The 72,089-nt window shown below is 47.4% G+C and overlaps 1 protein-coding gene across 1 annotated transcript; it reads right to left on the bottom strand.

The window, feature by feature from the left end:
- Positions 1 to 42,947: 42,947 nt before the first annotated feature.
- Positions 42,948 to 54,106, bottom strand: SIK1 (salt inducible kinase 1). Its single transcript, XM_066259270.1, has 14 exons — positions 53,924 to 54,106; positions 53,244 to 53,411; positions 52,720 to 52,836; positions 50,272 to 50,335; positions 49,933 to 50,094; positions 49,667 to 49,791; positions 49,444 to 49,567; positions 48,538 to 48,758; positions 48,079 to 48,228; positions 47,502 to 47,624; positions 47,159 to 47,372; positions 46,305 to 46,586; positions 45,371 to 45,602; positions 42,948 to 44,901 (listed from the first exon to the last, which is right to left on the bottom strand). Exons 2-14 carry the CDS (start codon positions 53,397 to 53,399, stop codon positions 44,517 to 44,519), a joined length of 2,355 nt encoding a protein of 784 aa, XP_066115367.1. The 5' UTR covers positions 53,400 to 53,411; positions 53,924 to 54,106; the 3' UTR covers positions 42,948 to 44,516.
- Between the last annotated feature and the right edge of the window lie 17,983 nt (positions 54,107 to 72,089).

Genomic DNA, 72,089 nt, shown 5'->3' with positions numbered 1-72,089 from the left:
TTCCAGCACCCTGGGACCCAGTTCTTGGTGTTAAGGTCCCTCTGTTGGAACACCTGTACCAGCTGGTTTTCCTGACAGGACCCTGACCACTGAGCACACGGCCCTTCATACAAACACAAGCTACTGAGTGAGGGGCACCCAGGCCAGGGGGAGCTAGAGAGCTGTGTCCATGTGGCCACACCTGAGTGCTGCTCACCTCTTCCTCCTGTAGACGTGGAGGCAAACACACTGCCCTCGCCTCCTCGCCATGGGCCTCTGCCCTGTGTTCTATGTGCTTGCATGCCCAATCACATAAGGCTGACTCCCAGACACAATCTAAGAGCCCATAATTGTTACGAACCACTTTGCAACAGAGAAGGAGCTCTGACCCAAGATATCACCACAAAGTGCAGTAGAGCATGTCACCTGTCACTGTCTCTGAACAAAGTGGGCAAGACAATAATATGGGAGTCTGTTTGCCTGGGATGCACCACCCCATGGCCATACTCTTGTCTTGGGGGGGGTAGAATGAAAGGAGGGAAGACCTCACTAAATATATACCCTGTTGTGCTTTGGAACTTTGAAATGTATGCCACTATACACAATATGTATAAAAACAGGCTGTTTGTTTAAAGAATGAAATTTGATTAAAATGGTATCAGAAAGGAACCTGGCATGAGAGGCAAGCAATGGTGGGCAGGCAGCCCCATCGGAGCATGCACACGGGCCCAGCAGACACAGAGTGTCAGCACTCCTGGACACAGAGGGCCCTGTAAACCCGGGGAGCAGGGCCTCGGGTCTCCCAAGCCCCAGGCTGTCTTTTCGCTCTTTAGGGTAAGACTGAGGGAGGCCTTCCCCACTCCAGAGGCCCCAGGGAAGCTGTCTGGAGACTGCCGAGTGTGCCTGCTCATTCTGCTGTAATGAGTAGGTGCTGCCAGGATCGGATGTGCCTAATGACAGGCCAGCAGGGCTGCCCCACAGAACCTACCTCTGGGACCCACTTCAAAGCCACATGCTGGCAGCAAGGAATGCTGGTGATCAGGCTAATCCTTCGTGTTTGCACAACACCACCCCCAGCCAGCCAGAGAAGTCTGAGGGGAGCCCCTTGTTGCAGTGTGGAGGAAGCACTGATGGCCTAGCTCCCACGGGGACAGGCCACCCAGCAGCTGGGGAGCTGGTCTGCCCACGCCAGCAATCCTCAGTGTGCGATGGCAGGCGGGGAGGACTGAGCTCTGGGGCCCGAGCAGATGTGGGCACCAGAGGAGATAAAGGACTGGCTGCCCTGGGATCCAGTGTGAGCTTCAGGACCAAAGGCTGACCACTGCACCTTAAAGAAATATGACACTTTATTTTTTTTATTTAAAAAGCATGTGCATCTTGACAGTGGGTTATCCGGTGGGATTTGGTTTTGATGTTTCTTTGTTGAAACCTTTGGTTGGACCTTGTTGAGCTCAGAGCGTGAAAGCCCCTCCAGAGACCCCACTGCGGACCTGGCTTGCTCATTCTCTGCTCAGAGGCCTCCTTTTACCTTCCCATCAGCTCAATACCCACCACCCTCATCGCCAGGGCAGAGGCTGTAGCAGGAAGGAAGACCCTTCCTCCCAGGACCTTTCTGATACTCGGTCGCATGGCCTCCTTCACTAGGGACAGACAGATGCTACAGTTGACGCTGGGTGCCAGTGTCCAGCCTCCTGCATGGACCTTCCCCTAGTTTCCAGGCATGCATGTCAAAAGGCCAGCCTGCGTTGATGTCTCTTCTAAAAATTTACCAACTGCATTAGAGTCTGAAAAATCTCTCATCTATAGCTCAACAACACTAGTCTCTAAGAAAAGAAACTTTTAGCAAACCTTTAAACACTGTACATTTCACAGAAAACAGATACAGCAAATTTAGAATACTAACACTCATTTTTCTGGCTGCTTCATCAGCTGAGTATGTCTTTCCTGGCCCAGATAACAAAGTAACAGGCACCAGGCTTCCTCAAGCAAATAGGAGTCTAACCTCCAGATAAAGGAGTCATAACACTAACTAGTCACTATTAATTAGACACATACAGAGACAATTTACTAATTTAAAAAATAACCCACTTAAAAAGAAATTAGTGAAGTGACGTCAGCAAGATGACAGACAAGGAAGTCGCAATGTTCATTTTGCCCCTCCCCAAAACCCAACAAAAACAATAAATAAACAACTGCATACTGAAGAAAACTCTAAGAGAGCTCCAGAGTACAGTAAAGAAGACACAAAACCCAAGGACAGCTGTGTAGAAAAGCATGAACAGCATTTTCTTCTCACCCCATCCCCCAACTTGGCACACCTCAACACCAAAAGGGATCTCCTTGGCATGACCACTCTCCATGAGGGAGAAGAAGAGTAGGAGATGGCAGCAGCCCTCCTCATCACCACAGACACCGCAGCTTGCATTACCAAGGACCCCACAGTGTTTGCCAATGCCGAACCCAGATGACAGAGCTGCCTGAACTCTGTGCTGCCACCCACCTGCCCTCCAGAGAGGAAAGAAGTTGTGCTGCAGTGTCCCAGACAAAGGACAACCTCTGCTCCTTGCCACCTACCTGGGGCTGTAGCCACTACCCGCTTGTCACAGCTGTGCATGCACACATATTAAAACCCTGTTTTACAGCTGCCCTGAGCACTACCATGCCTCAGACTCAGGGACTGCTGTCCTTATGTGTGTACCCATATGCTGGACCTAGCACAGAGAGAGTTTCCCTTGGCCACAACTTACCCTCTGGGTAAAAGAAGGACAGAAGAATCCCAGCCGCCTTCACCACTGAAAACCTCACTAGACCTTGCTGCTACCGTGGACACCTGCAGCCTTGACAACACTAACCTCACCTGACGTAGTTCCATGGAGACTACTCTGCTGTGCCCTCCATGAAGTCAGAATTGCTGCTGTTCACCCCTGCCCCACCCTCAGTGCTGGATCTGCCATACCTCACTCTGCTGGTGCCCTCACACTCACCTGTAGGTGAAGGTCTTTCCCTACTGAAGTCAGTCTGTAAAGTCTGGAAGAGGGGATTCTACTCTGAAGAGGGGATGCACAGACATCAACACAAGACTATAGGAACATGAAAAATCAAGAAAATGTGATAATGTTAAAGGAACACAATAATTCTCTAGTACTGACCCCAAGATTTGGAGGTCTATGAATTGCCTGACAAAGAATTTAAAGTAATTATTTTAAAAATATGAGTAAGCTACAAAGAATACAATTACTGACCTGTGGTGGCACAGTGGATAAAGCATCAACCTGGAAACGCTGAGGTTGCCAGTTCAAAACCCTGGGCTTGCCTGGTCAAGGCACATAGGGGAGTTGATGCTTCCTGCTCCTCCCCCCACTCCCCCTCTCTGCTCTCTATAATGAATAAATAAAATCTAAAAAAAAAAAAAAAAAAAAGAGTAAATGTTTAGCCTGACCTGTGGTGGCGCAGTGGATAAAGCGTCGACCTGGAAATGCTGAGGTCGCCGGTTCGAAACCCTGGGCTTGCCTGGTCAAGGCACATATGGGGGTTGATGCTTCCAGCTCCTCCCCCATTTCTCCCTCCTCTCTCTCTCTCTCTGTCTCTCTCTCTCCTTCTCTCTCTCCTCTCTAAAATGAATAAATAAAATTAAAAAAATTAAAAAAAAAGAATACAATTAGACAAACTCAATCAAATCAGGACAATAATACATAAACAAAATGAAAAAAAAAGAAAATAAAATTTCAACAAATGAATAGAAATCATAAAAAATATTTTTAGAGCTGAAGAATACAATGACTAAGGTAAAAAAGTGAAATAGAGAGCTTCAACAACAAACTCCATTAAGCAAAAGCAAAGATCTGCAAACTTGAAGACAGGTCATTTGAAATTATCCAGAGAGAGGAGAAAAAAGAAAAAAAAAAAAGAAATGAAGAAAGCCTATAGGATTTTTGTGACATAATAGGATAACTAATGCACACATTATTTGAATCCCAGAGGGAGAAGAGAGAGAGAGAGAAAAAAGAGCAGAAAATTTATTTAAAAAACAATGACTGAACATTTCCCAAATTTTGGGAGAAAAATTGAGATCCAAATTTTATGAAGCACAAAAATCTCCAGACAGCATCTTCCCAAAAAAGACCACATGAAGAGACATAATAATCAAGTTGTCAAAAGTCAAGAATGAAGAGAGAATTTTGAAAGCAGCAAGAGAAATGTGACTCATCACATATCAGGGAATCCTGATATGACTAGAAACAAGTGTTTCAGCAGAAACCTTGTGGGCCAGGAAAGAATGGAATGGTAGCGTCAAAGTACTGAGGGAAAACAATTATTAACAAGATATACAATAACCAGAAAAATTAGTCTTTAAAAATGAAGGAGAGATAAAAGCTTCTCCAAACAAACCAAAACTATCACTAGACCTTCCTCAGGAATACTTTAAGGAAGTTCTTCAAATTAAAATGAAAGTGACTAAACAGCAAGATGTTTTCTAAACATAGAAAAGCATGAGTCTCACAGATAAAGGTAAATACTTGGACAGATACAGATAAGAGTAACACTGTAAAGGTAGTGCATTAATTTACTTTTACCCTAATATAAGTCAGTACAGAATTTCTACCCTTTTTTAGCCAGAGAGAGAGAAAAACAGGAAGGGAGAGAGATTAAGAAGCATCAATTTGTAGTTGCATTACTTTAGTTGTTCATTAATTGCTTCTCATATGTGCCTTGACTGAGGAGCTCAGGCTGAGCCATTGACCCCTTGCTCAAGCAAGCAACCTTGGGTTTCAAGCCAGTGACCATGTCATGTTGATGATCCCACACTCAAGCTGGCAACCCTGTGCTCAAGCTGGTGAGCCTGTGCTCAAGCAAGCAATCTCAGGGTTTTGAACCTGAGACCTCACTGTTCCAGGTCACGCCCTATCAACAACACCACTACCGGTCAGATCATAACAATTTGTTAATGGAGATAGAATATAAAACAAAGCAAACTCTGTTTATAAGAACACAAAGAGTGTATGTGGAGGGCAGGGGAAGCAAAAGGGATGTCTTTTTATATGAAATTGAAGTTGTATTCAATGAAAGATTGAATTAGATTATCATCAGATTTCTCAACAGAAACTCTTCAAGCTAGAAGAGAGTGGACCCCAATATTTAAAGCCCTGAAAGAGAGGAACTTTCAGCCAAAAATACTATACCCATCAAAGCTATCCTTCAAATACAAAGGAGAAATAAAAACATTCACAGATACAGAAAAGATGAGGGAATTTATCATCAGAAAACCCCCACTCCAGGAATTACTAAAGGGGGTTTTCCAACCAGATACAAAGAACAAAACAAAACAAAACCACAAGTAAAAGCTCCACCAAGAACACAATAAAACCAAATTTAAACTGTGACAACAACAACAAAAAAAGGGGGGAGAGGACGGAGATTAACAGTAGCAAAGGACAATGGAGTGCAAAAGTACTCACAAGATAGTGCACTACAATGAACAGGGTAGGAACCCTTTTCATTACTTAATGGTAAGCACATGATTTAAAAAAGATAGCAACAGAGGAAAGATGTATGGAATACAACCAAACAAAAACAAATGATAGAAAAACAAAAGATAAGAACCAAACAAGACACAAAACTAACAGAAAGCAATGTATAAAATGGCAATAGGGAACCCACAAGTGTCAATAATTATACTAAATGTAAACGGATTAAACTCACCAATAAAAAGGCACAGAGTAACAGGATGGATTAAAAAAGAAAATCCAACTGTATGCTGCCTACATCTAAGGAACTCATCTAAGCAACAAGGATAAAAACAAATTCAAAGTGAAAGGCTGGAAAACAATACTCCAAGCAAATAACATCCAAAAAAAAAAAAAGCAGGCATAGCAATACCCATATCTGATCATGCTGACTACAAGACAGCAAAAGTACTCAGAGACAAAAATGGTCATTTCATAATGATTAAGGGGATGCTGAATTAAGAAGACATAACAATTCTTAATATATATGCACCAAACCAAAGAGCACCAAAATATATAAGACAGCTACTTATTGACCTTAAAACAAAAACTGACAAAAATACAATCATACTTGGAGACCTCAATACACTGCTGACGGCTCTAGATCGGTCATCCAAACAGAGAATCAATAAAGATATATTGGCCTTAAACAAAACACTAGAGCACCTGGATATGATAGACATCTACAGTACATTTCATCCCAAAGTGACAGAGTATACATTTTTCTCCAGTGTACATGGATCATTCTCAATAATTGACCATATGTTGGGCCACAAAAATAACATCAGCAAATTCAGAAAAAAATCGAAGTTGTACCAAGCATATTTTCTGATCATAAAGCCTTGAAACTAGAATTCAACTGCAAAAAAGAGGAAAAAACCCCACAAAAATATGAAACTAAACAACATACTTTTAAAAAATGAATGGGTCAAAGAAGAAATAAGCACAAAAATCAAAAGATATACACAGTCAAATGAAAATGAAAATACGATATATCAGAATCTATGGGATGCCGCAAAAGCAGTGATAAGAGGGAAGTTCATATCACTTCAGGCCTATATGAACAAACAAGAGAGAGCCCAAGTGAACCACTTAACTTCACACCTTAAGAAACTGGAAAAAGAAGAACAAAGACAACCCAAAACCAGCCAAAGAAAGAAGATAATAAAAATCAGAGCAGAAATAAATAAAATAGAGAACAGAAAAACTATAGAAAAAATTAATAGAACAAGGAGCTGGTTCTTTGAAGAGATCAACAAAATTGACAAACCTTTGGCAAGACTTACCAAGGAAAAAAAAGAAAGGACTCATATAAACAAAATCCAAAATGAAAGAGGAGAAATCACCACGGATATCATAGATATACAAAGAATTATTGTAGAATATTATGAAAAACTTTATGCCACTAAATTCAACAATCTAGAAGAAATGGATAAATTTCTAGAACAATACAACCTTCCTAGACTGAGTCAAGAAGAAGTAGAAAGCCTAAACAGACCAATTAGTAGGGAAGAAATAGAAAAAACTATTAAAAACCTCCCCAAAAATAAAAGTCCAGGCCCAGACGGTTATACTATTGAATTCTATCAAACATTTAAAGAAGACTTGGTTCCTATTCTACTCAAAGTCTTCCAAAAAATTGAAGAAGAAGCAATACTTCCAAACACATTTTATGAGGCCAACATAATGCTCATACCGAAACCGGGCAAGGACAGCACAAAAAAAGAAAACTACAGACCAATATCTCTAATGAATACAGATGCTAAAATACTAAACAAAATACTAGCAAATTGAATACAACAACATATTAAAAAATAATAATACATCATGATCAAGTGGGATTCATCCCAGAATCTCAAGGATGGTTCAACATACGTAAAACGGTTAATGTAATACACCATATCAACAAAACAAAGAACAAAAATCGCATGATCTTATCAATAGATGCAGAAAAGGCATTTGATAAAATACAACACAATTTTATGTTTAAGACTCTCAACAAAATGGGTATAGAAGGAAAATATCTCAACATGATAAAGGCCATATATGATAAACCATCAGCTAACATCATATTAAATGGCACAAAACTGAAGGCTTTCCCCCTTAAATCAGGAACAAGACAGGGTTGTCCACTCTCTCCACTCTTATTTAATGTGGTGCTAGAGGTTCTAGCCAGAGCAATCAGACAAGACAAAGAAATAAAAGGCATCCATATCAGAAAAGAAGAGGTAAAGGTATCACTTTTTGCAGATGATATGATCCTATACATCGAAAACCCCAAAGAATCTAAAAAAGACTACTAGAAACAATAAGCCAATACAGTAAGGTCGCAGAATACAAAATTAACATACAAAAGTCCATAGCCTTTCTATATGCCAACAATGAAACATTTGAGAACAAACTCAAAAAAATAATCCCCTTCACGATTGCAACAACAACAACAAAAATATCTAGAAATAAACATAACAAAGAATGTAAAGGACCTATATAATGAAAACTACAAAGCATTGTTGAGGGAAATTGAAAAAGATACAATGAGATGGAAGAATATTCCTTGTTCTTGGATAGGAAGAATAAATATAATCAAGATGGCCATATTACCCAAAGCAATATACAAATTTAATACAATTCCCATCAAAATTCCAATGACATTTTTTACGGAAATGGAACAAAAAATCATCAGATTTATATGGAACTATAAAAAACCTCGAATAGCCAAAGCAATCCTAAAGAAAAAGAATGAAGCTGGGGCATTACAATACCTGACTTCAAACTATATTATAGAGCCACAACAATCAAAATAGCATGGTATTGGAAGAAAAATAGACACTCAGACCAATGGAACAGAATAGAAAGTCCAGAAATAAAACCACATATATATGGTCAAATAATTTTTGATAAAGAGGCCAACAACACACATGGAGAAAAGAAAGCCTCTTCAACAAATGGTGCTGGGAAAACTGGAAAGCTATATGCAAAAGAATGAAACTCGACTACAGTTTTTCCCCTTGTACTAAAATTAATTAAAAATGAATCAAAGACCTAAATGTAAGACCTGAAACAATAAAGTACATAGAAGAAGACATAGGTTCTAAACTCATGGACCTTGGTTTTAAAGAGCATTTTATGAATTTGACTCCAAAGGCAAGAGAAGTGAAGGCAAAGATAAATGAATGGGACTACATCAGACTAAGAAGCTTTTGCTCAGCAAGAGAAACTGACAACAAAATAAACAGACAGCCAACTAAATGGGAAATGATATTTTCAAACAACAGCTCAGATAAGGGCCTAATATCCAAAATATACAAAGAACTCATAAAACTCAACAACAAACAATAAAAAAATGGGAAGAGGACATGAACAGACACTTCTCCCAGGAAGAAATACAAATGGCCAACAGATATATGAAAAGATGCTCATCTTCATTAGTTATTAGAGAAATGCAAATCAAAACTGCAATGAGATACCACCTCACACCTGTTAGATTAGCTATTATCAACAAGACAGGTAATAGCAAATGTTGGAGAGGCTGTGGAGAAAAAGGAATCCTCATTCACTGTTGGTGGGAATGTAAAGTAGTACAACCATTATGGAAGAAAGTATGGTAGTTCCTCAAAAAACTGAAAATAGAACTACCTCATGACCCAGCAATCCCTCTACTGGGTATATACCCCAAAACCTCAGAAACATTGATACGTAAAGACACATGCAGCCCCATGTTCATTGCAGCATCGTTCACAGTGGCCAAGACATGGAAACAACCAAAAAGCCCTTCAATAGAAGACTGGATAAAGAAGATGTGGCACATATACACTATGGAATACTACTCAGCCATAAGAAATGATGACATCGGATCATTTACAACAAAATGGTGGGATCTTGATAACATTATAAGAGTGAAATAAGTAAATCAGAAAAAATCAAGAACTGCATTATTCCATACGTAGGTGGGACATAAAAACGAGACTAAGAGACATGGACAAGAGTGTGATGGTTACGGGAGTGGGGGAGATGGAAAGGGGGAGGGAGAGGGGCACAAAGAAAACTAGATAGAAGGTGACAGAGGACAATCTGACTTTGGGTGATGGGTATGCAACATAATTGATCAACAAGATAACCTGGACTTGTTTTCTTTGAACATATGTACCCAGATTTATTGATGTCACCCTAGTAAAATTAATAAAAAACAAAAAACAAAACAAAGGGAGACAACAAGAGAGGAAAAGAGGTACAAATGGAAAATAATTAATGAAATGTTAATAGCAAGTTTTTACTTATTAATGATTATCATAAATATAAATGGGTTAAACTCACCAAAAGAAGAGAATATAGTGGCTGTGTGGACAAAGGACAAGATCCAGCCATATAATGTCAATGGAAGACTTCCTTTAGAATCAAAGACACAAGTAGGCTTAAAGTGAAGGGGTGGAAAAAAATACTGAACCCAAAGAAAGCAGGCATGGCTATATTTATATCAGAATTCTTTTATTTTTCAAGGGAAGGGGAGACCTGCACAGTCTCTATCCGACATCATTGTGGCTCTCCAACACTCAGATACATTGTTTCCATCTGGTTGGTCCCCCTCACTCCTGCCCACCACCAAGCCTTGGCTCCAGGGACAGGAGAGATGGGAGGATCTCATCCAGAAGTTCCCTCTGTCTGTCCTGAGCACTGCCGTCTTCAACTCCAAGCAGGGAGGTTTCTTGCAAACACATGCATCTGTCTGTGCGGACTCTGGCATTGTGAGCTGCACTTCACAGATGGACGAGTAGAGAGGTTAATTAAGTAGCTTGTCATCAGAGGTTAAGTCAGCTTTGGGCTGGGAGGATCAGGAGACTTGCTCCCTTGTCTTTGGCTGAGCTCAGAAACTGCTGAAGTTTCCCACCCCCACAGGGCAGCTCCCAAGCCAGCTGGAGAAAGACACTGGGTTAAATCTGTCAGGATTTGTCTCCATTCTTGTAATTTATAATTACTTTGTTCCTCTGAGCTTCCAAGAATAAGAAATTGTGCCTATCAACCAAATTAAGTGCAAATTATTCATATTGTTAAACTGCTCCAATTATTATTTGAGAAAAATGTTGCACCCAGTTAACAAAAGGGCATAGTGGAGTAGTTTCTGAACAAAGCCACATTTTGAAATATTCCAAAGGATGGGTAATACCCGGCTCTGGAGCTCACGTCCTCTCTTTCAAACTTGCAGCCACCCTGTCCTCCGTGAATGATAGTAGCTTGTAGCCAAGTTCCCTTAAAAGCCCCTCAAAGCAGATGGCAGACCTGTCCCACCTCACACCAAGGCAAATCCTTCCTTTCTTTGAGATTCAGGGAGCTGGGCTGGGTTTCCCAGAAGCAAAGCCTGAGACAGAGATTCTTCTGAGGGCATTTGATGCGGAAACTGATCACCAAGTGTTATGCTGAATTATGTTTTCCCCAAATTCCTATGTTGAAGTTCTAGACTCTAGTACCTCTGAATGACTATACTTGGAGACAAGGTCTTTACAGAGGAGGTTCCATTAAAAGAAGTCCTGCCTGACTAGGTGGTGGCACAGTGGGTAAGAGCATCGGACTGGGATGCAAAGGACCCAGGTTTGAAACCCCGAGGTTGCTGGCTTGAGTGCGGGCTCACCAGCTTGAGCGCAGGGTCACTGGCTGGCTTGAGCAAGGGGTCACTTGCTCAGCTGTAGCCAACCTTCCCACCCCCCCACCCTGGTCAAGGCACATATGAGAAAGCAATCATTGAACAACTAAGAAGCTGCAATGAAGAATTGATGCTTCTCATCTCTCTCCCTTCCTGTCTGTCTGTCCCTATCTGTCTCTCTTTCTGACTCTCTGTCTCTGGTCAAAAAAAAAAAAAAAAAAAAAAAAAAGCCTGAGCATGGGCCCTAATCCAAGCTGACTGGCATCCTTATAGGAAAAGGAGATGAGGACACAGGGAGCAGTGGCCAGGGATGCGGAGGACACAGGATCACAAGAGAAGACACTGTCCACAAGCAGAGGAGAAGGGCCTCAGAGCAGCCCACCCTGCCAGCACCCGCATCTCAGACTCCCAGCCTCCAGCTTGTGAGAAAATAAACATCTGTTATGTAAGCCCCCATGTCAGTCATATCTTGTCATGGCCACCTGGGCACACTAATGGAGGGAAAGGGAGAGGCCAGACAGGGAAATGACTAAGCTAAGACATGGGCTAGAGACTGCTTCAACCTGGTCCTATGGGCTCTAAGTGTGAGCTGTACCATGGAGGGGACCCCCTTCCAGAGATGGGGCAGGTGTGGAGCTTCAGCAGATCACAGCTGGTTGTGGGTGTCAGGCCCTGTGAAGGAGGTCTGGTGGGATGCCAACAGCACCCACTGCCTCACCCAGGGACTCTCCAACTGGCACCAACAACCAGGCCTAGAGAGAAGCTAATTTATCATTATCCCTGAACAGAATTAGTATCTGGACATTCATCTGAGGAGCAGACTGGCCATCGAGTGGAAGTGACATGTCCAGGGCACATAGGACTTGGTAGGAAGCTGAGAACAGACCCTGGGCCGGGATTTCTCTGTTCCCTTGAGTTCTTCTAATGATACTATACTTGGCCCTGGGCTCATGGTGTCTCCTTCAGTGCTTGTCTTGTCTCAGGGAGACTGGCATTAGCAAAAACTTTAGGCTCCTTTCCTTGGAAATGAAATAGATTTCAGTCTATGAATGTGCCAGTAAGAAGTACTGCTGTGAAGAAGGAGCCCCCAAACTCAGGGCATGGTGTGATCTAGAGCTTAGCCGTAGCATTCCCAGTTCCCCCAAAAGTGAATTGCACATCCAGCTATGCTCTGTTGCCCAAATGTTGTCCATCACTCCCTGCTGACAGGGATCCACTCATCCCCACTCCATTCCCAACAGAGACCCTGCAAACAATCAACCATTGCAGGGATTGGGTATCTGGTAGCGTGAGATTATCTCCTTGCAGTTTTATTCCAATGGTGTGTCTTGGCCTCTGACTCCCCTGGACTCCTACTTAAAGCTACAGAAAAAAAGACATTTACAGGCAATGCGAGCAGCAGCCCAGCAGCCCTGCTCACCTGCTGTGGTGCGTGTGCAAGGACATGGGCACATGCAGGACTCTGGCATGTACGAGAGAAGCAGGTTATTCTCAAAAAGTGAGGGTCAGGTCTCACTGAAAGTTCCATGGGCCTGACGTGTGAAACACATGAGTCATATGAAGCCTGAAGACAGCACAGCCCAGTACAAGGGAGAGAGTTTCCCTTCTCCATGCCATCTTAGTGGCATTCAATATTGTGAAGGTTTGTTTAGCCCTCTGAGCCCTAGTTTTCCCGTAAGATGGGAGGCACACTCTGTCTTGATGATTAAATAAGACCTCTACCAGGTCCACGTGAGGAGCCCTTGGTAACTATCAGCTATTGGTCTCCTGCTGTCCTTCACACTAGAAACTCAAGCACATGTCACATGGTTACTATATCCTTCAGGTCCCCAGGCCCACACAAAGCACCATTCTTTTTTTTTTTCTTTAAGTGAGAAGCGGGTAGGTGGAGAAACAGACTTCTGCATGTGCACCAGACAGGAATCCACCCGGCAAGCCCCCTATGGGGCGATGCTCTGCCCATCTGCAGTTGTTGCTCCATTGCTCAGCAACTGAGCTATTATAGCACCTAAGACAAGGCCATGGAGCCATCCCCAGTGCCCAGGGCCAACTTGCTCCAATGGAGCTATGGCTGTGAGAGAAGAAGAAAGAGAGATAGAGAGAGAGAGAGAAAGGAGAGGGGGAGAAGTGGAGAAGCAGATAGTTGCTTCACTTGTGCCCTAACCAGGAACTGAACCCAGGACATCTACATGCTGGGTCGACGCTCTATTGCTGAGCCAACCAGCCAGGGCCAAAACACTGCTCTTAATCACCAGGGCACCAGGGGCACAGGGCAGGAGCACAGTGTGCCCAGGTGTTGATGGTGACGGTGATGGTGGCAATGACAATGTGGTCTCCATGTAGCTGTCTTCTGCCCTACTCTGATGAGGGTCTTGATGTGGCCAAGACCAGCAAGGAAAGTTGTCTGCACTTGGGTTTAGTCTTGGCATCTCTGGTTTAATTATAAAACAGAGCATCTTTTTGCACTCAGTACTTGGACAGGGCCCCATGGTTTACAAGCCCCTTGCATTGCTGAGATCTCCATGGAGTCTTCTGGGGGCAGACACAGAGTTATCCGGCCCTCCCCAACTTACAGAGATGGGGCCAGAGCTTATGATGTATGAATGACTTACCCTGTATGTCCTCCACTTTTTACTTTCCTGATGAACCTTTGGATCCCACTTGTCCGTGGACTGTCATCACAGCCCTTGACTGTCCTGGCTCACCTGTGCCCTTTGCATAACACCAAGCAGAGTGGAAGGGAAGCTTGGAATACTCCAAACCTGAGCATTTTATAACGGGGACACTCATCACCTTTGACTTCCAGTGTGCAGGACAGAAAGACAGAGAGGTGCCGTTTCCCTTTAACTTAGGACAAAAGCAGAAGCTATACCACAGCCACCATGCTGGAAATATCTGCATCGGGGGCCTGGAGTGCCCTAATCACCTCCATCCTACAGAGATAAAGGGAGAGTGTGTCTGCATACAGTGACTGCTTTAGAAAGACCTCTTGTGTGTGAGCCAACACAGCATGCACTTGGACAGCACACACAAGTCAGCCTGGCTGCACAGGTCACTTGTTTGCAGTCTCAAACCTTGCAGGACATTGTTGGTCATGGTGATTTGGGTTGCAGTCCTGCCCCACAGGGTGGGACAGTGGAGGGTCTGGCCTTCCTGACTTCCCATGTCCATGTTCAGGAGAGCTGGCCCCAAGGAGTGGTCATAGAATGGACATTCTAAGTCCATAGTGCAGCCCAGTGGGTCCGGGTCATAGCAGTGTCTGTTTTTAAGGTCCTGGGATTGGTCCTATGTGCATTTAGGTGACAATATACATATGGGGTGGGTAAAAGTAGGTTTGCAGTTGTAAGTAAGCAAAACAGAGTTTATCAGAGTTTATTCTTGTATTACTATTTATTAATAACTGTATTATTTATTTTTATTACAACTGTAAACATACTTTTGCCCACCCCTGCATAAGTAAGTTTTAGCCAAGGATGGGTGGTGGGGGTGGGGGGAGAGGAAGTCAGAAAGGATTATAGGACGAGCTGGCCTTGGACTTTGTTGGCTCACTTGGCATTGCATGTAAGGTCATAAACCCAGCCCGGGCCGGACAGCTCCCTCTGGTCAGGGAACCTTCTGCAGAGCGGGAGTCCGGCTCGCCTTCTTGCCCAGCTCACGCAAGGAGAGCAGAGGAAGCCTTGATTTGCGGCTCCCTGACTTTCCCAGCCTGTCCACAACCCTTCTTTGTCTTCGTTGGTGGGCAGACTGGCCCTGCCATCTGGGGCCCCACAGTGGGCAAACAGATGTTACCCATCCCACTGCTTAAATGAGGCATGATGCGGAATTCTGAACCATGGCTCAGAGGGATCGGCTTGTTTTCCAAGAGAAAACTGTTCAGGGGATGTCTCTCCTTGTGTACTTTCTCATGACCCCTGTTCTTCCCTCTCGCGTCACATTTCAGGATGAGTCTGCTGTCTGCCGTCACACAGAGCGTCATCTTCCTTGCTTCCCGGGTCAGCTGCTCAGCGGGCCTCCACCGGCATCACATGCCACCTGCCTGGCCTGCCTGCGGGGTGCGGGGTGCTATGACCCCTCCTCCCCATGTCCAGGGCAGGAAACGACCCTTGGGAAGCACAGCTCAGGCTGCTGCTTCCTATGGCCACCTGGGTCCACATCCCGAGGGATCAGTCAGCCTTTCGGCCACATGGGCACTTGGCTTCAGGCCAGCACCCACGCTGCCTTTCGGAGTTCCCCGAGCACAAAAGGGTTCATGCATGCACTGGATGTGTTCCTAGAACACCGACTCAGTTTGGTAAACGAATCACACAGTACATGCACTCAGGGAAGTTGCTATCACTGCTTCTGGCAAATCAAGGGTGTTCTTTCCTGGGAAAAGAAGTTCTAGGAAAATGAATAATCTTTTCCTAATTTTTTTGGTTAGGAAGATGGGTGTTTGCCTGTAAGCCCTTTGTGCAGGGGAGGTGCAGCCCCTTGGAATCAGTCCCTTGAGGATAAAAGAGGACCTACTCTTGAATAGATGTGCCGGTGAGGAGGCAGCTGCTGGACTTGCTGAGACTAGCTGGTCTCTGTGGTCACCCTGAGCACCACAAAAGAAGCTGGACTTTCCTTAGGGTCTATCTTTGCCACTATTTTCTAGAATCACTTTCTGACCCTTCCTAGGTCACCAGCCCCTTGGTCCGCAGTCCTGAGCAGTTTCCCTCTGTTCTCGAGCCATAGTCGTATCATCTGTCAGGACCTCATTTCTTCCTTTTTTTAAAAAAAATTAATTAATTTATTTTTTATTAATTTTAATGTATTGTGTTTACATGGACTCAAGTGTCCCACTGAATATAACTCCCTCATCCCCCACCCCTGTGTCCCTTTTTATACCCCTTTTGCCCCCCTCCCCCTAACTTCCTCCCCCCTTCCCTCTAGGATTTGCTATCCTGTTATCTATATCTCTGTGTTAGGTATATATAATTTCACTAATCCCTTTACCCTCTCTGATCCCATCCCCTCATCTCCCTTTCCTCTGACTCCTGTCCTCTCCCTCTGGTCCCTGTGACCCTGCCTCTGCCTCTATTCCATTCCTCATTTCACTTTGTTTATTAGATTCCACATATAAGTGAGATCACATGATATTTTTCTTTCTCTGCCTGGCTTATTTCACTTAGCATAATAATATCCAGGTCCATTCATGCTGTTGCAAAAGGTAAGATTTCCTTCTTTTTCACAACCGTGTAGTATTCCATTGTGTATATGTACCACTGCTTTTTACTCCACTCATCCACTGATGGACACTTGGGCTGTTTCCAGACCTTGGCTATTGTAAACAATGCTGCACTAAACATGTGGGTGTATATCTTCTTTTGTATCAGTGATTTGGTATTCTTAGGATATATTCCTAAAAGTGGGATAGCTGGGTCAAAGGGCAGTTCCATTTTTAATTTTTTGAGGAATCTCCATACTGTTTCCACAGTGGCTGCAACAAGCCTGCATTCCCACCAGCAGTGCAGGAGGGTTCCCTTTTCTCCACATCCTCGCCAGCACTTACTCTGTGTTGTTTTGTTGATGAGCGCCATTTTGACAGGTGTGAGGTGGTATCTCATTGTGGTTTTAATTTGCATTTCTCTGATGATGAGTGACATTGAACATTTTTTCATCTGCCTATTGGCCATCTGTATAGGACCTCATTTCTAACATCCACTCATTCAGGGGATGTGGGGCTGGGGGCCTCCCTGTACAGCATTTTTGATTCCCAAAGCTGCAGAATCAGGAGTAAACATAGGCTTAAAAGAACTGACCCAAGCCTACTTCCCTGTCCCACAATCTTTTTTCATAATGGTTGAACCTGTCCCATCAGATGGCAAGTTGTGTAAAATGTGAGTCCCTAGCAGTAGGCTTAGCCAAACAGTGCCTCAGTGATTCCCTATGGTATATCAGGTCTTGGGTACAATGTCCTTCAAGACTGTGGCCTTAGAGGGTCCTGGGTTTTTCCAGAGGCTATGCCTGAGAAAGCCCCTCCAAGTCTGCTGGCCAGTCCTATGTCCCAAGGGCAGGAGCTGAGGAGTACTGGTAAGATGAGTCAGGAAGGCACAGCATTCAGGCAGCCAAGCGACCCCTCCTTCCTCCCACGTCTGGGTGACAGAGAGGCCAGGAGGATGACTCAGGCCAGGTCAGCTTCCCTCAGCCTGATGGGGCCCTTCCTTGTGACATGCTGGGAGAGGTGGCCAGGAAAGCAAGCAGCTATGCCTTAGGGCTTGGCATGCAGGTGGACCACAGGCTCAGTGTGCTCAAAAATGGGGGGCTGTTTGAGTCAAGGATCAGCCCAGACCAGGGGTCCCCAAACTTTTTACACAGGGGGCCAGTTCACTGTCCCTCAGACCATTGGAGGGCCGCCACAAACAGTGCTCTTCTCACTGACCACCAGTGAAAGAGGTGCCTCTTCCGGAAGTGCGCTGGGGGCCAGATAAATGGCCTCAGGGGCTGCATGTGGCCCACAGGCTGTAGTTTGGGGACGCCTGGCCCAGACTGTACTGAGGGCTGTGGACACCCCTTAGGGATGTTCCTGGGTGATCTTGCACTGGGCTTCATCTTCCAGTTCAACTGGGAGAGACAGAGGGCCCAGAGACCAGTCAGCAGAGAGTCCCCATGCCTGAGAGATGACACCCCCACTGAGAATATGCTCTCTCGGAGGCCCTGCCTTTACCCTTCTTGTCTCCCCTCCTCTTGTCTCTGTTGTCACCAGGTTTGTTGCCCTTCTGAGAAAGGGGTCTACACAATGAGATGGTGGGATATTGGGCTCTAGTTTCCTTCCTGGGGGAGGACTGGATATCTTGACTCATGTCCAGCAGGCTTGGCCAGGTGGCAGTTTCGGCTGCTGAAATGGGCACAATGACAGAATCCCCACCTGAGTGGAAACCTCATGGCCTTTGCTAGGTTCTATCAGGCTTTGTCCCTTTGGTTACAAGGAGGTAGCCTCAGGCAGGGGCTGCACTTCCATCTGGGTCCTGGAACAAAAGGTCATAGCTGACCTACCAAAACAGGCAAAAAAATGCATCTGCTATCAAATCACAGTGAGTCTGTAGTGTTGCCACATCTTTCGCTGGGTTCAAGCCTCTCCCTACTCTGTGGGAAGCGGTGGTCCTATTTCAGCCCTCTGCTTCCATCCCCTTTCTGGTGCAGCACCCCAGTCTCCCTTTGGGAGCCACCCTCAACCCGTCATCAATGAAGAACAGGCAGTACCCACCCCCCAACCACCAGGTTCCAAGCCATGTCACCTGCCCCTGGACAAGCAGAGCCACGGAACCAGCTGTGGAGTCTTCTAGAAATGCTGGGAGAAAGGTGAGCCCTTGTGCTGGGGTGGACAGGCCCAGCTCTTCCCCAACCCCCAGGGGAGAAGCCTCTGAGGATGGAGGACCTGGGAGGAAGGGGCTGAAACGCCGGGTGGTGCAGCTGCCTGGTGGGGCCCAGCACTCCCTTCTCTGTAAAGGGCCAAATGTTTTATTCATTATTTAGTTTAGGGTTGGCGGCCACGTCTGATCTCTGTCACATATCCTTCTTTGTCTTACATTTTTACAGCCTTTTGGAATTGTGCAAACACTGTTGGGCCGGACATAGGCTGCACTCACCCCACTGTGGGGCCCCTGCCTCTGGGGGTCAGAAAGGCCCTCTGGTCAGGCCTGAGGACAGTGATGCTGAGAGTATGGCCCAGAGAGACCTTACAACAGATGGCTGCACATCAGGGCCCTGAGCCATGAGCAACCAGCAGTCAAGGCTCTGCTCCCAGCTGCTGGCTGCAAGGACCAGCTTGAGGAAGCAGGTGCCCAGGTCACATAGGCCCACCCCAGCCCTTGGCACAACCAGCAAAATGGTCAAGGGTATTAGGCTTCGGAGCCAAGCAGTTGGAGGAAACCCCTGAAAGGTCACCTGGGGGCTGTGGGGAAGCTGGCAGAGTCTTCTCTGTACTGTGAATAATTCATGAGCATGGAGGACTTTCCAGGCCTGATGCCAGCAACAGCCAAGAGGGTGGGGAGCAGGGTAGGGGGGACAGAGCAGAGAGTATCCAGAGGAGGATACCAAGTATTAAGATAGTCCCTGGTCTGACCTGTCCTGGGGGTGGACTGGCTGTTGTGCCAGAGGACCTCCATGGTAACTGGTCAAGAGATGACTGATGAAAAGTGGAGATGCCAAGGCTGTTCTGGACCCCCATGAATAGGAGGGCCCTCTCCCCACAGCACATAGCTAGTCAGCACCAGGCCAAGGCCAGAACCCAGCTCAACGGATTCCAGAATTGGGGACTGCCTTTGTTCAGGGAAGACTGGTTGCATTTTCTGTAAGTAAAATGTTGCCCTGGGGATTGTGGGGCCCACCAACGGATGACAGACCCCTGCCTCTGTCTCAGCCAGGCACAGCTCAGGACTGCATAGTGTACAGAGAGAGCCCAAAGGGCTGACCCCTCCCAGGCCCCAACCACTACCCCAGATGCCTTCCACGAGCCCTTGTGTTTGTCTTTGGTTTTGCCTATTTTCAACTGCTTTCGTTTATTGTCAGATCAACCATTCATTTAAAAGCAAATGTCTAAACTATGGAGACAGTGAAGAAGTCAGGGGTTGCCAGGCATTGAGGGAGAAGCACAGAAGATATTTAGGGCAATGAAACTATTTATGATATTACAGGGATGGACACATCTCATATACATTTAGCCAAAGTCATAGAATGTACAATGCCAACATTGACCCTAATGCATAGCTATGGACTCTAGGTGATGATGATGTCAATGTCAGTTTATTGACTATAACAGATGTATCCTCTGGTAGGGGTATTGACAGTGTGGGAGTCTGTGCTTGTGTGAGGTCAGGGGGTAAATGGGAAACCTCTGTATTTTCTATTCAGTTTTGCTGAGAATCTAAAAGTGCTCTAAAAAATAAAGTCTATTTTTTTAAAAAAGCATATGCCTGAAAGGCCTTCAAAATGCATTTTCCTCTAAATTTTCAAGTTTATGTTTATTAATAAAGTGCTGTATATTTATTTTAATTTTTAATCTTTGCAAACATCCCTCTGGTGATTGCATGATTTGTTCCTCAAAGTGCTGTGCATTTTTAAAATTCATCATTTTATTCTTTCCTCTTTATTTTTTAAAATTAATTGATGTTCCAATTATAGTTGACATAAAGTGTCATTGGTTTCAGGTGTACAACATAATTAGACCTTTATGTAACTTACTAAGTGATTCCCCCCCATAAGTCTAGTACCCACCTGACACCATACCCAGTTATTACAATCTTATTGACTATATTCCCTATGCTGTACTTTACCTCTCTATGACTGTTTTTATATCTGGCAATTTCTACTTCCTGATCCCTTCACCTTTGCCCCATCCCACAACCTAGCTCGGGAACCCTGGGCACACCAAGCGTTCTGGGTGGGCAGAGTGTACATTCAGCCACAGTTCTCTGGGGAGTGTACACGCTGCTAGGGCGGACGCCCCCAATTCTGGCAAATCCTTGGGGTGTGCTTTAGTGACAGCAGCCCAGGGCTCACGTGCATGACACTGGGACTCAACTTCCATCCACAGCATCAGAACCCCATGAACTCGGGGGGTGGCACTTCTCACCCCCCTCACTCCTTAAGTCACAGACCAGTCCAATTGCTCAGGGCTGGTTCTTTCCAGAAGGGCACTTACAGCAACCCTGACAGTCCTTGTGACCCACTTGAAGTTTTTGAAGAGTACCTAAAAGAAATATGATCTTTCTTGCAGGAAATGAAACCGTAATTAGTTTTCTTCTCCCTTGCCAAATTGGAATCTTGAGAGCCTGGTACGACTGAGGAAAATACAGCTTAATTTATGGCCGAACCTGGTGTCCAGGCTGTGCGTGTGCGAGAGGGAGAGAGAGCCGCCTCTTCATCAAGGGGACGGTCTGTCCTTGCTGCAAGCCCACCAACAGGACCACTACGGGCAAAACCAAAATGCTTCAGCAAAAGAAACGTCATCTTAGAAGCTTTACACATATTCTCACAATGGGCTTTAATTATCAAGGAAGGTTGGCAATACATTTGCATTTTAATTAAGATTAATGAATCAGGCATGATTCAGTGGGCCATTCATGCTATTGGCAGGAGAGTGAAGAGCAAGCTAACATATTGATGAAGGTTCATCACAGTGACAGTGTGTCAAGTCTAACACAGGAGAGGACCTCTCGCTTTGGCTCTTCCTCCCATAGGCTCTGGACAGCATTCGGTCCTCACAGGAGCCCACAGTGGCTACTCTTTGGCCATGTGTCCTGAGGGTGCAATTACAGAAGAGCTTATCCTGTGGGATGTCAATAAGTGTGGCATTAAACAAACAAAAGAATTTTATGTTTAAGTCTAAGGCCAGTGGTCGAGGCCAGGCAGGTTCACATTGAATTTGGGCAGATGGTAGAGGAACTGTGGAGCCAGAAAGCATTGGCCCATTTCCAGTTATTGGAGACTTGCAGAGATGGGTGAGCAAATAAGCAAAGGAAAAGCGCTTTTTGCAGTGGAGGGCAAAGGATCAGGAACACCACCCCTCATAGTGACGATTGAGGGAATCAGGGAGCCATACCTTGCAGTGATGGGAGAGCGATCTGGGAGAATCGCCACTGAGGAAAAGACCCATAGCTTTTCATAGAGACACACACGTGACTCTCTGCCACATGTTCATGCACTACTTGTGAGAAGTTCTTGTAGCTATGAAACCAGCAAGAAAGCCTAACTACAGCTGTTTCCCTCTCAGTTAAGTAAAAGGCAGAGTTGTGTGTGTTTCTAACTACAGGACTTCTCAGAGCCTTTAAGAAGCTCGTGTGCAAAATGAATCCTCTGATTTTTTTCAGCACAGAGGCTTTCCTTCCAGAAATCACCTTTGGCATTAGCACAGTCTTCCCCAAGCTGGGGAACTGGCGATCCAGGAAAATGCTCCCCTGTGGAGTGATTAGAGCCACAGAAGCAGTTCTGGTTATCCCTAGGCAGTGGATGCATGGTGGAAGCACCGACATACATGCACAGAGCTGGGGCTCCTCCAGAGCACGTCCACAATAGGGTGCCTGCTTCAGCCCTTGCCTGACATCAGTGTCCCCTGCATGCTCTGTGCCATGTGGAACAGTTCTGTGCCAGGCGTTTTGTAGGGAAAACAGCTGCGTTTGGGTTGCTCACTTGCACTTTGCATGATTAGTGTGTGAGCACATGGCAAACCCACGTGTGTATAGCTTATGTAAGGCTACGGGTTCAAGAACTTGGCATGAATTGCAGATCACTTGCCCGCCACTGTGAGGGGCCATTTTGCTGTTTGTTCACCTGCTGCCATGAGAAGCAATTTTCCCCTGCCTGTTTGCTCGTCTCCCTTTGCAAAAATCTATTACAGTGGTCCCTCATCTATCTCGGGGGTTAGGTTCCACATCCCCCCACGACAGGTGAAAATCTGTGAAGTAGCAACCTTATATTTATTTTATTATTTATATATATTTTAAGGCTTTATAAACCTTAATTATTAACCTTTCCCACACTCTTATAAGCACTTCCTATGCTCTTATTTTCCTATGCAAAAATAATTAAAATAATAAATATATAAAAATAACTATTGTATATACAATTTAAAAATCCACGATACAGTGAGGCCATAAAAAGTGAACTGCAATATGGTGAGGGATGACTGTAAACGGGAATGGCTCAGTACTTTCTGGCTTCACAGTTCCTTTACCGTCTGCCCAAATCCAATGGGAACCTGCCTGGCCTCGGCCACCAGCATTACACATGTCCCTGTTGTATCCCCAGCAGTCAGGCAATGCCTGGAGCAGAGTGAGGCTCCACAGGTGGCTTCAGAACACACAATGAGCACATCTGCTGTGCCTCAGTTTCCTTCCCTGTGAAACAAGGATGGCCACAGCAGCCCCATTGCAAGGTTGCAGGAGGTCTAAGTGAGTCCATGTGAAATGCTCACAGCAGTCCTGGTGCTTGGTGACTTCAGTGACAAGATTGTGCGCACGTTACTCATAGAAATCTCTCTCCATCTGGCAGATAATTTGCTGAGCATACACTTTTGAGGACACTTTCCTGTTGGTATTTTGGGGCTCACTTTATCTCCTAGCTCCCAGCACTGTTGTGGGGGTAAAAGGGTCAGCTGTGCTCGGACGCTGGGCCTCCATGGTTGGACCTGTTTTGAAATCTCAGAACAACTTGCCGTGCTTGGCAGTTTTTCACCCATTAGAGATTGACCTCCTTCTTCCCTCTGGTGGGTGGGAGATGGAGAGTGGTCTGTGTTCAAGGTGAAGAGAAGGTCTGGGGCTTACTGCACCATGGGCCTTGCTCCCAGCAGCCCACTGGGCACCTGGTCCCTCTGGCTGGAATGACTGCTCTGGGGCCTCTGACCCACTGCACTCACGGCCTGCAATTGAGGTTTGTGTTTGGGCTGATCAATGGTACCAAGCTCGAGGTTCAGAAGAAGCTCTTTCCCTCTGCTTAAGAGCAAACAGAATTGACCCTCACCAATCCTGGCTGTGTTCTCTTGACAAAAGGGTTTCCTATCACATGTGGCTTCCTGGAGGGCAATGTTAGGAACATTTGGGGCTGTGTCCAGGTTCAGCAGGAGGAAGGGCAGCAGTGACTGAGGCCACCAGGGCTGAGAAGAGGGTGCTCAGGAATTGCTCCTGAGCCGCCGGGGAGAGAAGCGGTAGGCAGGGCTGGCTCTCTGCAAACACCACCCAGCTGCCCACCCCATTTTCCCATCCCAGGGCTTTCCAGGGGAGTCTGAGAAAGGTGTCATCCTCGTCTCTCTGTTCATGCACATGTGGCACCCCATCACAGCCTCCACCACCACGGCCATTCTCAAGCACCGTCCGGCGTAAGCCCTTCCACGTGCACTCTGCACCTGACATGCTGGCCCACACCTTTGCAAGTCTGGCTCCTTACGCTCATCAGTGCCTCTCAAACGCACCTCAGCAGAGACAGCTTCTGACCACAGGGTTCGTACAGCTGTTGCCCTCACTCTCTTCTCTCATGACCTCCTGCTTTATTGGCTTCAGAAATTATCTAGTTTCTGTTGTTTGCACGTCAACTGCTTATCACCTCTCTATCACAGAAGCTTCAAGGGGGCAGGGACCTCACCTTGGTGGCTTTTGATAGAACCCTTAGTGCCCAGAATACTGCATGGCACATCGCAGGGAGGCCTGAGCAAGCACTCACATGGACCATCCAGGAAGCAGGCCTAGACACTGGCCTCACACCTCCTGGGACGTGCTGGTCGAGCAGTGACTGGATCAGGCTCATCCGTGCCCAGGTGGGTGGGCCTTGCAGGAACTGGACAGCTGGTACATGGGGCAGAGGGTGAGAGCTAGAACTGCGGCATTGTCTGATGTGGAACCTGGCAGCTTTGTGCTTATCATATAAAATGCAAGCTGAGTCTAGGGTGTGTGTGTGTGTGTGTGTGTGTGTGTGTGTGTGTGTGTGTGATGACAAATGAGTGACTGTGTAGTGTATGAGAGGATATGTGTGTATAATGTGGGGGGGATGATGTGTGTGATGTGTGTGTGTCTGTGTGGGAGTGTGTCTGTGATATGTGGTTATGTGTGTCTGTGTGTTGTGTGTGTGGATATGGATGTGACATGGGTGAGTGTGTAAAGTGATGAATGAGTGAATGTGTGTGTGTGTGAAATGATATGCATGTGACAAGTGTGTGATATATGTGTCTGTGCAGTGTATGTGAGATGTGTGTGACAGTCACCCTCACTCCCCTGCACACAGGCCTGTCCTGGCCAGGCACCATCCCGTCAGCCCTGCCAGGGACTTTCTGGCTTCCTGGCTGTGACTCTGAGTGAACACTGCCGGGATGTGGCAGGCCAGGAGCAGCTCTCCTCTGGATGGGGAATTCCTCTCCAGGAAACTGGGTGGCACTGGAGCTCAACATGGTCCCCAGCCAGCTACACTAGCTGGGTGACCTCAGACAAGTCACCTGCTGAGCCCTAGTCTTGAAACAGGGTCAGGATTATGAGAGTGGTTGACAAGAAGCAGCCCTAATATCACACCCCATGGAGGAACCATTACTGCCCCTTATCTATTTATAAAGTGGAATAAGGCTGGGAGACCTTGCAGATGATGAGGAGAAGGTGTTCCCTGCACTCTGCATGTCTGGGATCATGGTGTTTGCTGACCTGCTTGCAAATACACCATTCATGAGCCCAAAATGTGGCTCAGCATGACACTGGCACCAGAGGAAGGGGCAGAGGCGTGCTCTGGTGTTACAGACAGCCAGGGAGGAAGCTCCAGAACAAGTTGGGCAACCTGGTCCTAGGGGCTTCTGGGCCCAGAGCCAGGCTGCTGGGGGAGTGCTGCAGAGCAGGGCTATCTGGGATGAGGGGCCGCTGTGGCCAGTGACCCTCTGGTGGAAGGACCCAACCCAGAGCTCAGGCTTTTCCTGCCTTAGAAGCCCCAGCTGTCCCAACCCAGCCGAGTCACTGCCCACAGTGACAGCTGGCCCAGGAGGAACAGACCTGCAGTCTCTGTCTCTCAGGGCTGCCCCTGCCGTGCCAGGATCAGCTGCAATCCAGGATCCTGGTCGGACATGGTCAGGCCCCTTCTGTGTACTGGTTGTTACTGGGCTTCCACTGGGGCCCTCCAGATGCTGCCACAGGGCTGAGGTGGAGAGCAAAACCCGATGCTGCTTGCCATGGGGGTGGACTTCAGTGCAGATGGCAGTACTGACCCAGGCTCTGGCTGATCCTGGTCTTGCTTGCTGGCCCGCCTCAGCCCCACATGTCACATCCCTTAAGGACAGGAACCAGACACCAGCCCCAGGGCCTGATGAGTGAGACACTTGTCTTTGTTTAAAATTTAAAGGAGAGTGCCAAAAACTCAGGGGGAATCAAGATTGATAATATTTTAGAGCAATAGTTTTAAAAATCAAAAGTACACAATTCATGATGAACAAAATATCAAACTTTTAAACAAAGGCAAGCTCCAACTCTACCCCGGGGGGCCAGGCATCTGGGCTGGTGCTGCACCCATTCCACAGGCACCAGCCACTCCCAGGTTTCCTTGACAACAGCCCAGGTGTAGGGAGCAGACAAGAAGGAGGGAGATCCCTGCCAGGAGGCGCTGTGTCCAGGGCTTCCTACAGAGGGAACATCATTCACAGTGAAGAGAGGAAGTCCCTCCTCCCGGAATTTCCCAGAATCTGCTCCCAGGTCACAGGAATGGAGCCTCAGACCCTTTCTCCCTGGGGGAGTGTGGTTCCTGGACCCCAGAAGACCCAGACCAGGCTAAGCGGTCAGTATTTTCCAGTGTGTTACTCCTTTGCATAATTATTTTGGGAATCAACTATTAGTAAGTCATAGAAAGCAAAACCCATTGCATTGCATTTGATTGCATTTTCTTTATTTAAAGTCCTTACCAGTCGCTGATGCCACTGGGGATAAATCTGGTGGGGGGGAAGATGAAAGTTGCTTCCTGATTCCACAGCTGAGAAAGGCCTGGGGAAGTACCTTCCGATGGAAGTTGGCTCTGCCTTGTCCTGGAGAGGGAAATGCCAGCTGTGGGCCTGCCAGGAAATAGATGTACATTCAGATTGGGTCATTTGAAGAGTGTTTTATAAAAGGACATTTGCAAAAGTGTAAATGGGTCTTAGGAAGCAAGGCAGGAATGGGGGCATCCTGCCCTGCCCAGGAGGGGTTCGTGTCTGCCCCTAAACCTGGGCAGAGACAGGTACTAACCTTGCAGCCGCAGTGGTAGGAAAGCCCCTGAGTGCACTGTCAATGCTCTCTGTGCTGGTCAGGCTTCTCAGAGGGACAGACCAATAGGATATATACTCATATCTATACACATATACATATACACATGTGTACATGCATGCACACACATACCCCAAGAGGCCCTCCCTGCAAGCTTCATGCATGAGAACTGACCAGGGTAGACACCATACCCCACTCCCAACCATCCTGTGTGTGGAACGGGGGGAGACAGGGTCGTCAGAGTTGGAGGCCTGTCATGGAAGGGCCCAGGGGAAGTAAATACATGCCAAACCCTGAGAGACACCAGCTAGCTCCCAAGAGGGAGGAAAAGCACTGAGCAGATGTGGGAGAGCTGTTTTAGACCCAAAGTGACCAGGCAGGAGTGGGAGCTGCACTGGGCTCACTGGGGGCTGAGGAATTGACGAGCGTGACTGAAAGCTGTGACCGCATGAGACAATGTTGGGCTCACAGCGACTTGAGGCCCAGCAATCCATCTTGTACACCGAGAAAACGCATATGTAGTGATCTTTCTTCTTTTTCTGCAATAACTTATATCACTTGCAGATTTTTAAAAGAAACAATTACAATAGTATAAATGCATTTGTGTGCATTTTAGGGAGACAGTTTTTAGCTTGGTAAGTAAAAAGAGACAATGGAAGAAAGGGAGTTAGTGAAGAAATACTAAGAGAATGAACCAGAAACCCTGTGTGAATGTCACAAACTGAGGCTTCACTGTTTCCCGCAGTCAACAGCAGATCGACGTGGGTTATCATTTCAATCCCTCATGCTGCAACCCTATATTGGTGTGTGGGGGGTGGTTCGCAGTAGTGTCTGCAAAGGAAGAAGCCTCTTGGCCCTTGGGGAGGAAGAAACTTGGAAGTCTAAGAAAATACACCATTCATTGGGAACCAGGCCCATTTGACATCACTACCCACCCCTGGGAGTGGTCCTGTCAACAACTGTACAGTCAGTGAAAAATGTTTTAAGTTGCATTCTCACAAATATCTAACCCCCTTCTTCCAGATTCTGGGACATGGTAATTTGGGACACCAATTCAGATAACTTAAGTTGAAAAGTGATTTTATTGGTTTACATAACTGCATCACCCATGGCAGCTTCAGGTATGGCTGGATCCAAGGCCTCAAAGCTCTGCACTTTGACAAGGCTGGCACTAGGCATCCTGCCAAAAATGTCATGGCAACCAGTGCCCAGCACCCATTTCACACTTGCTATCTATCCCCTGTTCTCAAAGTGAGCCTTGCAGGCTACAGGTTTTGATCTGAGGTTGAGCAATGTGATAACTGGGAGAAAGGCTTCAAGGCCACGAAAACTTGCCCACCTTTTCCCCCTGGTCAGTACTGTAGCAAAGTTTAGTCCTTTAGCTTGAGGCCACCAGAGGAAGAAGAGCCAAGACCTAGGAGGCTGAGAGGGTTCCCAAAAATGATCTTTATCACCTTACAATTTCTCCAGAGCCCGTGTGCTCCATCCACTCTCTCTGACCAAAGAACCCCTACAGGCAGGGGTGGCAGTCAGTAAAAATTGTACTCACCTACGTGCCAGGTATCATGCAAGGGAATGGGGGTGTAGAGGTTCCAAAAAATGTATAGCCTTTCTGCAAGGAGCTTGTCCATCTGACTGGGGAGGCATAGACACTGCCTACCCTCCCTCCCTCACTTTGCCCACCAGCAAACTTCTTTTTCCTATGGGGCTGACCTTATCCAGTTATGAGGACAGCTTTCCACCCCCTCTGCCAGCCATAGTGGTTTATTTTGGAATGCTCATATGATCCAAACCACACCTTAAGAGCCCCCTCCGGAAGTTGTCTGCAACTGCCCTCTTCCCAGTGGGGCTGCTAACTTGGTTGGAGGCAAATGTGGGATTCCCAAAGGCCACTCCCACCCCATGGGGAGAGAGTTGACATCCAGAATGAAGACAAGCAGAACCAAGACATGGAGAGGCAGAGCCTTAGGCCATCAATTAGACTCCTGGATATAGCCATGCCTGAAGCTGCCACTGGGCAATGTAGTGAACGTAAGCCAACAAATTCTCTTTCTACTGACATTCATTTAAATTGGGATTTTGCACAAAAAGAGTCCTGCACAGAGAGGCCGACACTTGTGCAGGACTGCCCGGTTAATGTACCAGGCAGTCAGAGAAGGGTGTTCAGTGCTGCTGCGGACACAAGAGGAAGGTAGGACTGGGTATTGAAGGATGAGTGCAAGGTGACCTGAGACTCGATATGACCACGAAGGAATGAAGACAGGCAGGGAATGGTGGGACAGAGGCCCGTGGCTGAGAAATAGTGAGACAGGCATTGTATGGGCAGCAGGGTGAGTAAACACTTCACGGACACACACTCACAGCAACCAAACATATTTTGCAAACAAGTCCTTGGCCTGCAGTTTTTCCCAGCCACATGATGGACTCCTCAGACCATAGGAGTCCTTGCTCAAACCCCTGCATCCCTCTAATTTTCTGGCCCAACTGGTTCCTCCCCACCTAATTATCCATGAGATGAACCTCTCTTCCTTTCTCCTTCCACCAAACCCCCCTCCCATTGCCTTGATTCATGGCGCCCATCAAAGCTCTGAGCAGCACCCCAGCCTCCACCCTGGGAACCCCAGACCATGGGTGTGCCCGCACAGGGACACAGGTCCTGTGCTCGGGAGAGCCTGCCTGGTGTGGCTCTGCTGTAGGCTCCTGGACTGTCTTGGTCCTTTTGAACGACGGGCACTTCGTTTTCACTCTGTACTGAGCCCCACAAGTCATGTTGCTGGCAGACTCCGCCCCCTATATGCCTCCTCAAATCTTGACCCAGAACACACCTGGGCCTGGAGGCAGCCTCAGTTTATAGAATGTGGGCTCCAGGCCTGAGCTGTCACCCTGCCCTGTTTCTGGGGGCTGGATTGCACCTAGGAACAGGACAGACCCAGCCTCTGAGCCCTAGGGAGGCTGCCGAGGGCTCCCAGGGGCACAGGGCTGGGCTAGGAGCTGTTCATGACTCCTGAAAATCATGCTGGCCCTCGGTTTAGGGTGGCTGCAATGCCTAATATGAGCCTTGCCTAGACCAGCTAAACGAATGTTCCCAACCCAAGCTCGTGAGTGAACTAGTTTCAGGTTGCCCAGGTGGAGTCAGGGTGAAGAGAGAAGTTTTTCATGGCTTGTAGTGAATGAGTCACTCTGAGAGCACTTCCCTGGGACACAGTGCCTGCCTCCCACCCCTCAGCCATTCTCACCTGGTTCACGACCTCAGGAGAGAAGTCAGGAGGCCTGATGCCGGAGCCATTGCTGAGTTGGACTAAAGTGTCCACGTCTGACAGAGCCGTGCTCGGACAGGCCAGGAAGCCAGAGCGAATGCTAAGCAAAGACTCCTGCAGGGCCTTCTGGAGGCTTTCCCCTCCCAGGAGGGGTGGGGCCTTCACTGAGCTGGGGGCTGAGGGCACGAGTGGGCACCTGGTCCACAGAAGCCCGAAAAGGCCAAGATTACTGTGCAGGGACTAGGGAAGGGGACCTTGTGGCAGGCAGTGCTTTCCTGAGGCAAAGGGACTGCAGCTCCAACTTGCAGAAAGATCTTGACAGGAGGTCTGTCTTGAGGAATGCAGAGTCAAGGCTGCTGGGCCTCAGCTTTCCGTCTGCACCTATTCCCCAAAATAAGCAAAGGAAAAGTCACCTCTGTTTCAAAGTCAAGGATAAAATGCCACGTGAAAAGCACCCATGTTTACACAGTAACAGGAGTGCAGAAAATTAGCTGAGGCCTAACAAGGCTGGGACTCACTCAGCCCTGAGGCTAGAGAGCTATGGATCAGGGCAGGCCCCAGTGGGCAGGGATGCAGGCACAGGTGGCCAGAACCCCGGCCCATGGCCAGTGAGATTCCTCTGGACCCAGAGCTGGTCCCAGCTGGCCCTCCACACACTGGCCAATTCTGCTCCCCACAGGAGCCCTCTTTGAGGCAGGTCTTTATCATAATATTTGACGACAAACTAAGGCTACCAGGAACTCAGTTTGCAGTAAACTTTGATTCCTTCTGCCTGGTTGCACAGGATTCACTGGGCCAGAAAAAAAGAAAATCTGTCTCTGCATTGATCTGGTTTCTGGAGCAAAGCTGGTGCTTGCCTCAGCAGTCTCCTCCCCTCGGCTTTCTCAGGTCACGCATGACACAGACCCTTTGCCTGGTCCAGCCTACAGCCTCCTCCAAGATGTTTAGCACGGTTGTGACCATGTGGCATTTATCCAGTTCCAATGGAAGCTCAGACTCAGGAACACACGCACATGCACACACATACACACAAGCACACACACATGCACGTGCACCCACAGGCAGTGTTCCTCACATGTCCCAGCAAGGCTGCAACTCACTCAGCCCGGAGGCCACTATCGTAGGGCACAAACTTGCAACACAGCTGGTGTGGGTGACACCAGGTTGGCTCATGAGCCTTTAGGTGGCCCCATGACTGTGCATGGGTCAGGGCAGAAGGAGCAGAAGCCCCTTATGCAGGGGAGACCCTGGCACATGGCATAGGGACCCAAGGCACTGGGGATTCTGGCTGGCAGCAGCCAGTCAGCCCCAGACCAGCCACCAGGCTGAAAGAAACAAACCTTGGTTTGCTGTCCCCACACACAGGGCATAGGGTGGGTCTGCTCCTCTGCCCTCCTCCCATGGAAGCCTGTGCCCTCGTCTTGCTCTTGGGGGCAGGCTTTGCTTCCCTGCATTCACCTCTTGCCACTTAGTCACCTCTTCCCTATAGTCACCTCATCCTGGGGTTAGTTCTCCCACCATGGTCACCTACAACCCCACGTTGCCCCTGCAACCCCACATTGTCACTTCTCTCCCCTCAGTCACTACTTCCCCTGGGGTCACGTGATCAACATGAGACACTCATCTCCTGCCAGGGGCCTGCCCACCTGGCCCTGTTGGCCAAAAGCACTGTCCACTGTAGTCACACAGACTAATACCAACTTGTGAGCTGGAGTTCATCTGAGTCACTGAGCCTCTCCAACCTCAGCTTCCTCCTCTGCAGCATGGGGACAAATATTTGCTCTTCAAACTTGTTGTGGTGACTGAGAACAAGTGGGATGATGGGTTGCTGTGCCCGCATGCGCCCTGGCCTGTCCATGTGTATGTGCAAATTTGTGCAAATACACACCACACAGCAGCCCACTCCAAGTTAGAGCCCGTCCAGCCTCTTGGCCACCTTCCTTTCCCTTGGCCTCTCTGAAAATGTGTGAAGCGGGAGGAATCCGGGTGCTAGGCCTGTGGTGAGCCTTGGGGAGCAGGCACAGCCCAGTGCCCTCTCTTCTGCTTTCTGCAGGCTGAGCTTGGGGATCAGCTTCCTGGGCTGGAGACACACACTGCCCCTCTGTGCAGGTGTGAGGGCGAGTGACTGTGTGTGACAGCTGGTGCTTGCTCTGCCCGCGTGGGTCCAGCACTCAGCTTCCTGAGCTATGGCGCCTGCTGATTAGACCCAGCATCAGATCTGTCACCCACAAGGCATGTTTCAGCTGATCCTGGATGCTGGTGGCTCTAAGGCCACTCCACTCCCCTCTGGCCTCAGTTTCCCTGCTGCCTCCTCACAGTCCTTTCCTGGGGAATCTCTGTCTGTCCCTGACCTGTGGCATGTGGCTACATGCCCTGCCACCTCCAGAGAGGCATCACCCGTTGTTATGAGCTCAGGGAATACAAGGAAGGGACTTTCCTTAGGGAGTGACAATGACTGCTTCTGGCTGCCTCTAGAGCTTGGGTCCCACTAAGGCCCTAGGGACAGAGCCAGAGCAGCTCGTCATGCTCCTGTCCTCTGTCTCGGCCCATTGCCTCACATCTGACTTGTTTTACCCTGTGTAAACCGCAGATGAGCAACTTTTGTGGGAGCAGGTATGGGGTGCCCATGCCCTGCCTTTAGGCAGCATCACTGGCTTCTAGGACTTTGCTGGCTGCTCAGGAGTGGGAGCCCCACCCCACAAGGGGGCCTTATTAGGAGGTTCTCCCCTGAGACACCCAATAGGCTCACTCAGGCAGCTGAGCAGTTTACACATGTCCAGGAATCTGGCTGTGAGCAGGGAAGGGGCCCAGAGCTCCTTGCTGGGGTTGGGGTCTATGGTTCTAGAACCACGGCCAGCCCGAGGCACGCCGCCCTCCTTCCGCAGGCCGTGCCCTGTGACTTTCTGCCCTGCACTCGCTCTGCCCACTTGGGGCAAACCACTTCCCTCCTGTGCTTTCATTTCCCTCTTCCCAAGTAGGGACAGGCCCTCACCAGGGCGGCAGCAGCAGGCCTGGCACCCAGGGGCAGCAGGAGCTTTTGGGACTTAGTGTCCTTCCTAAGGACAAATCAGGAGAGGCATAACCTGCCCCCAGATGAGATGGGGCTCAGCCAGGAAATGGCCATTGGCTGGGCCACAAGTCTGGCTGCAGGGGAACCACAGCCCCATCCCAACTCAGGCTGCAGCAGTCCCACACCCCAGAGCAAGGCTGGGAAGACTTGCTCTGGCTGGCTCAGCCTCCTCGCAGTTCACCCCAACACATCCACTGTGGCCCCATTGGCCGGCCCCTGCATCCCAGCAGACCAGGACAAGCACCCATCAGCAGTCTGCAGCCCAGCCGCTGGGAGGTGGCTAAGGATCCATGGTCAGCATGCCAGGGTGAGCATCTCACCTCGTCCCACACACACTCAGCCCTGCTGTAGCCAGTGGGGACAGTGCTAGCCCAATGCAGGCAAGCCACTGCTCCTTGACTTCTTTGCTAGATTCTGTGTTGGGGCTGAGCAGACCTTGTGCAGGCTCTCCACACTTACCCCAACCCCCACTAAACCCTCCACAAAACCCTCCATGTGTCAAACCCTGGTGCAGCTGCCCTACCCTGCAGGGCAGCCCTCACCTGGCCCTTGCCTTCCTGGCTGGCTACTCCCTCAGCCCCTTAACCCTGGGCCTTGGGAGCAAGGCTGCCTCTCCTGGCAGGGACTAAGGTCCTTGCCAGCCCAGGAAGAGACCCTTGAAGCCATTTCTCAGATGAAGCCTGGACAGGGATGGAAACAGTTGTTTAGTCTGGTAGGGAGGAGCACCTTGTGTCCCCAGCCTGGGTCCAGCCTTCGGAAACATAGCCGGGTACATCTTGCCCACATTCCACAGGAAAGCATGTGTGTTGCCGGGTGGGTGGAATCTCACTTCCCTTGGAGACTAAGGGTGAAAGAGGCCAGGCTTCCCAAGGAGGAAGGGGACTCAGCAGGGGTGGTGTCCTGTTTCCTGTATCCCTCCTCCTCACTAAGGCCCCTTGTCTCTCTGAAGATGGCTCTGCTCACAGCAAGTGTGTCTGTTTCACAGCAGGAACATGAGTGCTGGTCAGAGAGCTGTTCTACTGGTCTGGGAGCTCAGAGAGGGCAGGGGACACAGCACATCTCTGAGAAGCCACAGGAGACAAGGGGTGAGGCTGTAGGCTAGGTGGCTCCACACATTCCCCACGAGCAGACCTGTGACCTAGGCTGTGAGTCCTTTGTCCTTCAGAGACAGGAACTTGCTTATTCTGGCCTCTGTGTCACTGTCCTGTGGCTGTTGTATCAAATTCCACAGAAAGGGGTGGGGGTGGAGGAGCAGGGCTTGAAGCAACAGAAATTTATTCTCTCCCAGTTCTGAAGGCTGAAAGCCCCAAATCACAATGCCAGCAGGGCTGCACTCCCTCCAGAGGCTCTAGGGGAGGGTCCTTCTGCCTCTTCCAGCTCTTGCAGCTTCTGGTGGCCCCAGGCATCCCTTGGCTTGTGGCAGCATCACCCTAGTCTCTGCCTCATACAAGCCGCTTCCCTCCATGCATGTCCTAATGTCCCTCTTCTTATGAGGTCTCCAGTGTTGGATTTAGGGCCCATCCTGATGACTTCAGCTTAACTTGCTTACATTTGCAAAGACTCGAGGTCCAAATAAGGTCTCACTTGCAGATGGGAGGGGGGTATGACCTCCACATGTCATTTTGGAGGACACAGTGCAACCCACACCCTTCTTCTAAAAAAGAAGGTATAACTGGAAAACCCCGCCAGAAACGGGGTTTGCCCTGTTCAGCTGTGAGTTGACTCCACACCGGCTTTAGGCAAGGTCTCTCAGGGGCAGCTCCACAGGGCAGTGACAGCAGGGAAAAGGCCAGGAGAGTCCCATAACTTCTCAGGAGAGCTCCAGAGTCTGGCTGCCAGGTGAGGGCCCACCTCTGTGTCCTGGGATGAGGGGCTTCATTCCCACGTCTCCCTCTGTGAAGCAGGCTGAGTAGACATGTGAGGGGCTAGAGTGGAAATCCTGGGCTGAGCCACCCTTAGGGCTCTCTGTCACTCTGGCCACAGAAACTCCATCTCCTAGCAGAGAGGAGAGGGGCGGTGGGTCCTGTGTTCTGCCTGGACCCTCCTGCCATTGCCAGGCCTGCAGTGCCCCTCCATAGATAATTTCTGAGGCCTCAGTTTCTTCCTCTGTGACCCTATGGGACAAAGCCTTCTTGTCTCCAGCCTCCGCAGTGGAGTAGGCTCCAGGCTGTCTGAGCTGGGAAGAGGAGCCCCAGGAATGGAAGGGGGACCAGACATGGCCTCCTGGCCCTGCTTGTGGAGGGCTGCCTATCACTGGAGGGGCCCACAGTCCACACCTCCCACAGCTGAAGACAGTGCACATCCACCCTCCATGCCAGCCTGTTTCCCTGCTCCAGGATGGCTGCTGCCTCCCAAGCAGCCCCAGCACCTCTGCAGGGGCTGCTCCATGCCAGCTGCCACCAAGGGCCTAGTAGAGGGGGGAGGTGACCCCCCCAACACATGGGCCTCAAACATCAGCTCTGCCTGCCCCCTCCATGGGTCCTACTCTGACCATTCTCTACCAGCCATGTCTAGCCTAAGGCGTGACCGGGCCCAACATTGCTGAGTCATGAGAATCTTTATCCTGCCACCACAGCTGGGGTGAATGTTGGGGTGCATTCCTCCCACCCAAGACTCAGTTTTGCATTCTGTTCACAGCAGGCAACTCTGGCCTCCCCATCCAAGCTTTATTACACCCCTCCACCCCAACCCCTCACCCAGCCTTGTGACCTGCCATGCCCCTCTTGGCAACAATCCGGTGGCAACTTGGAACTACATGTGCCTCTTGGTCTCTAGAGACTTCTGCACAGAGTGGCTGTGGTGGGCAGTGCCCCCCACCCCTGGCCTCTGGCCTGCCCCTGAACTCTCACCCCACCCACCCAGCATGACTGGGAGCTGTTGCGGGCACCCTGAATTCCCAGTGGCCGACAGCACACCGTGCCCATGACAGGCGATAATCACTGCCTGACTCAGACAGGCAAAGACTATTGGGCTGTCATGCCTATTTCAGGAAAATTAATTACACCCCATATGGAGAGGGAACTCGCCCATTAAATGTCTTAAACACACTGGCCTGGAATGCCACAGCACAGCCTGCCTGCAACAGGGACCCCAGGAGGGAGTGGGCGGGATCTCCAGGAGTCCCAGCCCCACCAGGTGGGCTCCTCTGCCAGCCAGCCATCTCTCAACCCCCACCAAAGGAGTCCCACTGGATAGCAGAGCCTGTCAGCCCACTCGCTGCCAGGAAGGGCCCAGGCTGGGGCTGACCCAAGAACCTGGCTGGCTCTGGTGCCCCTTTGGAGACTTTGTACCTCAGAGGCCGAGTTGGGGGCACCCCTGAAGGAAGGCTGTTTCTACACTCATTTGAATGGTTGGCCCCACCCCAGAATAACTTCCTCTCCCCACACGCTCTTTGGGGTCTTCTGATTGCAAGAGAGGAAATGGTCAGCAGATGTGTCTAGGGACCAGAGTTGGAAGCCAGGCTGAGCTGACCCAGGCTGAAACACCAGCCACAAGCCTCTGGGCCCTGCATTCCTCTCAGGCAGGAGTTGAAACACACACTGGCATCCAGGTTGCAAATGATAGGGACAAGCTTTATAATGATGACAGCAGTGCCTGTTGCTTGGAATCCCCCGGGACTCATTCCGCCCATGCCTGCCCTCACTGGTCCTCAGACAGCCTGGGGCAAGTGCTGCTGTTATATGTGTGGCAGGAGGAAGGAAGGGGCTGAGGGGGTTACAGCCAGGCCAGTACAGCTTGTGGCCAGGGAGTCACTGCCTCCACTTGCAGCCGACTGGCTCAAGTGAATTCCTCCTGGTGGGGCAGGCAGCCTTTGTGCAGGCTTGGAGCTTATGCAAAAGCGAACTGACTGATCCTAACTAATTCTTTATTTCTGCATCCATCAAGTAAGGCTGTTGTGTTAGTTCTTAGTTAGTTCAACTTTTTTGTTGTTGCTGTTATCATAAAAATAAATCTTATATTTACACTCCTCTACAGAACATGATAAAAGTGGGCAACTTTGCTGCAGTCCACAGCCCCCTGATGGGAAGTGTGGCTGTGTCCACAGTCTGACCAGTGGGAAGTGGACAGAGGGGATGTGTGACATACCTCCCTTTCCACAGAGACAAATGAGGTAATTAAGATAGTCAACTGCTATTCTAAACCATGGGCAAAAATAATCTCAAAGTGGATCGTAGATGTAGACATAAAAGCTAAAAGTATAAAACTTCTAGAAGGGAACAAAGATCTTCTCAACATTGAGGTAGACACAGGCTTTCGTATACAGGACACAAAAACACTAACTTTACAAGATAAAATAGTAAGTTGGACTTTATAAAAATTGAAACCTTAAACTCCACTCTTCAAGTGAAAGGCAAGCCACAGATGGGAGAAATACTATGTGTGAGTGTGTGTGTACATATACACACAGGTGTTTATGTACGTATCTGTACGTGTATGTACAGGCATGTGTACACTACATTATAAATGTATACATACACATACACAAATATGACAAAGAATATATGCAGAATATATAAAAAACTACAACTCAATAATAAGAATTCAAATAAACCAATTAAAAATTGTCTAAGACTTCAATAAACTTGAAAAATATAATGGCTAATAAGCACATAAAAGATGTTAAACATTACTAGTCATCAGAAAAATGCAAAATCATGGTAAAATAGCACCACAGCTCCACTGGAATAGCCAGAATTAAGGGACTGATCCAGGGCAGGTGAAGATGTGGAGCACCTGGACTCACACACCATGGGCAGGACGTACATTGCTGTAGCCACTTTGGGTGACAATGTGGCAGCTTCTTATGAAGTTCATCACTATCATTCCATCCAATGCAGCCATTGTTTCCACCTCTATTACCCAAGAGGAATGAAACACGTCCACACAAAGGCTCACACACAAACATTCATAGCAGCACCATTTGTAAGAGCCCCAAACTGGAAACAACCCAAACGTCCAGCAACAGGTTAGTGGACACGACTCAGCAGTCAAAAGCACTAAACCAGTGATATAATACCTGGACGAGTCTCTGCCTAATTATGCCGATGAAAGATGCCAGACACACAGTGTGGCCACTGGTAGGAAATTCCAGAAAATGCAAACTAATCCACAGCGATAGAAAGGCCATCAGCTGCCTACTGCCAGGAGAGCAGGAAGGGTCCTCCACAAAGGGCCAGGCTTTCTCGGTGACAGAAATGTCTTGTGTGTTGGCTTTGGTGGTGGTCACACAGGCCTGTACATTGTCAAAGTTCGTTGAACTATTCCCTTACGATAGATAGGTGTGTTTTAGTGTGTGCCAGCTACACCCCGGCAAGCTGATCTGTTCTGGGGGTATGTGATTACTAAGGGCTCTCCCAGCCCCTTGTCCCTCACAGTCTTCCATCCACTCCAAGGAGACCCGGGAGCTCCAGGAATTGCACTTAACCCCTTCCTTGCTAGAGGTGGACACACTGTGAAGGAAGAAAGATACCCTCTCTCTCAGATTTAACAACAGTGACAAAAATCCCACAGCCTGCTGGGGAGGCCGGGCTGGCCCAGAGTTCGGGTACTTCATCCCACCTCAAGGCTATCAGTGATAAAAGGGGAATGGAGCACTCTGGCCACCTGGGCTTTCTGAGTAATGCTTAAGTCTTTTCTATTTTTAAACAGAACTTACATTCAAATGAATGAAATAATCAGGGAGGAGTAAGTCAGACTGAGACCCCAGGAGTTTCCCTGAGAGGAGTTGCACATGCTCTCTCTGCCTCCTCCTTCCCCGCCCTCTCTCCCCCACCCCCTACACTGCCTTCCCAGATGCTCAACCCTGAGCCCATATTCCCAGCCCAGATTCCCACCCCCTTGGTTGCATGTTCTCTTCTCTCAGCCTGGACAGCAGCCCACAAAGCCAGACCTTGAAAACCTGAGGGGCCCTTAAAAAACTCTCCAACCTGGATACACTCTTTGGGACTCTCTACCAAGATCAAAGGTCATGCCACAGGACAGCTGTGTGCATCTTGCCCTGACCACAGAAACAGCCTAGTATTATTATTCTGGAAGGAAACCCAATAGGCCAACACTTTTTCTTCCGCCCCAAACAAGTCAGTTCCTCTTAAGCCAGATTCGGTTCCTGCCTCTGAGATTAGCTGTGTTCCTGCCTGGAACTTCCCTCACACTCCATCATGCTGTCCCAGGGCCCCAGCCACAGAAGCCAGTCTCAGTCCTGAGACCACAATTCTGGAAGCTCAAAAGAACTTACTCCTGAAACCAGGGTGCACATCAGCACACGTGACCCCATGGCCTGCAGTGAAAGTGCTACCAGCTCTGGGTGACAGGAACACAGAGATGGCACCGGGGCAGCTTTAGGTGAATGTCCCCTATCTACTGTGGGAGGAGTCAGCATTTTAAACATCAGCATTGAGACAAGGATCCTGGTCCACCGAGGCTTCTTCCCTCGTGGACCTCTGCCCCGACTGCAATGGCACCATGGGCACCACTGTGTTCATGGCGTACTCACTGTGTGCCAGGAGCACTAAGCAGCTTTTGTGGGAGTCAGTATTCTCACAACCCTAAGAAGAAAGTAAATTGCATGGTCACATGCACCATTTTGAAAACAAGAAAGTCAATGCATTGCATGGTCATTGTCTACTGTCACAGGACCAGGAAGCTGCAGAGTGGGGATCAAACCCAGGTGGCTGACATCAAAGCCACTTTGTCAGGCCACATGCTGCTCTATGTGTTGGGTCCACTGGGGCTCAGCTCCACCTTGCATGAGCAAGGACTCAAGCAGCCACTTGGTCTGTAGCAGTCGTCTCTCCAGGTTATACCCAGACCCCTCACCAGAGGGATCAGGAGGAAGAAACTCTCAGAACCTCCAAGGGCCCAGCATGTGTGGTCACGTGCTGAGGGTGGTGCCGAAGCACGCCTAAGCCTTGCCTCACCCCTGCAGGAACGGACACATCCACAATGTCAACATCTTGTGAAATACCCAGCAGGCGCAGTCATCAACAGCACAGATAGGACACAGAGCTGGACACAGGTGGTGGGGTCCAGAGAGGGGATCCCTTCACACACAGCAAGCCCTGCTGAGTCCTACGGCCATGCCGCACCCCGTATCCATGTTGCCCCTTCTTCATCTGTGGGATGGGCAATGGCTCGCGAGCAGATCAGTGAGCCTGGGGCTGCATTCTAGTGTCTCACAAGGTCCCCAGGAGGCTTCCCAAGCAGGGTTTAAATTTCTAACCTGATCATTCCAAGCAGTGTTATGAATAATGATAAAGATAATAATAATAATCATGACACATCACAAGTTCCAGAAGAACAGGCCAAGCAGGTGAACACAGGAATCCCTTAGCTACCAACTATTTGTTGGGGAGCCAGATGTGCCCAACAGAGCTCAATGCTGTTGGGGTAGAATGTGACCCAATGGGCCCTACAGGAGCGACCACTCACTTGAGGAGCCAAGACACACCAAGTGCTTCCTAGTTCACAAGACTACATCCCACGCAGTGAGCTGAGACCCCCCCCCCCACCTTTAGTCTTCTCTGCAGCAGAGACTGGGCCCCCTCTCCAGGCCATGGTGACCAAAAGGTCAAGAGTGGTGTGTGCGCCACCTAGGTGTAAGGCCCAGGTCACGGGGGTGGGAGGGGCAGCGAGCTCTCCTGGGGGTGCATGCATGGTCTGACTCACCTCCCTGTCAGAGGCTGACCTCACAGCTCCTTGGGCACCGGGAGCTGCAGCCCAGACGAACAGTGCTGTACCTCTGTTCTCTACCAAGCAGCCCTCACTGACAATGCTCCTCGGAAAACAGGGAGATGGTGGCTGGGCCTATTCCCCCAAACTGGGAGGCTCCGCCGGCCTCTCAGACCCCATTGGCTGCATTTGAGCAGCACTGGACACATTGTCATTCCACACACACACAGGTCTGGACACATGCTCTTGAGTTTTCTCTGAGGATCTGACTGCTACAGTCATCTGTCCTGCACGCACCTGTTCATTCACTTCTCGCCCTGAAGCCCAGCTCTCCACGAGGAAGCTCCTGTCCATCTCTGGGCATCTTCCCCCCCAAAAAAGTTTTTCTTTTATTGTGGCAAAATACACATAACACAAAATTTTCCATCCTAACCATGTTTAAGCACACAGCTCAGTGGCATTAGTTGCATTCACACTGTTGTGCAGCCATCACCACCATCCATCTCCAGAACTTTTCATCTTCTCAGAATGAAGCTCTGTCCACCACTTTGTATCCATGAATCTGATTCTTCTAGGGAACTCAGGTAGGTAAAATTACAGTGTTTGCCCTTTTGTATGCGACTTATTTCCTGAGCATGTTGTCCTCGTTTCTCCACATAGTAGTCTGTCAACTGTCCTTTTCAAGGCTGAATACTATCCCAGTATGTGGATGGACCACAATTGCTTATCTAATCATCCTTGCATGGATACTTGGGCTGCTTCCACCCCCTGGTTACTGTGAATGGTGCTGCATGAACAAAGGTGTGCGAGTACCTGTCTGCATCCCTGCTTTCAGTTCCTTTGTGTCTATGCCCAGACATGGGACTGCTGGACATGCAGTGATTCTGTTTAACTTGCTAAACAATCTGAAATATCAATGAGCCTGGAGGACCTGTCTCCAACCAGTAGCAATGTGAGGGTTCCAGTTTCTCTACCCTCACCACACTTCACGGTTCTTTGATAACGACCATCCTAACAGGTGAGAAGTTGAAAACTTGAACCAAAGAAATATTTGCCAGGTACGGAATGAAGAAGATCCTTTGTTCTCCAGGCAGCCACGTCTGCCTGCCTGCTAGAAGGTGGTAGAGCTAACTCAAAGAGACCAGGAAATAGTTTGGCTGTCAATCTTCCAAATCCCTGATTTATACATGGATTCAGAGAACATTAAGAGGGTAGGAGTAAAGAGTGAATGGTGCCCTGGGAGGGGAAGAACCAGCTGGAAATAGACATGGGTGTGAAGATGTTGATTGGATTAGCAGTGCTTGTCCTCCACTAGGCCTGAGAACCGGTGAGGCCTAGTGTACACCCTTAGATGGCAGACTTAGGCCACTCCTCCCGTACCCTGACCACCATGTGCCCGCCTCCACTGCCAGGTGAGGGGAGTGGCATCTGCAGCTAGGTTGCTGCTATTTCTTTGTGGAGAGGCTGAATGCAGGAGTAGGCACCAAGCCCTTGTCTTTAGGATCTGAAATGTCAGAGTCCAGAGGACCTGGCCTCTTAGTGAGGTGCTTGGAAGGAAGGCGTTCCCACAGAGAGCCACGGGAAAAAGTCAAGTTTTTTCCCCCAAAATATTTTATTTAAATATTAAATTAAAAAACATACATCCACTAATCATTTGGCATACATTTCCCATGTTAACATAAGAAACAAAATAATTCAGTTATGGTAAAAAAAAAAACACCCCAACAACCATATACATCTTAAATCACATAGTGCCTTGAAACAGGCTATTGCATTCATTCGAGAACAGCGCTGTCAAGAAACCTATAAAACACACGTCACACACACTTAAAAACAAGACACACAACTTGACTTACAGCAACGGGAAAAGAAAACCACCATAAAAGTAAAGTGCTTGTCATGGTTCTGAGGCCTTTGATCTCTGGCATTAGAACAAGAAATTAATTTCAAAAGGGGAGCCAATTCTGTGTTGGAATCCACGTGCTACCTCTGTGGGGAGGCAAAGGATCCTGCCGCCCAACTCTAGGTTCTCTCTGTCCCCACCCTTCCTTATAAGTCAGCAGGAGGCTTTGAGGATTTCTCAGTGGCCAGGCACAAGGACAGTCTTTTGCCCCGATCCTTAAAGCAGCCACAGAGCAGCAGCCCCTGCGGCGGCGGCAGGAGGGACATTAGCAGCAAGCTGGGCAAACACAAGGCTGGTGGGGACTGTGACCGTGCTGGGCCGCTCCCGCCCCACCCTCCAGAAACTCCAGTGATCTTTGGCTTTTACAAATGCCCCCCTTCCCCTGACGTCCTCACCTGTTTAATACTAAGGGTGTAAGAGCCAAGTGAGCTAAAGGCACCTGGGGTAAAGGACCAGTGCTGACCAGGCAGTCAGAGCATGCAGCAACCACCCTCCCTTCACTCAAGAGGCCTCTGGCCCACTGAGCGGCCACTTGAGTCTACCTGCCAGGTGAGGGAGCACCTTGTCTCCCTCTTCCACATGGACCTGGTGTAGCACTTTGTAACATTGCCAGAGGGAAATTTAAACCAGAAACACAAAGGTGTAGTAAAAAATATAAAAAATAAGTAGTGTCTATCTATTTATATACATATACAGTATTCGCTTGAAAAGGAACAAAGCTTGAACAACACTGACCTGACCTCTCAGTTCATTTTCTTGAATGAAAGCCTAGCAAACGCAGGCCTGGGACAGGTGGGCTGTCCAGCGACAGTGACCATGAGAGCAGGCAGGCCCTGCCTGTTCCTATCCCAGTCCCAGCCTCACCATATTGCACATCCCCCCCAGTCAGTTGTTCTTTTTGGACCCTGATAATGAAATGCATAAAACATAATTAGCAGCGGAAATAAGAAGTGCAGCAGGAGGTAACTTCCCTGCAGGCACAAAGGCCCTGTGCCAAGTGCACGGACAGAGCCCACCCGCAGCCAGCCCGCCGCTTTGAGGTTCTTCCTTGTGGCTCCTCTGAGGAATCCTGGAACCGACTATCAAACAGTTTATAAACTCCTTATTTAAAACAAAAGGTGATCCTCTGTGTTCTGACTTCAGGGGAGAGAATTCCAAGAATTTAGATGATCTTTTCCTGGGCTGGCCATTAGAGCTTTTTAAAAAACTGATATGTAAAGCACAAAGTTCACAGCTTTCATTCCAAGCACAAATATTTCAGAAAGTGGAGAATTGTTAAGTGAAAAAAAGATACTATTCAACACAGCACACGCGCACATGGTGGAGACAAAACACACACAGTCGCTTCCACGGCATGTGGCTCACACCATGGCTTTGTCCAACGCAAGCCTCTGTGACACGTTGCCCATGGACAAGGGAGCTGATGGTCCCCTCCTGCCACTACCCAATTTTCAGTGGCGCTGGTCTGGTGAGCTGAGCCAGCCCTGTCCTCAGTCTTGCGCCGCTTCCCTCCTTCCCCCTCCTGTCCACCCACCCGACGACACAACCTCAATTATTATTTTTCTTCAGAAACTTTACAGTCCCTATTCATGGCAGCAGGTGCTCAGTGCAAGGAGACAATAAAACAAAAAATAAACTAAAAAGCCAAAACACCATAACGTATTGCTTGTGTCGCTTCTAGGAAGTTATTGGCTTTGAGTCCGGAATCGTCTTCACATACTCTTGAAATTATTGCTTCGAGGAGTCAGCAGCCCATGCAGGAGGAGGGGGGCGGGTGGTGTCCCTCACTGCACCAGGACAAACGTGCCCAGCTGGCTGGAGGTCAGGTCCTCCATCTCACAGTCCCCCTGCGGCAGTCCCATGGGGTCGAAACCTGGGGGCAGCATGGCCAAGTGCGGCTGCTGGGGTGTCACGACGGTCAGGGGTGCCGCAACAGTGCTGATGCGCAGGTGGGTGTCCAGGAGCTGGGCGGTTGAGGTCACTGGGGAGATCCTGGTCTGGAGGAGGTGGGGCGGCAGCAGTGGGCTAGACCCCAGCCCCAGCTGCTTCTGAAGTCCTGACACAAGGAGGGTGCTGTCACAGGGAGCCAGGACCAGTGGGACTGGGGGTGGCTGGGGAGCCTGCTGGCAAGTGAGTGGAGCTGCTGGGTGGTGCTGTAACTGGAGCAACCTGGGGGGGGACATAGGGAACAGGGAGGGGACAGGTCACTGCCAGCTCTGAGCATGGCTTCTTCTACAAGTTCCACCCAACTGGGCTCAGACACCATCAGTCTCCACGTGCTGTGGAAATGCTGGCAGACCTGCCCAGAACACGCGCTCCGTGCGTGACTAATCCCCTGAGCAACTCCTGACATTTCCATTCTTCATCGTGCTTTATAGCAGCTCAGAGATGCCAGCCAGATGTGACATTTCTATTCACTGCCCCCCCTTCCCCTACTTATATGCTTCAAAGTGACAAAACCTGACTACTCCCCTCTGTGGGAACAAGGACCCACAGGTCTCCCCAGACTTGAAGGGACGGAGGTATACACATGTGATTACATGGGGAAGGGGAAGTTTAAGAAACAAGGTCGCTCAAAAAATACCAATGAACATGAGTGCTATCAGGGTCGCAGGTGACTGGCACAGAATGGGCGTACCTTTGCTGGTATAGCACCTCCTCCAGCAGGCTCCTGCCCTCTCGGCTGCTGGCTCCACTGCCATGCACGCCTGGGCTCTGTGTGGGCAGCTGGAAGGCGCTGAGGCCACCCCGGGTGGCCCGGCTAGAGGAGGGCTGGCACACCTGGCGAGCCAGCCCCTTGATCTTGTTCAGGCCCAGAAACCCCTTGGTCCTTGCATTCTTCCTTAGCTGCTGCCGAAAGGCTTTCAGGCCTGTGGAGAGCAAAAGATGGTCTATGGGCCTCTATCCCCCAGTCCAGGACCAGCAGCCCAAGGCTGACTGGGGTTTCCAGACAGTACGGAGAAAAAAGGGAGGCATCCCGCAACATGGAAGTGACTGATAAAACAACTGGTGTGTCTTTCTACAGGGCTGAGAGTGCTCTCTGGTCATCTAATTGCTTTTTGTGAACCCCTCATCCCCCAGCTCCATGCAGGATTAGGAAGTCACTTTCTTTTAGAGTTTGGTTTGGGGCAGCAGTTCCAACACTGAACAAGCATGTATGTGGCAGACCACAGATCCTTCATGACAGAAGGGTATGAGCAGTGCCATGGGGCTACGGAGGGGGCTCAGGGCCCCCCAAGCCCTGGATGAGATGCAGGAAGCCTAGGCAGCCAAGTGTGGAGGGTCCCTTCCTGATCCCATCCTCCCTCCAGGTCAGGAGCTGCTGCCTGGCATCCAAGTGTCTCTTAAGCTTTTAAGACCAGATACTGGTGGCCACATGACTTTGGCACAGGAGACCAGGCCATCCAGAACCCGGCAGTACCCCTGATCTGTCCAGAAAGCACTGCTGCTCCACCCAGGCCCAGCTAGAGAATGGGGGAACCTCTGCCATCTAGGACAAAGTGACACCTGTCATGACCACTCACGGCACGTCCTGGGAAGTTGGAAATGAGAATGAAGGATAGGGAAGTCACCTTGAGTGAGCGAGGTGTCCGAAGCTCTCCGGCCTTCCTGGAAGCTGACAGGGAGCACAACAGCTCCTCCCAGGGTCCCCTGAGCCTGCAGCACTGGGGTGGCAGATTGGGCTCCCAACAGTGGTGAGGCCAATTTGAGTGGGGAGCAGGTGCCCACCAGCCCCTGAGCAGCCAGGCGTCCACTAAGCCCTGCGGGGCCATCAGCCGCTGAGAAGGTCAGACAGCTGTCAGAGCTGGTGCTTTCTGAAGAACTCGCAGTAGAGGAGGAGGAGATGACTATACCTGCAGAAGGAGAGGGTGCTCTTGAGCTTGAGGGGGAGCTCTCATGCTCCCCACGACCAGTGCAACCCACCCCCGCCTGACAGTTCTCATGGTAGAGAAGCCAGCTCTGCCACCTTTCCCATGCCTGCTGCAGCGACTCCCAGGCCCTTGGACAGCCCTCACAGTCTGCTGATAGGAGCAGACAGCTGTACCTGCCTCCCTACATCTATCCTCAACATTGGGGGACTGGGAGTCTATGAGGGCCAGAGACCACAGGAGGCTGGGGAGTCCTGACAGCCGCCAGCACAAGGTCCCCAACTACACCTCATCGGTGAAGTTGGCCAAGGACAAAGAGGCACCAGGGCGAGGACTTGCCTTCCCAGCACATGGTGGCAGCTAAACCCTACACTTTCCCCACCACTGAACAAGCACATGGAGTGTCTAAATGTAACCCTCGTGGCCTCAGGGGTCACCAGGGGCAGGTCGGAGAACTGTAACCAGAAGAGGTCACCCAGTAGGAAAGGTGTTTAGCATTAGCCTTTTAAAGTCCCAACTATAAACCAGGCTGCACTCCCACCTATGTGGACACTTACACGGAGGGGCACACGGGGAGAAGGTGGAGACTGCAGCCAGTGTGTGCCTCCGACCTGTGCTGCCAGGCAGGGGCCTCTGCACCTCTGCCTCCTCCTTCAGGCCCTGGCCCTGCCTGACCTCCTCGCTGATGGTTGTGTCCAGCAGGCTGCTGGGGGAGACCGAGCGATGCCGGAACACACCATTGCAGTTGACATCCACAGGGAAGAGCAAGGGCTGCATGGGACAAACATAATCCAGTGACCCTGGGGCTCCTTGAGACCAGTATAGGGGTTGTCACCACCACTGGGAATGAGGCAAGCCCTGCTCCACCCCAGATGGGGCCCAATGCAGATGCTCACAAACCTGGAGTGAGCTGTGGAGGTCATAGTCCATTTCAGCCTGCAGGATGGACTGCCCCAAAGTTTGGGGCTGTGTGCACAGCACGGAGGATCGGAAAGTGTCACTGAGGAGGCCTTCCTGAGGCACCTATGAGCCAGTATTGAAGAACAGACGGCATCAGGAAGGTGGCTCTGGGGACACCCATTAGCATCACAAGAAAAACCATGCTGGCCTCACTCTAGCCTCATTCTGGCATAAACAGATGTCGGTCACTAGCTTACCAGGATCGGAATACGTGCACCCTCCCTCCAAGGCCGTGCTGTGCAGAAGTGACCAGGAAAAGGTGCCGAGAAGCCAGTACCAGGGCCAGTTAGAAACATGTGGGCCTGATTCCCAACAGAGTGGCCAGTATGCCCTCATCTCCATGCATCCTCTGGTCCAAGACTTACAGGGGAACTCCCACCCCTACCCTGGGCTTAACAGGAGGAGGGCATGAACAGGGGATAGAGACTCAGCCTATATCTCGTTCCCAGGCACATCTGAGCAAAAGATTCCTAACTCAGGGGACATAGGGGCAAGGCTTTGGCAATTCCCTCCTCACCTCCAAACCACTGTGATCAGAGCTTCTGGGCCTCTGCTGCTGGGCCAGGCCAGGTCGGGCAGACAGCGGGTTGTTGCGGTATTCTTTCAGCCGCTCCAGCAGGAGGTAATAAATGGCTGCAAAGTGGTTATAGCTGCTATTCTGCAGTGACTAGGAGAGACGGAGAAGCAGGTCAGAGCCAGGCCAGAGGAGGGGTTCAGTGGAGCAGCAGGGCTCCCATCTGCGGGTAGCACGTCAGGACAAGAGTTGCAGAGGCTCCCTGACAAGGCCGCTCCCAGGGTTATTCTTGGGTGGTCCAGAATATCCTTTAGAAGAATGGACAAGCTGGCGCTTAAATTAGCTGTGTTCCCATTTTAACTCAATTGGCAAGTGACTGCTTTTCCTGATAAAACTGCCCCCTCTAGAATAAGCACATCTTCTGTCAAAGCCAAGTGGGGGGAGGAATGGAGGAGTGCTCACCTCTATGGTCCTCTGCCGGTCAACCCCAAGGGTCTGCATGATGCCTAGCACCTGCTCGTCATAGTCACCCAGGTTGGAGTTGTAGCTGAGCGCAGTGCTGGCGGGGCTCATATGCGGTAGGGTGGGGTCGGCCTGCATCCACCTGTGCTGCCAGATCTGCGCGATGCTGATGCGCTTGGCAGGGTCCACCACCAGCATGCGGCGGATCAGCGTCTCACAGTCTGGAGGTTAAAGGAGGTACACTGAGCCTCTGTGGGCCACCTGTGTGCACGGTTCCCACCACTCACCAGGTTCCCAGTGCAGCCCTACAGAGCACAAGGCTCCTTTTATATGGGCAACTGGACAAGTGACCATTCTAAAGAACATCAAGGCCAGGAGCATCAGCCTGTGCTATAGGCTCAGACCAACCACTAAAGAGAGCTCCCCACTGAGAGATGAGCATCTGAGGGGGACACAGTCCTCTTACTATCCCTACAGAGACCACTTAGACTTCCTATTCTGCAGTGACTACCCATGTCAGTGTGCAGGTCGTATTATTTATTGATGGAGAAGGAAAGCATGTGTGGAGCAGGCGAGACTAGGGAGTGCGGGCAGAGACTCTAGAGACCAGCCTTCAGCCGGCCCTCCAGGAGACACCCAGAGAAAGGCACCTGTCTGCCCCATAAGTAGGGCACTGCAAACACACCCCGTGGGTTGGGTTTCTCTTGCAGGTAAACACCATACAGTAATAGGAGCCTGACTCACAGACTCAGAAGATAGTCAAGCAGGCATTTCAGGAAATGAATTCCTCCACCTCCTCTTGCTCCTCCTCCAAAACTCCTATCCCAGGTTCCCCAACAGCCTCTGCAGCAGGCTGGCACCTAACATCTCCTCGTGGCTAGGGGAAGGCTCAGCATGCACACCTACCTCGAGACATGAAGAAGGGGATGCGGAACCGGCCCTCGAGCACCCGCTGCCGCAGGGCTGGCAGGCTGGGCCCGTCAAAGGGGAGAGACCCGCAAACGAGGACGTACAGCACAACACCAAGGCTCTGCGAATAACCAGATAGCACAGTCAGCACCGGCACGCCTATACTGGTTAACACTTAACTCATACTGGCCCCTAACATCACTCCACACAGGTCTCCTACCCAGATATCGAGCTGGGGGCCTTCGTACTCCTTCCCCTCAAAGACTTCTGGGGCTGCGTATGGGGGGCTCCCACACCATGTGGACAGAGGCTCTCCAGACTTGTAGAAATTCCCAAATCCAAAGTCTGAGAGACAAAGAAATGAACACTGAAGTTACGGTGGAAACAGCAGGGGCCTAGGTTGCAAAGGTACACGAACCCTCACTTGCATGTTCACGCCCCTCCCGCAGGACGGCAGTTCCTGGGTGCAGGGTGACCCCTGCTCACCTGCCAGCTTGATGTCCATATTGCCATCCAGTAGCAGATTCTCGGTCTTGAGGTCCCGGTGCACGATGTGATGATTGTGGCAGTACTCAACAGCCGACAGAATCTGCCAGAACTTCTTCCGCGCTTCATTTTCGCTTAGGTGCCCGTTGGAAGTCAGATAATCTGAGGAGCAACAAAACAAAATTATAGCCCCCAAATCACAAGACTGGTTGTCATTGGGGGAATGACTGAAGAATGCTGTGGAATTTTAGGGTCAGTAGATCCAAACATTGGAGGACCAGTTATTAACAAGTAGGCACCATTTGTTTTTAACAAGTATTAAAAATAAGTGTGGCTTACCAAACATTTCTCCATTTTTTGCAAATTCAGTGACAATGTAAAGCATATCTTTTGTTTCCATAACCTAAAAAAATAAAGACCTAATGTTTAACCATGTGAAAAGAGAACATACCAATGGTATAAATAATCTACCTGAACCCCAGGGAATTGTTAACTTCTTTGGATGAGTGCATTCGTTATTTTTGGAAAAGAAAGAAATGAAAAACTTACAAATAAAAAAAATAATAATAAGGGGAATTCTATTCAGAAAGAGAGTTTTGTAAAATATCAGAGGTGAATTCCTCGCCAGCCTGCCTTTCCAGATATAACTTTACCCACTGTAAAAGTTTATGTGTATAATTCTCCTACAATGTATTTTTAATTCATTTTGTCTCACCCACCTGAGGACTCTGGAGGCTACAGAAGTAAAAATGATTTTGAGAGTTCTACCTAGCAGGCAACAGATTGTTAAAGCCAATGGCCAGTACAGTGAATAATAGAGAGCAAATATCCTTCCCCACGTGTTGGTAACATGTTGAATTAGGCCACACAAAGCCAGCTTTGCCAAGTAAGCTACAACAATCTGCTCTGCGTACAGCAAACTACTCAGCATGTGTCAACAGCAACAGCTATGTCAAGCACACCTTAAAGGTCTCCTTATTAAGAATTTTATTTCACTTTGAAAAAAAACTTTTTTGAAGAATTTAAAACATAACTAAGAAACAGGTACTGAAAGTAAAACTAACTCATAATAGGGTATTTTAAAATATTTCGGAGGGAGACAGATAATGCATTCTTACAGAAAAAGATTTCTTCGGGATTCAAAACAGTATCCTTTTAAAAAGACAATTAAAAGACAATTGCTTTGAGTTGTAAATCCAAAAAGAAAAATGAACATCACACAGTTTAGCTAGAATTTTCACTGCCTTGCCCTCCATGCGTGTAACTGAGTAACGAGTAAATTCACCCTTTTTCTCAATGAAAAAAGTGACAGAGAAAAATGAAAAGTAAATTTTTTAAGTTTTAAAAAACCTCAAGGAAAGAGTTTAGAGAGTCTCCCCCAGGTTCTGGGCGTATGCCAAAATGGACGAAAATCAGATGCTAGTGTCAAACCAGGGTAAGAACAATCATTGATGTCCCAAGCAGAGCAGCACACAAAGCAACAAGAAATTTCACCCAGAAAAGACTAATAACTTGGATCATGTGGGCAAAGCATTGCTAACTGGGCTACCAAAGGGGACAGGAGGACAAGGAAGCCACACTCTGGCTCATCCCCTCAGCTCAGTCAAAAACAGGGAAGGGTCAGCCCACTCTTGCGGAAACAGGCCAGGCACATTTCTCGGGCAATGACATCAGTGACCGGGGATGAAACTTCTTATCCAGACTGCAGCTTACAAATGACAACAGACACAAAACACGAACCAGAGAGCACGTGACCATGAGTGCTACACTTAACAATCATGAGTAAACTGTCATTCTGGAAACACAAGCTCTGATGACTATGTCTACCTTCATTTTAACTGAGTAAAGAGCCTTCTGTGGTATCATTTTCAATTACAGTCCTCTCCTACCCACTGTACACCTACACCTAACCCTGCCAACTGCACCCACACTCACATCATCCCATATTCATTTCAGGCTCCTGGGGGTTTGTGAGAGTCATCAAAGAAACTTGTAGCCAACACAACCAGATGAAATAAATAGTGAGTATTGGCAAAGAACTTCTTCTGCAAGTGACTTGATTTCATCTTTGCAAAAGTGGTCACTAAGTAAAAGATTGCTCTGCTGTCCTAATTAAACCGGCTTTTGTTTTCCAAAGATATAATTTATTAGTTTCAACAGGAGAACAAAAATAAGGCCACAAAACAAACCAACAGACAGGGTGAGACCTGTTCTTAACATGGATTAAGTGTAAATTCCATGCTCTCACCATTGCAAAAGTGTTTTCATCTCTCCGTTTTTGATGGAGAGGTTACATGAAGATAAATGCTCACTGCTGCCTTTGCAAAGATAAGTTTATGAAAATTGGTAAGCGCAGCTGGTTTGAAAGTTTAATAATTATGTGCAACAGCAGAAATGTTTAGTTTCACTAGAAGCTATCCTTCTACACTAAATGCTTGATTTGTGGCAATACATAGATCTGGCTTTCATCATAGTAAAGGCAACAACATTCCACCTCTATGCATTTAAAACCGGAACCAAAAAACCCAAATTGGAACAAATTATAATACTAAATAAAATTTTCATAAAGCTAATCTCAGTTATGACCCAAAAGCAAGAAAACAACTGTAAACACATCTTCGCCACTTATATATAGAAATTAATCTATTTACCTTATACAGTCAACTCGCTGATTACCACATATATTCAAAGAGTAGGGCAACCTTCAGAAACTAGATTTAGGTTGTTGGACATAAAAACTAACACAATTGCTAGAAGTTACAATGAAAGGCAAACTGGAGTCCTTACCTGATAAAGCTTTATGATATGTGGATGATTCAGAAGTTTCATGATCTGAACCTCCCGATATATTTTCTCCAAATTGCTTGAATCTAGGCGTGTTTTGTCAATTATTTTTATTGCTACCTAAAGATTTTTAAAACAAAAAGAATATTTTGATTTTTTAAAACTCTATCTTAACCTAATTTACACATTTCATTTTTTTGCAGGTTAATTTCTAAAACACTTTATGTCCCTATGAGGTCACAAAAAGTTGGGTGGGGGGAGAATAACCAAAGTCACCATTAATATTTAAAAATAGCACTGCACTCCGGGGTTATTTGTGCATTATCCTCTTTGCTGTTCCTTAATATTTGTATAAATTATGCAATCATAATATAAAACTTTTTTTTTCTTTATCAAACTAAAAACTGTCCGCGTTTAGACCATATACAGGGGACCGTATAGGCAGGGATCCCACCCAGCTGGCTGCCCCGTGGCAGGGTACGGCCCCCGGAGGGTTCACACCATGTCGGTCCTGCTGCCCCACGCACCTGGGTTTTGGTGACTCGATGCCGGGCCAGCTTCACCACCGCGAAATTGCCCTTGCCCAGGGTCCGCTCAATGTCGTAAAAGCCCACCCGGAGGGGCTTCTGCTGGCCCTGGCCCATGCCCGCTGGGGCCGCGCTTAACTCCGACATGATCACCATGGCTCCGGACACCTGCGGATGCCGGGAGCGCTCAGCGACGACCCCGATCCCACACCCACCCGTCCCGCCGCCAGCGGTCAGCTCCACTCCACTGCCCCCGGACCTCGTACCCGGCGGGGCGCACGGATCTGCTCCTACACCCGCCACCCGTTGCCCGCGGTCGACTCTATCCCGAACCCTGGGGCGCATTCATTCCCATCGCGCGTATATCCCGCTCCCTGTGGTCGGTTCCACTACAATTCCCCGGACCCCCTTAGCTCCACGCAGACCGTGGACCCGCCCCCGCCAATCCCGCGGCGGACTCCCTCCGACAAACCCCTCACACTGTGGGCCGTGTATCCTGCCGCCCGCGGTCGGTTTTATCCCGAACCCGAGGGGCGCGTGGACCCGCTCCCGGCACCCCACAACAAAGGGGACGCGGCAGTTGCCGAGCGAGTCCCAGCCCGACTTCCACGCGCGCACCCGCGGGGCCGGCGGATACCAGAGCCTGGAGCCCCATGGCACCACCCCAGCCTCCTTCTCACCTTCACCACCCCCGGGGCGCCAAGAATGGGACGCCGCTCGTCCCGCGGTCCCCGCCGACCGCTTGGCCGCTTGCGCTGTTCGTGCGCCCGCCGCTTCGGTCGCCAAAGCCGCCGTCTCTGCCGCCAGCCGCACCGCGCCGCATGTCAGCTCTGAGGCCGCGCCGCGCATCCGTCCGCACGCGCCACCGCCCCGCCCAGGCCCCGCCCCAATACGGACGGCCCCTCCCCCGGCCCGCCTCCGCTGGTCCCGCCCCGATGCCGCGCTGGATTGATACAGCCCGATTGACGTCGTTTTGACGCCAGAACGACGCGCGGCCCAGTGCCAGGCGGAGGGAGAGCGGGAGATCGGGCTGTTGCCAAGAGACAGGAGGTTCTGACGCGCACTGTGATGAGGCCGTCGCCCTGGCGACCGCGGGACGGTGACGTCAGGGGCGCCGGGAGCCGAAGGCCCGCGGAGGTCCTTCCGCGCCCGCGTTCCCGCCGACGCGCGCCCCCTACTGGGAGCTGGGGGCGCTGCAAGCGATTTAACCCTTGCATCTCCGGTGCGCAGGTTGCCCGCTTGCTCGCGCGTACAGCCACCTTCGCGCGTGCCCCTCTTCTTGCACCCACCCCAAAGGTCTGGGTGTAAGGAGGTTCCTAAAACCCACAAGTACAGCACAGCTGGATATTCTTTGGACCCCTACTCCACGGCCCTGGTTGTTGGGGTACAGGTTCTATGAATCCCCCCCAATTTCCGTTGGAAGCGCTGGGCCTTGGAGCCTCTATTAGGAAGTTACCAGATGAGGCTAAGGAAACCTCAAATACTGGCAGAATGAGGCCAGAAGCCAGTGCCATGTGACTGTACACCAGCTCCCACTAAGGGGAGTATGCCTCATCCTGGAGAGGGATCGCCCACTGCCTGGGACTTTGTGGAGCAGGGGTCCCCAAACTTTTTACACAGGGGGCCAGTTTACTGTCCCTCAGACCATTGGAGGGCCAGACTATAAAAAATACTACGAACAAATTCCTATGCACACTGCACATATCTTATTTTAAAATAAAAAAACAAAATGGGAACAAATACAATATTTAAAATAAAGAACAAGTAAATTTAAATCAACAAATTGATCAGTATTTCAATGGGAACTATGGGCCTGCTTTTGGCTAATGAGATGGTCAATGTGCTCCTCTCACTGACCACCAATGAAAGAGGTGCCCCATCCATGGGGGCCAGATAAATGGCCTCAAGGGGCCGCATGCGGCCTGCAGGCCATAGTTTGGGGACCCCTGCTGTGGAGCATGGCAATGATATATTTGAGGACCTTTGGGTCGCCCAACTTAGCCCTGTCTCCTTTTGTGCGAATCTCAAGCACAAAAAAGTTGATTAGCTCAGTTGGTTAGCATCTTCCCCAAAAAACCAAGGTTGTGAGTTCAATCCCCAGTCAGGGCACATAGGGGAAACAACTAATGAATGCATAACTAAGTGGAACAACAAATAAATGCTTCTTTCTCTCTCTATCCCCTTCTTCTCCCTGTCTCATATCAATCAATAATAATAACAATAATAATAAAAACTGGTCTGCATCACTGACCAGTGACTACCGGGTTTGGCGTCCTAAGTGGGTGCTGGTGCTGCAGCCCTAGGTGATTAATGAAAACACCCAGCAGAATAGAGAGAGGCAGAAAGGCCTAGCAGGCTGGTTTCCGGAAGGTCAGAGGTCCAGGTGGAAATGGATTCTGCTCACTGAGGTCTTTAGGTTCTTGGGTTCTTGGAACCAGAGAAGTGGAAAACCTGGTTAGCAACACCCTCAATACAGCACATGATGGCTCATTTGGTGTGCGTGTATCTGACAACTGTCCATTGAACAGCAGCTAGGCGCTCTGTACACAGTGAAAGGACCCTACCCTTGGAGGAGTGCCCCCCCTTATGCCAGAGGGCCAATGGTTGGAATCAACAGTGGGCAAGGACTTCACCCGTTGGCAGAGTGGACACTTGGTAGGTCCTATAACATTGGTTACTTCTGTGTGCTACCCGGTCCACCTCACTGTTTCCCCAGAGCTGCAAGGGAGTAGTAGGGCAGGACCTGTGCCCCTTTGGACTAAGGTGCCTGGTGGCCTTGTCCCCTCTAGAGGAAAGAGGAGGAGAGGATAAAAGTGGCAATGGGGGACAAGTTACATTGGTACTGCTGTTTATTTTATATTCTTCATGCCTCATCACAAAATAAATGTTTTCTAAGGGAAGACAGCGGCTATAAGGGACTAGTTTTGTTTTGTTTTTTAATTAAGAAAGTGGAAGTTTAGGATTTCAATTTTGCGTGTAGCCTAGAATAATTTTCCTTGTCTTAAATAAAAATGTCACTTCACAGAAGTGGGGGAAGCAAGAGTTAAGTGAAATGGATACAGAACTGAGAAACCTGGCAATGGAGAGGCTGCGGTGTGTGCGTGGGCAGCTGCCTGGAGCCATGGCTCACCTGGCCAGGGCACCATGCGGACTGGACGTGCTTCCCGTGGTGCACAACCGCTGGCCCAACTGGACATTTCCCAATCTCTTCTCTGGGAGAAGGTTTGTGGGTCAATCTGTTTGAAAAGGCCTTTCAAGGACACGAGGAGTCTCAACATTTCCCTTGTCTTTCAAGTGCCCTCGTTATCTGTCCCAGGTTTATCCAGTTAGAATTTGGAGGAATATTTTTACTTCCTTCTAGCTAAATAGTTTACAACAGCTTTTATCCCCTTCTGGGAGGCCCGCCAATCTGTTCCTAGGAGAATAAGAGGAAGAAGGAAGAAACCATGGACCTGAATACACTCACCTGTTGTCTCTTATTTGAGACTTAAGAGCTTTCCTTAGGCTCATCCAGGTAATATCCAGCAAACCGGCTCCTCTGCCCCCTCCTCCCTACCTGCCCCAGCGCTAGCCAGACTCTTTTGAAAGGTCTTAGGTGTTTGCAAACACCTGGCTAGCTGTTTGGAAACATTTGGTAATCACTGAATAAAAACTGCAACCAAAAGACCGAGCTGCCTTCCCAGAGACGGTTTCCAGACCCAGGTACAGTTGACCCCCACTCCTGGCTCTCCCTAAACAGCCCTGTGTGGGTCATGGCCATCCCTGAACTCTTGTTGGGAGCCTGCTCTTGAAGAATGCAGGCAGAGCAGAGAATAAAGCTACTTCAGAATGGCTATCATCTCCTCCCACCCCCCTCAGCGGGCTCCTCCTGGCATACGCATGAATTTGCCACTGAGGGGTCTCTGCTTGAGTGTCTATAGTTGTTTGTACCCATAGCCCCTGGAAGCTGTAATTCCTTCCAGAATCCTTGATTTCTTTTTATATTTCTGGTTTCCACACTATGAGACCTATAGAAGCATTTGCTTCTATAGGCATAATCAAATGATTCTAGGAATTCTCCCTTTAATGTAATGGAAGATGTACTCTGAAGTCTGCAAGAATGGTACTTATCTTTGCAGATTTGGGAGAAAGAGTAAGTCAGTTTTCTTTTCCATTTGGTTTGTGTTTTTTTTAACTGTCTTTCAACTTCAGTGTTTCTGGCATTCATCTTACTGTTTTCAGATGTGAACCTAGAGACCCCATTAATAGGAAGGGGATCTCTAACACCCACAGGTTTCTGGCAGGCAACCCGAGGTGAGAATGAGGAAATCATGAAACCCTCAAAAATAAACCAATAAACGCAGGGAGCGGCCTTGACAGCAGCACTTACACAAGTGAATGAGTGTGCCCAGCCTACCCACTGAGTATTTTAAACCTGCTCTCCTTCTTAACTAAAGGTGTGGGGCCAGCAGCATCCCTTTCACGATGGCTCTCCCCTTGTCACCAAGAGTAAGACAAGGTGCTTTTATTTCTTCTCACTCTCCTTCTGGAAAACCAAGGCCCTTCCCTGTCCTGGCTTTGTTCCATTTGGTTTTGTCTGGTTTGTTTGTGGTGCCAGTTCAAAGATTTTAGGTATCAGAAAATAAGATTAGCCTCCCAGCAGTGTCCTCGGGACTCAGGGGTGACCCTGGTTTCTTCTGCCTCCTGCTATATTTGCCAAGCTCAACAGAGACACACTTGATAGACAAGTACACACTGCATCAGGGAATTGCAGCTCATAGCCTGGGGTCCAGCGGGCAGGAGAAAAGCATTAACCCTCAGTGGACAGCCCAGCTGTTCACAGGCTATCTCAGGAGCCTGAGTAAACCATCTAGCTGGACATAGGCCAGTTTTTCAGCCTCTGATGGCATCACCTCATACACCCCACTGCTCTGGGGTATGTTTGTCTGTGACTGCCTGGGGATGCCCACGTTTCTCAGTCTAGACCCTCTGCAGGCTTGGAGTGAAAGAATCCAGATCCTGGGGATGTTGAGACCAGGGTTCGACATCCAGAGGGTTCCAAAGAGGAAGCCACAAGATGGGCAGGGCAGAATTCCAGCATTTTCAGCAGAAACTTCTGGTTCATGGACCACTGACCCTTCCAATAGCGAAGTTCTAGGGTTTCTAGTTTCCAAATCTGTTTCTGTTACAGCAAGCAGTTGCTGGTGGGACTGTTGGCATTGCCCAATATTAAAATAGGTCATTGAGTGATACTGCACCTGAGGACCCAGGAGACCTTAGGGCGTCTGTCTCCCTAACCCGTTTTCTAAAGACAGCTGTCTAGGAAGTGGGAGTTGGGGGTACAGAATGAAGCAGGGTGAACAGCAGTGAGTCAACAAGGGCCCAACGCAGAGACATCAGTACTCAGTGGTGGGCTCCTTTAAGAAAAGCAGCATCAAGCCTGACCAGGCAGTGGCACCGTGGATAGAGCGTTGGACTGGGATACGGAGGACCCAGGTTTGAGACCCCAAGATTGCCAGCTTGAGCGTGGGCTCATCTGGTTTGAGCAAAACTCACCAGCTTGGACCCAAGGTCGCTGGCTCGAGCAAGGGGTTACTTGGTCTGCTGAAGGCCCGCAGTCAAGGCACATATGAGAAAGCAATCAATGAACAACTAAGGTGTCTCAACGAAAATCTGATGATTAATGCTTCTCATCTCTCTCCATTCCTGTCTGTCCCTATCTATCCCTCTCTCTGACTCTGTCTCTGTAAAAAAAAAAAAAAAAAGCATCAAGAAACCTTGTGGGGAATGGCCACTTGTCCTGCTGACGCCCCCAGAGTAAACCAGCTGAGAACCTCAGGTGGAAGGAACCCCATGCTCACATACCAGAGTTTTTCACCATTTCACTGGCAATACCATGCAATCCGGGAGAAAAGTTCAAGCTCCTTCCACATAGCAGAGTAGAATGCCTTGGGTTGCTCTGGCTTCATGCACACTGGGTAACAGGGCCAGGAGCCTCAGTACAGAGCTGGGGTGCCACCACGTCCTTTTTTCTGGACTTTCTTCAGGGGCTACACAGAGCACTCCAATTTCTCTGGGAGATACTAGACTTCTAAGTGGTGTTTTTTGTTTAATTGCCTCTAGGGCGTCCACTAGAGTCAGGCATGATGCACTATCTTTTTATTACTATTCAATCATTCAAAAAAATATGTGAATTTCTACTCTTTGCAAGAATTTGGCAAGAACTATGCCAGATAGTGAAAGTGAACATGAAACTGCCTTGTATTATTACAGACATACTAGCAGGGACAAAGTAGGAAGGAAAGACACACGTCCTGAGATGGTGTGACGTGCGGGGAGAGTCACCAGCAGGTATCCACTCAGTCTCGTGAAGCACCTACTGTGTACTGTGCACTGTTTGGGGGTGTGAGCACAGTGGGAAGGGGACAGACAAGGTGCCTTCTCTCAAGGTCTGTCACCTATTTAAGGAGACATACAATGAAGATGTAGATGATGAAAGGTATTTTCAGAAGGCAGTGACTGAGGGGAAGAAAATCAGGCTGACAAAATAGAGTGGCTTGGCAGAAAAAGTGGTCTTAATAAGTGGGGATTCCTGCCATTTCCACCGGAGAGAAGGCAAAGGGTGCGGACACAGCGCAGGAGGGGTAGGAGGAGGCAGCTGAGTGGGGAGAAGAGAGAGGGCACGGGACCAGCTCTGAGACTGGCGGAAATAGTCAACATTGTCCATTTATTGCTCAGATGGTGGTGTAGTTTTTCTCTGCAGATGCTTGGATGAGGATGGTATGGCATTGTGGGTATCTGGGCTTAGCCAGGGTTGGGGCATTGCCAGGAGAAGATGATGGGGTGAAGGGGTTGGGGGTGTTGGCCTGACAGCAGATCTGGTCTGGAGCATGGCTTCCAAGCTGGGGAAGAAAGGAATGAGGATGGCGGTGGCAGGAGTATGATCCTGGCAGCTTCTAGATGTATCCTAGTGTCAAGTGGGAACAAGATGAAATGCTCCCTCAGCAGAACATTTTCCTATAAATTAACACTTTGTTTTTCCAAGTATAAAAATCAGGAGAAAATGTTCAGTAGAAAAAAAAAAGCAGGTAGAAATGAAACAAAAGCACTGGTGGTGCTGTGGACGGCTTGAAATCCTTCACCCCGTCGTTGTCAGAACATGACTTACATCCTGCCTTTTCCAAAGCTGTATTGAGGACTTGCCATGTCATTAAATGGTCATCAGAACCATGAGTTTCAGTCGTCTGCCTGGAATTCCATTATGGAAGTGGCTGTACCGTCCCTGCTCAACCCCTCTTTGTCCTTCCTCTCCATGCTGACATCTTGGTCACACATTCTCTGGAAGACTTGATTATCTGAGAGCAGCCGGGTCAACACTGGACGCCTGGCCCAGCCTGCTCAGGACAGCACAGCCCCAGGGAGGAGGGAGGTCTCTGGAGACCAAAAACAGAATCCCATCAACTCAGGGGCTCCCAGACACCCCTGAGGACCTGCAGGCTCAGGCCATTGCAGCAGAGTACCTCATCCCCTGGTTGCCAAGGTGACACAGAGGCCTCTGATTGCTCAGGAGAACACATGGCACCTGGCCCGGTGTCTGCCTCTTTGGTGCAGACTGCAAAGGTGTTCTCATTCTTTCTGACCTGGTTTCCATGGTTTCTGGTATTGTTGTTGTGTTGTTTGTTTAAAAAGAAAACACACAGATTTACGTCATAAACGGGCAAAGACGTCATCAGTGTCAAGTAATAAAAATGAGCATAAACCAGTCCCCAGACCAAGGAGTCCATAATGGTACCTCACAGGGACATTGTGATGACTAATGAGCCATGCAAAGATAGAGGACATGGAACAAAATGAGACAAAGTCCATTGGTACTAGCAAACCCTTGTCATCTGGTGTTTCCGCCATAACCTCTGCTAAACCAGAACAAACAAAAGCTTTGTGGGGGGGGGGGGTATACTTTTTTTGTGCAACACAGTTAAATTGAAAACTGCTTAGTACAAGGCAAGAGTTTTAAGGTGTCTTAGGACCAGCCGGACATGGAAGAAAGTCCACCAAACTTGTCTCAGGGCCAGAAATCTCTGGGTCACTTCAAAATGTAGAAAAATATTTCTAAAATTTTCTTCTCACAAATAAACCACAGATTCAAAACCAGTAGGCAGGTTCAGGACCTGGGTCACCAGGACTGGAACCACAGAGCTCTCAGATCCCCAAACCAGCTGGCTTTGCTTCTACTTTCTGAGAACCGGTACACAGGTGCACAGAGGGCGGGATGGGCCTCTTTCCAGTTCCCTCGGTGCTGTCCCACAGCACACACAGATGTCACAGGATGATGTGATGTGATGTGATGTGACGTGATCCATACAGAACCTAAACGGAGCTTCAACACCTAAACAAATAGAGGAAACACAGAGGCAGGGTGTGTCCAGCCTGCTTCAATGCCAGTTCCATCTGGACAGAGGGAATGCCAGGCTCTGTCAAGAATGTAAAATGGGCCTGACCTATGGTGGCGCAGTGGATAAAGCGTCGACATGGAAATGCTGAGGTTGCCAGTTCGAAACCCTGCACTTGCCTGGTCAAGGCACATATGGGAGTTGATGCTTCCTGCTCCTCCCCCTTCTCTTTCTCTGTCTCTCTCTTCTCTCTCTCCCTCTCTCTTTCCTTTCTAAAATGAATAAATAAATTTTTTTTTAAAAAAAGAATGTAAAATTGTGCAGCCAGTATGGAAAATAGGAGGGGGACCTCCTCAAAAAATTAAACATAGAATCACCATACGATCCAGCAATTTCACTCCTGGGCATAGACCCAAAAGAACTGAAAGCAGGAACTTGAACCTGTACTCCCATATTCATGGCCACACTACTCACAACAGCCAAAAGGTAGAAACAACCCAAGTGTCCACTCACAGAGAAATGGATAAACATAATGTGGTCCATCCATACCATAGATTATGACTCAGTCTTAAAAGGAAGGGAATTCCAATACATGCTGTAACAGGGATGGGCCTCAAGGACATTGTGCTCAGTGAAGTAAGCGAGTCACAAAAGGACAAACGTTCTATGGATTCCACAATGGCATGAGATTTCTAGAGTAGTCAAATTCACAGCAAAAGTAGAATCATGGTTGCAGGGAATGGGGGAGAGAAAGTTAGTATTTAATGGAGACACAATTTCTATTTGGGATGATAAAGTTCTGAGATGGACGGTGGTGAAGGTTGGACAACAATGTGCATAATTTTATGGCAAAATGCCATAAAACCGTGCACTTAAAAAGGGTAAGTGGTAAATTTTATATTACATATATTTTACCATAATAAACAAAAATATTTTTAAAAGCCAAGACCGAGGGTCCGGCAGAGCCAAAAGCCCCACAGGACCATCTGGCAGCCTCCCCTACCTTTGGAAACCAGAGGCTACTCTGGGACCAAGGCAGGCCAGCATGTGTCCTCTATGGGTGGACACTGGCCACCTCTGCACCTGCCTGCCAGTTTCAACCTTGATAAGTGACTCCTGACCAAATGAAGCTGGGCCCAGCACAGCTCCTGAGAGACCAACCATAGAGGCAGCCAGCTCAGGGTCCAGGTTTGATCACTTCTCTATTAAGTCATACTTGTGAGTCACTCACCTTCTCTTGCAAAGGTCAAACGCACAGACAGACCCAAAGCCCTCCCCTTCAACCCCAGGTGACATGCTTCTGTCTAAGAGCTGGTACTTGCAACACATTAGGGTGGACAGAAGTGTGGGTGGTGAGGGTGCCTGTGTGTGCATGTGGCACACGTGTGTGCTGTTTGTATGTCTCTGGCATATGTGTGGGGTGTGTCTGTGTCATCTGTCCTAGGCATGTGCACATGTTTGGCTCTGGCTGTGGTGAAGACTGTGCTCATGCTTTGGGACTTTCTAGAACTGAGCCTCTCAGGGTGTCTGCTCACACTGATAAAAAGGGAAATTAATGTTCTTGGGATTCCTAGGCCTTGAGCACCCCATGGGCTGGATGCCAGCTGGGGAGACCAGAAGGAAGACCATTCCTTTTGGAAGGACTTGGGGTCGGCAGATCAAGGCCTGCGGATAAGGCTTGGACAGGTCAGGAGCCGGAGCCCATACCAGGACAACTGGTCACCCCCTCAGAGATCCCAGCCTCAGTGGCAGCCACACCCACCAAAGAGCACAAATTGACTGATCGTCCATGTGCAGGTCATGTGACGGTGGGTGGGTACAAATGGCATGGAACATCCCTGTAACATGGAGCGGGTGGAGGGGCTCCAGTCCCACCCCTATCTTTTGGCCTTCTTGTCCAGCTGTGGCTACAGCAGTCACCCACTACAGAGAGGAGCTATTCCCAAAGGATATTAGGGGTCCTACAGCTCAGCAAATGCCCGTAGGTTGGGTCCCCAGAGGAGGGGGACCTGATGGGGTCCCTACCCTTAAACCATGGGGCTGAAAACCAGTAGGCTAGAACCCTGAGTCACCTTGGCCCCACCCAGCCCACCTGGCGCCTTGCGAGAGCTGACCCTTTCCTGCACAGGGTAACCAGGGTGGTCCTGGGAGGCAGCTGGCACTGCCAGGACCAGCACTGCAACTGGAGCCCAGCCAGGACCTCTTGGTGTGGCCTGAAGCCTGGGGACAACATCCATTGTCATAAGGGCAAAGATGGACACCCAACAAGCTCAGCTGGTCCCAGGCCCCCAGGTGATCAGCAGCAAACCTGCCTTCCCCAGGTGGCACCCACCTTCCTTCTAGATGGCTCAGTGAACCCATCAGGCCCCTACCCACACCGGCAGAGCTTCAGAGGGGAGGAGGGTGGAGAAAACGAATCATTAAAGCAGAGCCCTGCCCCGCACAGCCTGTTCTTAAATGCACAGGGTTTCAGGAAAACGTGAGGGATTTTCCACATGGTTTTGCAGGGAGCAGGGAAATTTGTTCAGCTTGTCCCATGACTCTGGGAAGATGTCAGAGGGCCTGGCTGGGTGACACTTCTATCCTTATTTGAGTGTTGCCCTGTGAGCCTCACAGCCTGAGCTGGGTGGTGGGGGTGGAGGGTCAAATTCCAGCCTTCTTCCAACTGGCTGACCTAGAGCAGCAGCAGGTCCAGGTATTCTGCTCCAGGGCAGCCGACTCTCCCAATGCAAACACTCACAGTTCAGGAGGTAAACAGGGGGAAGAAGAAGGCGGCACTGAGGGACGTGGCACATGAGAGGGTCCCCAGATGAAAATAAAATCACTTCACATTAAAACTTGGACTGCACAGGCTCTCTGGCTTGACTGAGCCCTGGAGGGTTTTGGAAGCAGTCATGAGTTTGCTTTGCTCCTCAGGTTTCATCTGGAAACACCCGTCCTGTAATCAGATCTTTGCTACAAAATTTGTTTTATTCGTAAGTTGTTTTATGTCTTCACAGGTAGCAAGTTTTGTGGTGTGTGTGTGGGGGGGGGGTATGTGGTATGTGTGTGTGTAGAAGATTATTTCTTCTACATTAGTTTCAATCAAAAGTCCATGCCCATTAATAATTTGGAACTTTAAAAACTTTTTTCATGATCATAAAATCGAATATATGACTATTATAAGAAATATATATAACAATAAGAATCTATAAGAAATAATGAAAGACAACGTTTAAAAGAATCCATAATTCTACCACCCAGAAATCACCACTGTTACTATACTGGTATATTTTTTCCTAGTTATATAAATATATATGTTGTAAATCTTTTAAAAATAAATTTGGATTATAGGCTAAGAATAAGAACAGTTTTATATCCTATATTTTCTATTTATGTACAGGTAATATCCTTGTGTCACATTTTATTTTATTTAAAGACATTGTTTTAAATGTCTGCTATTCCATTATGTCTAACATCTATTTAACATTTCCATTTATTTATCATTTCTGCTATTTTAAGGTATTTGTTGTTTTTTAATGCATTATTCTAAACAATGCTGTCATGAGCATCTTCTCCAAATCCCTTCATTCTTACCAGAAAATTTTTGTTAGGATAAAGCCTTAAAAATGGAATTGACAAATGAATCAATGGGAAAATACCCTTAAAGCCTTAGGCTCATGTTGCAGAAATACTAAGAGACTCCTGACTTTACACTATGCCAGCATTTAAGGATTTTCATTTAAAAAGTAATTTGTTCATCACAGAAGTGGAAATAGTATCTGCATCAGTCTCCTAGGGTTGCCGTAACAACATGGGGGGGCCTTCAAACAGCAGAAGTTTACCCTCCCAGTTCTGGAGGCCTGAAGTCTGCGATTAGGGTGTCCCCAGGCTCTAGGGGAGGGTCTGCCCTGCCTCTTCGGGCTCCTGTCAGTTCTCAGCAATTCTTGTCATTCTTGCGCTTATAGATCCGTCACTCCAATCTCTGCCTCCATCATCACATGGCCTTTTCCCTGTGTGTCTCTTCTTCTTACAAGGACATCAGTCAGATTGGATTAAGGGTCATCCTACTCCAGTCTGACCTCATCTTAACTAATTATATCTGTAATGTTTCCAAATATGGTGACATTCTAAAGGGTGTAGGGTTAGGACTTCAACATAGCTTTTGAGAGGACGTTATTCAACCTGTAACAGTATGCACTTTACTGTGTTAATTCTTGAATGTCCCTACAAAAATAGACCCTTGTTTTTATGTTCATTGGCCATTTGTATTTCCTCTGAGTGTCAGTTCTTCTTTCCAGTTCTATTTTGTATGAATGGGTCTTAGCTGAGACTCCCCACGTTGTGAATGACAGAAATGCAATTCAAAGTGCTTTAAGCTAAAATGGAAAGTTAGTGGTTTATAAAACTAAAGGGTTCAGAGTATATTAGGCTTCAGGCTGGGCCAGACCTGGGTCTTTAAATGTTTCTTTATTCTCTTCTGTCTTTTCACCAACATTTCTCAGCTCAATTCCCTTGCTGACTTTGTTCTATTGCAGTTCCATTTTGTAGCAACGATAGCTAATATCTTACCAGGGTAACAACCCATGGAAAAAGCATGCCTTTTCCCCAATATTTCCAGCCAGTGACTCAGGGAAGCCCTTCCCTGGCCAGGTGTGTGTCACATGTTTGACCTCTGGAGGTGAAGAATAGGTCAACTCATTCAAATCTCATGGACTAAGGTTGGAAGGGGTTGGTTCCTAAGAGTTATGACCAGATGAAGAAGCCATAGACTTCTTTGGTTGGTAAAATTAAAAGATGTTTCCTAGTAGGGTAAATGCTTTTCTTATTTATTCCAAGAACTCTTTATATATTAAGGATATTAGTACTTTACATCTCTTACACACATTTTTCTTACGTTTGTCTTTGTGGAGTTTTTTTTCTGCTGGATATGCCAAATGCTGCCTTTTGGACTGTATCACTACTGTGGGGCCCTTACTAAATAGCATCATTGCCTAATAATGCCAAATCAGAGGATTTTTTTCAGGCCACACACTCTGAGTGTGAACAGTGCCATTAGGCAGCAGAAGAAAAAAACTGTGTCTCGTACTTCAGTAAATGAATTGACATTTGAAAGCTTATCTTTATTACTACAGACGTCACAGCTGAATGATAAAGCAAAGGAACTGTTACTGCATCTAATAAAAGTGTGACTGTGCCTATAAAAGTCACTGTGGTTGTGCAATAAAAGAAAAGAACGCCAAGGGCTACTTCTGCATGAGTAGGTCTCAAGTCCTCTCTCAATCTTAAAAATGTGATAAGGAATGTAACTTTGAACTCGTTAACCTGAACTAAAGGTAACTAGGACGCTGGCCTGACCCTGCCAGAGGCTGGTACTGCCTGCCTAGGAGGAGCTCTCAAGTGGGCCCTGGGACCAGGTTGAGCCCAAGGTCCAGCTCCTGCCACCGTCCTTTCCAGCCCTGGCCCTGGCCCATCCCTTCTCTCCTCTCCTCCTTTCTTTCTTCTTCTTTCCAAGGGGTAGATTCTAAAACTCCAAGAGAGAATGTCCCTGTTAACACTATGCTCCCGCCCCACTGTCAGGATCCCAAGTCATGTTGTTATGTTTACCTTCAAGGGTAACAGCATCTCAGAGGTTCCTGATAAGGGGCTGCACGACTGTGGGCCCAGGAGGACACATTTCTTTTGCACAGTTGGCAGGAACGAGCTTGTTGGGTGGGGCCCAAGGCAGAGAGAACAGGGAGGCGTGTGGGACAGTCACAGGGGCACCTGTGGCCCAATTTACTGCACACAGATCATTGCCCCCCCCCTTCTCAGCCCTGGAGGAAGTAACTTAGCGAGCACATAGCATCTCTGCTACCATCAGCGTATAGGCCTACCTCATATTGTCCCCTTCATAGCCCTGCCCAGGAAGGAGGTGTCATCAGAGCAGCACATGGGAGGTGACTTGGAGGGGTGGGGAACAGGGTGTGACTGACTGGGACAGGGTCACATGAGATGGAAGCATCCCCCAAATGTTGGCATTGTATTAGGATTCTCCAGAGAACTAGAACCAATAGAATCAATTGGTAAGTAGATAGGTATGTAGAGTTGGATGAATGGATGGATAGATAGATGATAGATTAGATAGATTAGATAGATAGATAGATAGATAGATAGATGATAGATAGATAGATAGATGATAGATAGATAGATAGATGATAGATAGATAGATAGATAGATGATAGACAGATAGATGATAGATAGATAGATAGATAGATAGATAGATGATAGATAGATAGATAGATGATAGATAGATAGATAGATAGATAGATGATAGATAGATAGATAGATAGATAGATAGATAGATAGATAGATGATAGATAGATAGATGATAGATAGATAGATAGATGATAGATAGATGATAGATAGATAGATAGATAGATGATAGATAGATAGATAGATAGATGATAGGTAGATAGATAGATAGATGATAGATAGATAGATGATAGATAGATAGATGATAGATAGATAGATAGATGATAGATAGATAGATAGATAGATAGATGATAGACAGATAGATGATAGATAGATAGATAGATGATAGATAGATAGATGATAGATAGATAGATAGATAGATGATAGATAGATAGATGATAGATAGATAGATAGATGATAGATAGATAGATGATAGATAGATAGATAGATAGATGATAGATAGATAGATAGATAGATAGATAGATGATAGATAGATAGATAGATAGATGATAGATAGATAGATAGATGATAGATAGATAGATAGATGATAGATAGATAGATAGATAGATAGATAGATGATAGACAGATAGATGATAGATAGATAGATGATAGATAGATAGATGATAGATAGATAGATAGATAGATAGATAGATAGATGATAGATAGATAGATAGATAGATGATAGATAGATAGATAGATGATAGATAGATAGATGATAGATAGATAGATAGATAGATGATAGATAGATAGATAGATAGATGATAGATAGATAGATAGATAGATGATAGATAGATAGATGATAGATAGATAGATAGATAGATAGATGATAGACAGATAGATGATAGATAGATAGATAGATGATAGATAGATAGATGATAGATAGATAGATGATAGATAGATAGATAGATAGATAGATGATAGATAGATAGATAGATAGATAGATAGATGATAGATAGATAGATGATAGATAGATAGATAGATGATAGATAGATAGATGATAGATAGATAGATAGATGATAGATAGATAGATAGATAGATAGATAGATGATAGATAGATAGATAGATGATAGATAGATAGATGATAGATAGATAGATAGATAGATAGATAGATAGATAGATAGATAGATAGATGATAGATAGATAGATAGATGATAGATAGATAGATGATAGATAGATAGATAGATAGATAGATAGATAGATAGATAGATAGATGATAGATAGATAGATAGATGATAGATAGATAGATGATAGATAGATAGATGATAGATAGATAGATAGATAGATGATAGATAGATAGATGATAGATAGATAGATGATAGATAGATAGATAGATGATAGATAGATAGATAGATGATAGATAGATAGATGATAGATAGATAGATAGATAGATGATAGATAGATAGATAGATGATAGATAGATAGATAGATGATAGATAGATAGATAGATAGATAGATAGATAGATAGATAGATAGATGATAGACAGATAGATGATAGATAGATAGATGATAGATAGATAGATGATAGATAGATAGATAGATAGATGATAGATGATAGATAGATAGATAGATAGATAGATAGATGATAGATAGATAGATGATAGATAGATAGATAGATAGATAGATGATAGATAGATAGATAGATGATAGATAGATAGATGATAGATAGATAGATGATAGATAGATAGATAGATAGATAGATGATAGATAGATAGATGATAGATAGATAGATAGATAGATAGATGATAGATAGATAGATAGATAGATGATAGATAGATAGATAGATGATAGATAGATAGATAGATAGATAGATAGATGATAGATAGATAGATGATAGATAGATAGATAGATGATAGATAGATAGATAGATCATAGATAGATAGATAGATAGATAGATAGATAGATGATAGACAGATAGATGATAGATAGATAGATGATAGATAGATAGATAGATAGATAGATAGATAGATAGATAGATAGATGATAGATAGATAGATGATAGATAGATAGATGATAGATAGATAGATAGATAGATAGATAGATAGATGATAGATAGATAGATAGATAGATGATAGATAGATAGATAGATAGATAGATAGATGATAGATAGATAGATGATAGATAGATAGATAGATAGATAGATAGATGATAGATAGATAGATAGATGATAGATAGATAGATAGATAGATAGATAGATAGATAGATAGATGATAGATAGATAGATGATAGATAGATAGATAGATAGATAGATAGATGATAGATAGATAGATAGATGATAGATAGATAGATGATAGATAGATAGATAGATAGATAGATAGATAGATAGATAGATGATAGATAGATAGATGATAGATAGATAGATGATAGATAGATAGATGATAGATAGATAGATAGTTGATAGATAGATAGATGATAGATAGATAGATAGATAGATGATAGATAGATAGATAGATGATAGATAGATAGATAGATGATAGATAGATAGATAGATAGATAGATAGATAGATAGATGATAGACAGATAGATGATAGATAGATAGATGATAGATAGATAGATGATAGATAGATAGATAGATAGATAGATAGATAGATAGATAGATGATAGATAGATAGATAGATAGATAGATGATAGATAGATAGATAGATAGATAGATGATAGATAGATAGATAGATAGATAGATGATAGATAGATAGATGATAGATAGATAGATGATAGATAGATAGATAGATGATAGATAGATAGATGATAGATAGATAGATAGATAGATAGATGATAGATAGATAGATAGATAGATAGATGATAGATAGATAGATGATAGATAGATAGATAGATAGATGATAGATAGATAGATAGATGATAGATAGATAGATGATAGATAGATAGATAGATGATAGATAGATAGATAGATAGATGATAGATAGATAGATGATAGATAGATAGATAGATAGATAGATGATAGATAGATAGATAGATAGATAGATAGATGATAGATAGATAGATAGATGATAGATAGATAGATAGATAGATAGATAGATAGATAGATAGATGATAGATAGATAGATGATAGATAGATAGATAGATGATAGATAGATAGATAGATGATAGATAGATAGATAGATAGATAGATAGATGATAGACAGATAGATGATAGATAGATAGATGATAGATAGATAGATAGATAGATAGATAGATGATAGATAGATAGATGATAGATAGATAGATGATAGATAGATGATAGATAGATAGATAGATAGATGATAGATGATAGATAGATAGATAGATAGATAGATAGATGATAGATAGATAGATGATAGATAGATAGATAGATGATAGATAGATAGATAGATGATAGATAGATAGATAGATCATAGATAGATAGATAGATATAGATAGATAGATAGATAGATAGATAGATAGATGATAGACAGATAGATGATAGATAGATAGATGATAGATAGATAGATAGATAGATAGATAGATAGATAGATGATAGATAGATAGATGATAGATAGATAGATAGATGATAGATAGATAGATAGATCATAGATAGATAGATAGATAGATAGATAGATAGATGATAGACAGATAGATGATAGATAGATAGATGATAGATAGATAGATAGATAGATAGATAGATAGATAGATAGATAGATGATAGATAGATAGATGATAGATAGATAGATGATAGATAGATGATAGATAGATAGATAGATAGATAGATGATAGATGATAGATAGATAGATAGATAGATAGATGATAGATAGATAGATAGATAGATAGATGATAGATAGATAGATAGATAGATGATAGATAGATAGATGATAGATAGATAGATGATAGATAGATAGATAGATGATAGATAGATAGATAGATGATAGATAGATAGATAGATAGATAGATAGATAGATGATAGATAGATAGATAGATAGATAGATGATAGATAGATAGATGATAGATAGATAGATAGATAGATGATAGATAGATAGATAGATGATAGATAGATAGATGATAGATAGATAGATAGATGATAGATAGATAGATAGATAGATAGATGATAGATAGATAGATAGATAGATAGATAGATAGATGATAGATAGATAGATAGATAGATAGATAGATAGATAGATAGATAGATAGATAGATGATAGACAGATAGATGATAGATAGATAGATGATAGATAGATAGATGATAGATAGATAGATAGATAGATAGATAGATAGATAGATAGATAGATAGATGATAGATAGATAGATAGATAGATAGATG

Source organism: Saccopteryx bilineata, chromosome 2 (genome assembly GCF_036850765.1).
Source record: "Saccopteryx bilineata isolate mSacBil1 chromosome 2, mSacBil1_pri_phased_curated, whole genome shotgun sequence".
NCBI classification, from domain to species: domain Eukaryota; kingdom Metazoa; phylum Chordata; class Mammalia; order Chiroptera; family Emballonuridae; genus Saccopteryx; species Saccopteryx bilineata.
The sequence above is the reverse complement of the archived record's forward strand: the minus strand, read 5'-3'. Positions and strand labels throughout refer to the sequence as shown.

Coding starts and splice junctions, on each gene's coding strand:
- SIK1 (XM_066259270.1), bottom strand. CDS start 53,399: ATGGTGATCATGTCGGAGTTAAGCGCGGCCCCAGCGGGCATGGGCCAG. Junction 48,759..49,443: donor CCCCTTCTTCATGTCTCGAG/GTAGGTGTGCAT, acceptor TTTAACCTCCAG/ACTGTGAGACGCTGATCCGC. Junction 44,902..45,370: donor GAGGTGCTATACCAGCAAAG/GTACGCCCATTC, acceptor GTCCCCCCCCAG/GTTGCTCCAGTTACAGCACC.